We start from the raw sequence: 72,089 nt of genomic DNA on the forward strand, positions 1-72,089 counted from the left end.
GGAGGAGCCTCTTCGGTTTCCAGTGTCCCTGCTACCCACCCAAGCCCCTAGGGGGTGCCCCACTCCCACGGAATAGCTGCTCAGCACCACCAGCCCCCTAGAAGAGCCCCTGCAGCCCAGAAAAGCTGCAACAAGCTTGGCCAGACTGTGAAAAGATCCGCCTACATTCTCAGGCCATGCTTCTGAGTTGGGCTGCCCTAGGGAAGAGCCTCTTAGGTTCTCAGTGACCCAGATAGCTGCTCCAGCCCCCAGGGGGTGCTTCACTCCTGAGGAACAGCTGCCCAACACCACCAACCCCCTGCAAGAACCCCACAGCCTAAAAACACCAGAGCAAGCTCTGCATGACCAAGTGAAATCGGCTACCATCGTGGTGTGGACCTCCCAGTCCTGTCTGCCCTCAGGAAGCCCTCCTTTGCTTCAAAGAAACACTGTTAGCCCCATCAACACTCCAGAAAAGCCACACTGCCTCAAAAAAGACTGACCAACAACGCCAGCCCTCAGGAAATATTCCACAGCAGTGACAAGGCAAACACTGCCCAGTCACGGAGAGTACAGCTCCCTCAGGAGAAAGAAAACAACAAGCAAGATGAAGAAGCTGAGAAACCACCCCCAGTCAAACCAACAGGAGAACTCACCTAAAACAGTCAACAATGAAACAGATCTCGGCAGTCTGACAGACCTGGAGTTCAAAAGAGAAATAGGGAAAATACTGAAGGAATTAAGAGAAGATATGAACAGTAATGCAGATACCCTCAGAAAGGAACTAGAAAATATAAGGAGGAGCCAAGAAAAACTAGAACACTCATTTGCAGAGATGCAAACTGAACTAAGGGCAGTAAAAACCAGAATGAATAATGCAGAAGAACGAATCAGTGATATGGAAGATAGAATAATGGAAATCACTCAATCCGGTCAGCAGACAGAAAACCGAATCAAAAAACTGGAAAGCAATATAAGAGACCTATGGGATAATATAAAGCGGGCCAATCTACGCATAATAGGAATTCCAGAAGGAGTAGAAAAAGATAAGGGGATGGAAAATATATTTGAAGAAATTATCGCTGGAAACTTCCCAAATCTAAAGGATACTGGGTTCAAGATACAAGAAGCACAGAGGGCCCCAAATAGACCCACACCAAGACACATCATACTAAAAATGGCAAAAGTTAGTGATAAAGAGAGGATCCTAAAGGCAGCAAGAGAAAAACAGCATGTTACCTACAAGGGAACCCCCATAAGATTATCAGCTGACGTCTCTACAGAAACACTACAGGCCAGGAGGGAATGGCAAGAGATATTTAAAGTGCTAAAAGGAAAAAATATGCAACCTAGAATACGCTATCCAGCAAGAATATCATTTAAAATAGAAGGGGAAATAAAAATTTTTTCCAACAAACAAAAACTTAAAGAATACACCAACACAAAACCCAGGTTAAAGGAAATATTGAAAGGGCTTCTCTAAACCAAAAGAAAGGAAGGAAAGGGAAGAAGAAAGAAAAGAAAAAAAAATAAGAAGTGGAAGAACTAGGACTGAGGAAACCGCAATCAGAGAGCAGTCACTCAAATAAGCCAGCATACAGATTTAATCATGAACTGGCCTCAAACAAAATAAAATTAAAAAGAAAAAAATAAAAAAGAGTCATCAAAACCATAAAATGTGGGCAAGGGATGTTAGGAAGTAAATAACCCTTTTTGTTTGTTTGTATGTTTCTCTTCTTAATTTTAATATAGTAATGAAGTGTTTGAACTTACAGGACCATCAGGCTAAAACACACAATTATGGGAAGGGGTGAGCATCCTTAAAAAACAGGGCAACCACAAGCCAAAACCAAATATAGCATTCGTAAAAAATGAAAAAAAAAATACACTCGAGCAGGTAATAACAGGAGACCATCCAACCAAAAAAAAAAAAAAAAAGAAAGAAGAAAGAAGAATGGAGAACCATAGAATCAACTGGAACACGAGGTTCAAAATGGCAATAAATAATCCTCTATCAATTATCACCTTAAATGTCAATGGACTGAACGCCCCAATCAAAAGACACAGAGTGGCTGAGTGCATAAAAAGGCAAAAGCCTTCAATATGCTGCCTACAAGAAACTCACCTTAGGACAAAAGATACATATAGATTGAAAGTGAAAGGGTGGGGAAAAATATTTCATGCCAATAGACATGACAGAAAAGCAGGAGTCGCAATGCTCATATCAGACAAAATAGACTTTAAAACAAATGACATAAAGAAAGACAAAGAAGGACACTACTTAATGATTAAGGGATCCATCCAAGGAGAGGATGTTACTATCGTCAACATATATGCCCCAAATACAGGAGCACCCAGATACATACAACAAATATTAACAGACATAAAGGGAGATATTGATGAGAATACAATCATCATAGGAGACCTTAATACCCCCCTCACATCCATGGACACATCCTCTAGACAGAAAACCAATAAGGCAACAGAGATCCTAAAGGAAACAATAGAAAAGTTAGACTTCATTGATCTCTTCAGGACACTACATCCAAAAACATCAGAATACACATTCTTCTCAAATGCTCATGGAACATTCTCAAGAATCGACCACATATTGGGACACAAAGCTAACCTCAATAAATTTTCGGAGCATAGAAATTATCTCAAGTATCTTCTCTGACCACAACGCCATGAAATTAGAAATCAACCATGGGAAAAGGAAAGAGAAAAAACCTACTGCATGGAGACTAAACAACATGCTACTAAAAAACCAATGGGTCAATGAGGAAATCAAGAAGGAAATTAAAAACTACCTTGAAACAAATGATAATGAAGACACAACCGCTCAAAATCTATGGGAGGCTGCGAAAGCAGTGCTCAGAGGGAAATTTATAGCAATACAGGCCTTTCTCAAAAAAGAAGAAAGATCCCAAATGGACAACTTAACCCTCCACCTAAACGAATTCGAAAAAGAAGAACCAAAAAGACCTAAAGTCAGCAGAAGGAAGGAAACTATACAGATCAAAGAAGAAATCCATAAAATAGAGACTCAAAAAACAATAGAGAAAATTAATAAAACCAAGAGCTGGTTCCTTGAAAACGGTAAACAAAATTGACAACCCCCTGGCCAGACTCACTAAAAAGAGGAGAGAAAGAACCCAAATAACCAAAATTATAAATGAAAAAGGAGAAATCACAACGGATACAGCAGAAATACAAAAAACCATAAGAGAATACTATGAACAACTATATGGCAACAAGTTTGACAATCTGGGAGAAATGGACAATTTTCTAGAATCTGACAGCCTGCCAAAACTGAATCAAGTAGAAACAGACCAACTGAACAGACCGATCACTAGAAATGAAATTGAACAGGTCATAAAATCACTCCCTACAAATAAAAGTCCAGGACCAGATGGCTTCACAGGTGAATTTTATCAAACACATAAAGAGGAATTGGTGCCCATCCTCCTTAAACTCTTTCAAAAGGTTGAAGAAGGAATACTCCCAAAGACATTCTATGATGCCACCATCACCCTAATGCCAAAACCAGACAGAGATACCACCAAAAAGAAAACTATCGCCCAATATCATTGATGAATATAGATGCAAAAATTCTCAACAAAATCTTAGCCAACCAAATCCAACAACATATCAAAAAAATTATACACCATGACCAGGTAGGGTTCATCCCAGGTTCACCAGGATGGTTCAACATACGCAAAACAATCAGCATCATACACCACATTAACAAAAAAAAAGTCAAAAATCATATGATCATCTCAATAGACGCAGAAAAAGCATTTGACAAAGTCCAACATCCATTCATGATCAAGACCCTCGCCAAAGTGGGTATAGAGGGAACATTCCTGAACATAATCAAAGCCATTTATGAGAAACCCACAGCAAATATAATACTCAATGGGGAACAACTGAAAGCCTTCTCCCTCAAATCTGGAACAAGACAGGGATGCCCACTCTCACCACTGCTCTTCAACATAGTTTTGGAAGTCCTAGCCACAGCAATTAGACAAACCAAAGAAATAAAAGGCATCCATATAGGAAGAGAAGAGAGAAAACTGTCACTGTATGCAGATGACATGATACTCTACATAGAAACCCCTAAGGACTCAACCCCAAAACTCCTTGAACTGATGAATAAATTCAGCAAAGTAGCAGGCTATAAGATGAACTTTCAGAAGTCAGTTGCATTTCTGTATACCAGCAATGAAATATTAGAAAAGGAATACAAAAATACGATTCCTTTTAAAATGGCACCTCACAAAATCAAATACCTCGGAATACACCTGACCAAGGAGGTAAAGGACCTATATGCCGAGAACTATAAAACTTTAATCAAAGAAATCAAAGAAGATGGAAAGAAATGGAAAGATATTCCATGTTCCTGGATTGGGAAAATCAATATTGTAAAAATGGTCATACTACCCAAAGCAATCTACAGATTCAATGCAATCCCTATCAAATGACCCATGCCATTTTTCATAGAACTAGAACAAACAATCCAAACATTTATATGGAACATCAAAAGACCCAGAATCGCCAAAGCAATCCTGAGAAACAAAAACCAAGCAGGAGGCATAACTCTCCCAGACTTCAAGAAATGCTACAAAGCCACAGTCATCAAAACAGTGTGGTACTGGTATCAAAACGGACAGACAGACCAATGGAACAGAATAGAGATCCTGGAAATACACCCTGACACCTATGGTCAATTCAGCTTTGACAAGGGAGGCAAGAACATACAATGGGAAAAAGAAAGTCTCTTCAGCAAGCATTGCTGGGAAACCTGGACAGCTCCATGCAAAGCAATGAAACTAGAACACACCCTCACACCACGCACAAAAATAAACTCCAAATGGCTGAAAGACTTAAATATACGACAGGACACCATCAAACTCCTAGAAGAAAACAGGCAAAACACTCTCTGACATCCACATCATGAATATTTTATCGGGTCAGTCTCCCAAAGCAATAGAAATTAGAGCAAAAATAAACCCATGGGACCTCATCAAACTGACAAGCTTTTGCACAGCAAAGGAAACCCAAAAGAAAACCAAAAGACAACCTACAGAATGGGAGAAAATCGTTTCAAATGATGCAACCGACAAGGGCTTAATCTCTAGAATATATAAGCAACTTATACAACCCAACAGCAAAAAAGCCAATCAATCAATGGAAAAATGGGCAAAAGACCTGAATAAACATTTCTCCAAAGAAGATATACAGATGGCCAACAAACACATGAAAAAATGCTCAACATCACTGGTTATAAGAGAAATGCAAATCAAAACTACCATGAGATATCACCTCACACCAGTCAGAATGGCCATCATTCATAAATCCACAAATAACAAGTGCTGAAGGGGGTGTGGAGAAAAGGGAACCCTCCTGCACTGCTGGTGGGAATGTCAACTGGTACAGCCACTATGGAGACAGTTTGGAGATACCTTAGAAATCGACACATAGAACTTCCATATAACCCCACAATCCCACTCTTGGGCATCTATCCGGACAAAACTCTACTTAAAAGAGACACGTGCACCATGCATGTTCATTGCAGCACTGTTCACAATAGCCAGGACATGGAAACAACCCAAATGTCCATCAACAGAGGATTGGATTCGGAAGAGGTGGTCTATATACACAATGGAATACAACTAAGCCATAAAAAAGAATGGCATAATGCCATTTGCAGCAACATGGATGGAGCTAGAGACTCTCATACTGAGTGAAATGAGCCAGAAAGACAAAGACAAATACCATATGATATCACTTATAACTGGAATCTAATATCCAGCACAAATGAACATCTCCTCAGAAAAGAAAATCATGGACTTGGAGAAAATACTTGTGGCTGCCTGATGGGAGGGGGAGGGAGTGGGAGGGATGGGGAATTTGGGCTTATCAGACACAACTTAGAATAGATTTACAAAGAGATCATGCTGAATAGCATTGAGAACTTTGTCTAGATACTCATGTTGCAACAGAAGAAAGGCTGGGGGAAAAATGTAATTGTAATGTATACATGTAAGGATAACCTGACCCCCTTGCTGTAGAGTGGGAAGATAAAAAAAATAAAAAAAAGAAAAAGAAAAAGAAAAAGAACCTCTTAAAAATAAACTAAAAGCCAACAACCAGCTGGAGAGAGTATAAGCATTTCATAGAAGACTAAACACAAGTGGGTAGAGAACAGTTGAAAAGATGCTCAACCTCATTAAAAATTAGAGAAATGGAAATTAACTTCTAATAAGACACCATTTCACACCAAATAGATTGTGAAATTTAATTGAAAAGCCTGGTGATACCAACTATTGCCAAGAATGCATAGTGATGGGGACCCTGAGATACAAATAATGGGTGTGCAGCTTGGTCCTGCAAACAATCACATGCAAAATGTAATAAATGCATAGCACGTGGAGCAGTGACTAGTGACTAGGACCAGATGGCAGGTGCAGCAGGAAAAGGGCCATGAAAGCTGAGAGGTAAGGGGCAAACAACAGCTACCTGGGTGAAGGAAGGGCGGGGTGTTCCAGGCAGAGGGAGGGTGTGCATGACACATTTAAAGTCAAAGAGAGGTATGTGCATGGGATGGGTCAGAGGGCTAGGAACTGTGTGCAGGAGCTTGGACTCGAAGAACCATGGGAAACCATTAGGTTTTAAGCAAGGGCATGACATTCATTCATTTATTCAGCAAGAGACACAGGCACCTGCCACAGGCCAAGCCCCACATGGGCTCTGGCTCTACAGGATTGTATCTATTTGAGACATATCACTCTGGGAAAAGACAAATACCAGGTGATATCCCTAATATCTGGAATCCAAAAAAAATGATGCAAATGAACTTATTTACGAAACAGAAACAGACTCACAGACTTGGAAAACAAACTGATGAATACAAAGGGGAACAGGTTGGGGAGGGATAAATGAGGAGTATGGGATTAACAGATACACCCTACTATATGAATCATAGATATCCAAGAGAGACCTACTATAGCACACAGGGAACTCTCTACTCAATATTCTGTAATAATCTATATGGGAAATGAATCTGAAAAAAATGGATATATGTGTATGTATAACTGGATCACTTTGCTGTACCCCTGAAATGAATACAACATTGTAAATCAACTGAACTCCAATATGAAATAAATATTAAATTAAAATATACATCAAATGTAAAGAAAAAAGAAATATCACTCTAGGGTTGGAGGGTCACACGACTAAAAATAAGGAGACTACCCTGGAGGTGAGCTGGGGGTTGTTGTCTGCACTAGGGAGCAACAGAGGCAAACATAATAAATGCACAGAGACAAGAGATCTTTGGCAGGCAGAAGGAACCAAACAAGGTGGTCGATTAGACGTGGGGCTAGAGTGGTGAATGAGAACTCGAGGTGACATTCTAGGTATTTAAGTGGATGGTGAGACTTTCCTGTGCTAGGGATTCAAGAAGAGGGCAGGATGTGGATGGGAAGGGCAGCTGGGGAGCATTAAGGGATACACAGAAGACCATATGGGAGCCTGGGAAAGGAATGTCCGAAGGAAAACCAGTCTGGGGGTGCAGAACCTGGGGCAAGAGTGGGTTATCACTGAAGAAGAAAAGAGGATGGTCCACAGTGTGAAATGCTGCAGGAAATCAGGTTTCAAAGGGAGGGGAGCTGAATGTGGTCCATCAGCTCTGGGGGCCAAGGATGGCCTTCCTGCGGGAAGTTCCCACAAGTGATGAGAGGAAGCATGACTGTGCAGGGTTGAGGAGTGAGGACAGGCACGCCTCAAAGAGAAACACAGTGATGGATGGATAGGGATCCAAAGGAAGTGTTGTTCTCATTTCTTTTGCATTCTTTCATTTGGGTTTAGAAAAGCAAGACATGAGTGAGTCTGGTGAGAAGGAACCAGGAGAGAGAAAATCATTGGAGATGAGAGAGATCAAAACAGCCAGGTCTTTGGCAAGATGGGCATTCCATCTAAACCCCAGCAGGGTGGACTTCGGTTCAGCTCTAGAGATAATTACCCAGATCTGGCTCAGTGCAGACCCCAGGAGTTAAAAGTCATGATCCGACTGATTGGCTATAAAGTCATAAGTTCCCATGACCCCCTCAGCTTGGATAATGCATGAGAAAGATTCACAGAACTTAGGAAATTGCTATTATTAGTACTATGTATTATTATAGGTTGTTATAATTTTATTACTTAAGATACTTCTCAGAAGGATGAGCCTAATGACAAGACATCTAGGGAAAGGTCTAGGAGGGACCACAGAGCTTCGGTGCCAGTCAGGAAACCCAGCACATCACAGAAGCTTCTCCAAGCTCCAGTGTCCAGAGTTTGGGGAGATTTTCTTACATAAGTATGATGGACTAAATCATCAGCCCCATGACTGAACCCAATCTCCAGCACTCACGTCCCTCCCAAGAGGCCAGCAAAGGGGTTGGTATCATGTCTTTCCAACCCACACCCTCTAGTCATCTAGTTGGTCTTTCTAGTGACCAGACTCCAGCTTGAAGCTATCTAGACATCCTGCCTTGAGTCAGATCAGTATCTGTTACTGGGGAAATACCAAGGGTTTCAGAAGGTCCCTATCAGCAATCTGGGACAAATACTGGATAATTATTTTTTATTATATAACCATGAGTCAGGAGGTCCAGGACCTGGATGAAAGGAAGAGCCTGTACCACACCAGCAACAAGAGAATGACGGGGTCCATGGGAGTGTTGTGGGAGACACTGAGGGGATTTTTCACATGATGGGTCCATTTGTAAGGACTGAGCCTGAGAGTAGTGGTGTCAGGACTTAAGGTTAGTGGTGGTGGGAATCTGACATGATTTCCATGGACAGACACGTAGGAAACCTTCACAGCACCACTGGGTAGTGTGAGAGCCCAGTGGGCAGCTGTGCCCATGCATCCAGGGGGCAGACATCTGTAAGATTAGGTGGTTTTCTCTAAGAGCCACATGCACCCCCAGTGAATATGCTGATTATTAAAACAACCAACACTAAGCTTTTATCTAGTGAGTGCAAGGGAGGAAAAAGGGAAAGCCTGCTGGGAATCCCTGCAAAAAAAACACTTGAAAAGATGGAGCATAGAAATTAAACTGGATGGATACAGAAGCAAAGGCAGGAGGGCAGACAGACAGGGAGGATGTCAGTGGACCAGAGGTCTTGATAAATGTGAATAATTGGGGCTTTGAGGTATGGCAGTGGGAAAGCAGCAAGGCTGTGCCCAAGAGGAGGAAGTCTGTCTGCACGATAGCTAAATTAGTCTTTCCAAGAGGTGCCCAGTCCTGGGGTTGGCCAGAAGATTGACTCCTTTTAAAAATTTTATTAGAGTATAATTGACTCACAATGTTGTATTCGTTTCAGGTGTAGAGCAAAGTGAATCAGTTATACACATACAAATATATTTGTACTTTTTTTCCCATCCTTATATTCAAGTTAAGTTCTCTGGGAGTTCCCACTGTAGCTCAACAGAAACAAAACAGACTAGTATCCATGAGGATGTGGGTTTGATCCCTGGCCTCACTCAGTGGGTTAAGGATCCAGCATTGCCATGAGCTGTGGTGAAGGTTGCAGATGTGGCTCAGATCAGTCCGGCATTGCTGTGGTTGTGGTGTGGGTCAGCAGCTGCAGCTCTGATTCAACTCCTAGCCTGGAAACTTGCATGTGCCACAGGTGCAGCCCTAAAAAGCTATAACAGTAATAATAATAATAACAACAACAACAACAGCAACAACAACAACAATAGGTTCCCTGTAGAGTGGTACCATGATTAATTCATCTTTGTATTCCTAGCAGTAGTATACATGAAAGGGATGAAATAATGGTACCTTTTGGGAAAGGAGGATGCTGAGCTGTGAAGGATGCTGGACAACTCAGGAAGCCTCTGTGCAGTGAACACACTGGGGACTCCACCTGGGCAAATGCCTCAGCGAACCAATGAGGCCTAAGGGCAGTGATGCCCATTGAGGAGCAGGATTCCCCAGGGTCACTGCAGCCCCAGATCAAGTGAGTTCCTTAGGCATTGAGTGCCACCAGTTAACACTTTCCAGTCTGAAACAGGAATACTCACTCATAAACAGCCAGCCCTGTTGGATTATCTCTACCATCAGCAACTCAATGGCAGCAGTGGGAATGAAGCCACTCTCATTAGGAAGTGAAGGACTTCCAGGGACAGGGCTAGGAGGGCAGAACTTCATCTGACCCTCTCTTTGTTCTACCCAACTCACCCCCTGAGAGCCTTTACTCAGTGATACTCCGGCTCACCATCGAATGCTTACTCTAAGAAAAGTGTCACAGGAGGAGAGAGATTTTGTCACAGCCCCTTAGGAGCCTGCAGAATGGTCAGAGTCATGCTCAAAGCAGCTCCCTACTAACCAGCAAGGAGGCTTGTCACCTGGGGAGGATAAGTGGAAACGCTCCGTGCTGGGTATCAACATGATGACTTGGTTTGCTTGTTGGTAGGATTGCTTTCCTGGTGACTAGAACTTAAACGAAGTAAGAGACACTTTCTCTGTCCTGTGACACACTGAGCCTGCATCCTGTTGTCTTCTTGATGCTTTAAAACAACGTCTCCTGGGAATGCAACCTCTGCAAAGAGGGAGACAAAAACTTGGCAGAATTCATAAAAGCTGGCTGCTTCCAGAGAGCCAGCTGTCTGCAGGATAGTGTAGGAGCTAAGTGGCCAGACCATGGAACAATCTGAGCTGAGCCAACAAGACTGCCAATGATCAGAGAAAACATTGCAAATGTATTCCCACTTTCCCCACCCTGGGCTAGTCCCCTGGCCAGTGAAGCCATTTGTAAAATGACAGCAAGCAGGGGCCCCTTTCCCTGTGTCAGGAACTGTGTGAAGGAGGTGGCCCCTGGCTCTGGCTGAGATTTCAGAGTGCTGGGATTCCCCAGGGACAGAGTGGGGAACCCCACTCTCCATCTGAATACACCCAGTGTGGGTGGGTGGAGCTGGGGCCAGAAATCAGGCCCCTGTGTGGGAGTCCACCACCCGCCAGGTCTGCCACTGGACCCTGGGTCAGACTGGTCCCTTGCCCATAACCTGACCTAGGAAGCTCAGCAGGAGACCTCTGAGCAGGAGATCTTGGTTCCTTAAGCCCCTGTGAAGTACAAATAGGACCTTGTTGGGCAAGGTCACCCGGGACTGAACAAGCAATTTCAGAAGGAACTTCTGTGAAAAGTGCGAGAGAAATGCCCATCAGTCAGAGCGGCACAATCTGCCAGGGAGGACCCAAGCACACGAGCCACCCACCCAGAGGCGCTGAACCAGTATGACTCTAGCTCTCCAGGCCACATACTTTGGAGAAGGCGTGAAGCCTAAGATGGGAGCCAGAAAGAGTCAACAATCAGGGACTTGTCAGCGACAGGCTGTTCAATCGCCAGTCAGCCACCAGTGGTTCCTCACACACTCTGGTCTGGGGACAGCCTATATGGATTGTCAGTAAACAGCAGACAAGAGGTCATTTAAGGAGTTCCCTGGTGGTGCAGCAGGTGAAGGATCCAGCACTGTCACTGTTGTGAGGAGGGTTTGATCCCTGGCCTCAGACCTTCCACAAGCTCAGGGTAATGCCAAAAGAGAGAGAGAGAGATCATTTCAAATAGTGAGATGAAAATCCATAGGAGGAACATGCTAAAAAAGAGTCTGGAACTAGAGGGGGGAGGTGAAAGCTGTTGGGGGGTTTGTGTCAAAGGAAACCATAATGAGAAAGGATAGAGCAGCTTGCCCTCAGTTAGGGACGAGAATGACCTGGCCAAGGATGGGAAAGGAAGCCTGTGGACTGGGTGCAGGGAGCATGTTTGTAGAGTGGGCATTGAAGTGTGAGCAAGTTTGGGCAGTGCAGGGTGTTGGAGGGCCTCTGAGAGAGGAGACCCCACCTAAAGTAACCCAGGACATTGTGGTGGGGTGGGCTGAGGTTGCGGACTTCTTCCCCCAACCCAGACAAGGGAAAGGCCTTACTTCTAAAGAGGGGCACTGGAGACGCCTCCCAAGCACGGGTCTGAACCCATACTCCCCAGTTGGAAAGCATCTGGCACCCACAGATCCAGAGAGGCCCTCAGACATTTTCAGCCACCTGGACTAGCCTGGCATGAGCCACCAGGCCCTTGGGGCCCTCCCACTCTCCCCTGATACACACAGTCACTCGCCTTCATGTCATGTCTTCAAGCAGGGGTTCCAATAGTGAACCCCTGCTTCAAGGGGTTCTTTATGCCCTCCTCGGGCCAGTATGACAGCTTCCAGTTGCCCAGCTAAGGCAGCCTTCCAAAAGCCAGGAGCTTAACATTGTGTTCCCAGGTGGGCTCAAATTCCAGAGGATTCTGTAGGGGCAGAAAATTTTTCCCTTCTTTCCTTCTAGATCTTTAGGGTTTTTTGTTTGTTTGTTTTGTATTGGTTTGTGTTCTGTTTGTTTGTTTTGATTTTAGGGTCACACCTGAGGCACACAGAAGTGCCCAGGGCCTGGGGTCAAATTAGAGCTGCAGCTGCTGGCCTATGCCACAGCCACAGCAGCATGGGATCCTTAACCCACTAAACGAGGCCAGGGATGAAACCCATATCCTCATGGATACTAGTCAGGTTCATAACCCACTTAGCCACAATGGAACTCCCTTTTGGGATTTTTGTCTTGTCTTGTTCATCTAATAATTAAATTGACATAAGACAGGTTAACAGGAGAAAAGCACATTCAATTTCATATATAAACTCAATAAAAATATGAGACTCAAAGGCCGTCAGGCACTTGAGGCTTCCCTGCCATCCTGAGCTAAGGGATGCAGACAGACCTGGGACTTGGAACGCAATGCAGTCAATTCATGGAAAGATAACAACAATGGTTGCTTATCCTGTTGGCTCATGCAGATAAGTCTTTCAGATAAAGGAGTTATTTCTGGTAATATCTCCCCTTCTGATACAGGGTCCCCTTTCTGAATTCCATTAGGCAGTGAAGGGGGAGATAAAAAGCTTTTCCTGAGTCAGCTGGTTCTTTATTGCCTTCAGCTCAAAATAATCCACATGGCAGATGCTGAAGGGGTAAATTCCACTCCCCTTCAATTCATTACACACACACACACACACACACACACACACACACACACACACACACGCAGACTCCAGTTTGAGTAGAGGGCAGGTTTGCCTGATACCTAATGTTGAGGACACAAATGTGTCCCCAGTGACTTCTGAGAGTCCCCAGAACACCATCCCGGCAGCCTCCCCCTGGCCTTCATGTCATGTAGCCCCCGCCACAGGTGACTGTCTTCCATCCATTGAAGTCCTGAGCAGAGTGACAGCCAGGACCTGCTCTGGTGTCTGGGAAATTGCAAAGGTTCCCAAGCCTGGCTCTGAGAGACATGTCATGAGGTGGCCACACTGCCGGGCACATGATGACCTCAAATTCTTCTGCCACATCCACCCTGGAGAGGGGACATTGTCCCCCCTACACCTCTGAGGCCAGCTTCTGGCCAACAACCAAACTTTCCTGAAGGTTTGAGGAAGAGAGAAGGCTGCTCTCAGGTCCACAGTCCTCCCCCCACCCCCCAGAGTGACCCAGTGTGACAGGAATCAGTGCATAATCTCTTCCTCCCCAGGTGGGCTCCTGGCACGTCTGAGGCTCAGAATCCTAGCCCAAGCTGATGCAGGCCAACTGGGTAAGAAGTTTCCTCCACGTGACAGATGAATGGATTAAGAAGATGTGGTATATATACACAATGGAATACTACTCAACCATTAAACAGAACAAAATACTGCCGTTTGCCACAACATGGATGGAACAAGAGACTCTCATACTAAGTAAGGTAAGTCAGAAAGAGAAGACAAATCCCACATGATATCACTTATATCTGGAATCAAATATATGGCACAAATGAACCTTTCCACAGAAAAGAAACTCATGGACTTGAAGAACAGACATGTGGTTGCCCAGGGAGAGGGGAAGGAGTGGGATAGACTGGGAGCCTGGGGTTCATAGATGCAAACTATTGCCTTTGGGGTGAATAAGCAATGAGATCCTGCTGTGTAGCACTGGAAACAATATCTAGTCCCCTGTGATGGAGCATGATGGAAGATGATGGGAGAAAAAGAATGTATATATATATATATGTGTGTGTGTGTGTGTGTGTGTGTGTGTGACTGGATCACTTTGCTATACAGTAGAAAATTCACAGAACACTGTAAACAAGCTCTAATGGAAAAATTAAAATCATTTACAAAAAGAACAATAAATTTCCCTGTGCCCACCAGGGCCCTCCCCCAATCCCAGTTCCCCTCTCTCCCTGGGATGTCTGACAGCACCTCTCCATTCCCTCTAGGGCCCCAAGTCAGATGGTGACAGGCTCCACAGAGGGTCACCAGGCTCTCAAGGTTTGCCCTTACTCTTTACGCATGCTGGTCCAGAGTGAGGAGATGCTCACCCAGCCTTTTCCTGGTCGTCTCAGGGCCTCGGAGCTGGTGCACTCAATGACCCTCCACACAGGCAGCAGCAGTGCTCACATTTCCCCACAAAGCAGTCCAGTGGGTGCCTAGAGCATTCCCAGTTCCCAGAGAGCCTGATGGAAGTCTGCTCCCTCCTCTGGCCTGGCCATGTCCCTAAGTGTGCAGGAGAAAGGGAGAAGACCCCTTGTGGCACCTTACCTCTGTCGCAGCACTTGCCATAGTCCATCTTAAAATGTGGACAGAGTTCCCGTCGTGGCTCAGTGGAAACAAACCTGACTAGAATCCATGAGGATGCAGGTTTGATCCCTGGCCTCACTCAGTGGGTTAAGGATCTGGCCTGTGAGCTTTGGTATAGGGCACAGAGGCAGCTCAGATCTTGTATTGCTGTGGCTGTGGTGTAGCCTGGTGGCTGCAGCTCTTATTCGATCCCTAGCCTGAGAACTTCCTCATGCCATGGGTACAGCCTTAAAATGATAAAACAAACAAACAAATTGTGGATATTTGCAAAAACTCAAGGACAGCTACGAGGTCTGGTGTTATTGTGTTCACCCTCCTCTCTGCTCAAATGCACACACACACACACACACACACACACACACACACACACACACTCACACATCTCAAACTGGTACCTGGTGTGTGTAGTGAATGATCTATATTACCTTAGGTGACATGCCATCACTTATGACTTCATCTTTCTAGAATGTCTACCTTTTCAGAGGAATTTGGAAAGCCCTCAAGAAACACTTCAAAATTGCCATAATGGAAAAATGGGAATGTTTTTCCAGAAACGTGCCTCTAGGGTATTTCTGGTGAGACCCAAATCAGGAGAACACTACCCCTTTGTGATTGGAGTGGGAGTGCCCATCACCTCCCTGTCCCAGAAAAAGCTTCATAAAAGGCTCCAACTTCCCCAGACAAGTAGGTGTACACACCTCTGACTCAAGCCAGAGCAGCAAGGTGTCCCCTTTGCCTTTGTGGCAGGACCTACACTCTTCCAACAGGGTACTACCCCTGACCAGGCCCAGAACAACTCTCCCGCTCTAAGAGTCCAGGGACCTACTTGCTGCTGAGGACGTCATCCTGAAGGAAAGTGCTTCCGGTGAGTCTCTGCTTTTAACACAAAGATCATCTTTTCCAAGGAAATACTAGGAGGCTAGCTCAAGATGGAAGCCGCGAGGGTGGTGTGGCTTTCATGCATTTGGTCGGCCAGCATTGGTGGAGCACTGTTATGTGCCAGGCATGGAGAGCTGTAATCCCAAGGCTGCAACAGGTGCATTAATAGTAAGGGAGACAAGCAAATAAAACAATGAAGGTGATTGCCGAGGGTGTTAGGGGCACACCACAGAGAGGACAGGTACCCACCACCCAGCTGGGAAAGGGGCTTGACATGGAGGAGACAGAGCACAAGCTGAGTCTTGAGGGACTAGAAGCTGGTCAGACCACAGGGAGGAGGAGGGGGGTCCAGGCAGAAAGAGCAGGCTGTACAAAAGCAGAGGAAGAGGATTGCATTCAAGGGACTGCAGATAGTTTGGAAGGGCTGAAGCATGGGCTAGGAGAGCAGAAGACTCCATGGTGGGTCCTGCCTGCCTGCCAGGCTCAGGAGCCTGAACTCATCCCCGCAGGGAATGGGAAGCCAATGATGAGATTTGAGCAAAAACTTGATGTTACCCAATTTGCTTTGTGGAGAGATCTCTGTGGCTGGTGTGTGAGGAATGGGTGCTTGAAGGTTCCATGGCAGCAAGTGAACCAATTAGGGCATGATAGGAGTAGCCTAAATGAGAAGGGAGGAAAGCTTGAACCACAGTGATGTATGGGGAGGAAGAGAAATCCTCAGATCCCAGGCATTTAGGAAGTAGCCAATAAAGACCTGTTCTAAGAACTGATGGTGGGTGATGAGGGGATGGAGAGGTGAACGCTTGGCCGGGAGTGGCTGGGGTACTTTCTTGTTGAATGGCTTATCCAGTGTGAGAGGGAGGCAGAGTGGAGTCATCATCCATTAACTTTGCTAGATCATTTCAGGAACTACCTCACCTATTTTGAAAAACGGGTCTTGTGTGAGAGCTGTATTCCTCCTTTATAAGATGCTGGAAGATTTTCTAACCTTCTCATATCAGAGAGAGAAAGAAACTCAGGGGTTGGTGAACTTGGTGGTGTCCATCTATTATACTGAAGTTTTGCCAACATTTTTATAACACCTTCACACAATCAGAGGTGCTCATTCAGTAATTAGGGGAGAGTCACAATGAATCTGGATCCTAGACTTGACCAATGCCCCCAACCCATCCTGAGTGGCCTTGCTGAGAACTTTCTCCCCCAGCAAATAGAAAACTCAGTTCCAGCCAACAAGGAGGAAATGAGTAAAGACGTGAAATTAAGCAAGCCCTGGAAGGAAATGGCCAAATCGCGTTCGATTATGTAACAACCAGCAAATAGAATAGAGCAAATAGTGATTAGGGGAGAAGAATTTTATCATAGATTTGAGGAGAGAAAAATTTTTCAGCCTCTTTTTAAAAAAAAAAAAAAGCATATGATTCCATGGGCAGAAACCCTAAGGTGATTGGTTTGACCTTGCGTACAACAAAGTCTTACGGAAAAAGGAAAGGGCAAAGGAAATCAGGCAAGGGAGCTGCCAGGAGGAGCAGGTGAGAAAGTGAAGAGGAATAAGGAAGGAATTCAGAAAAAGGGCAGAGAGAAAACTAGGAACCCAGTTGGAAAATCCCCCATGCTACCCCAAGAGAAGGAGAAAGAAGCAAAGTCACACAGCACATCCCAGCCCAGTGGGAAAAGGAGGGAAGACAGGAAACTGAGTTTTTCCTAGTCCTGGGAGGACAATGTAGGAGACTTAGGGGCAGATCTGGGATCCTCCAGGCCAGCATCATTTAGAATATAACCAGGTCACTAAGGAAGGAGTCTACAGATGGGCACCTTGGACAGCACAAGAGAGGGAAATAAATGTTCCTAACCGGGGGTTCCCATTGTGGCTCAGCTGCTACAAACCGGACTAGTGTCCATGAGGACTCAGGTTCCATCCCTGACCCCACTCAGTGGGTTAAGGATCCGGTGTTGTCACAAGCTGCACTGTAGGTCATAGACACATCTCGGATCTGGCATTCCTGTGGCTGTGGCATAGGCCAGCAGCTGCAGCTCTGAATGGACCATGTGCCATGGTGTGGCCCTAAAAAAACAAATGAACAAACAAAAACATTCATAACAATAAAATCATTTTTAAAAAAAGGAAAAAATAGGATCTGGTTTGGGTTTACCAAACCCAAATATTGAGTCATGGCTCCAAGACTGTTTTTTCTTTTTACAGCTGCACCTACAGCATATGGAAGTTCCCAGGCTAGGGGTTGAATCAGAGTCTCAGCAGCAAGCCATAGACACAGCCATGGCAACGCCAGATCTGAGTCACTTCTGTGACCTAGGCTGTAGCTTGTGGCAATGCCTGATCCTTAACCCACTGATTGAGGCCAGGGATTGAACCCACATCCACAAGAAGACTGCATTGGGTCCTTAGCCCACTGAGCCACAATGGGAACTCCTGGTTCCAATATTTACTAGTGGTGTGGCCTTAGATGAGTGATTTCTGTTGTTGGCCTCAGTGTCCCCAAAGGCAAAAGAGCTCAAAACTATTTACCTTAAGCCTTATTGTGAAAATAGGAGTTCCCACTGGTCCAGCAGTAAGGATTCAACAGTTGTCACAGCAGTGGCTTGGGTTCATTCCCTGGCCTGGGAACGTCCACATGCTGTGGGTGTGGCCCACCAAAAAAGGTTTTTAAAGACTAAAAGAGATAATAAGAACAAAGTGCCTGGCACTTAGGAGGTGCTCAATAAAAGACAGTTTTGTTAACTTTTTTTCACATTGACAGATTTTATTAAGTCATAGATGATATTCAATACCATATAAGTTACAGGTGTATGTACCACATACTAAATCACAATGTGTAAAGGTTCTCCTCCATTTAGAGTGATTATAAAAGTTGCCTCTATTCCCTGTGTTGTATGAGATATCATTATAGCTTATTTTACAGATAATAGTTTGTACGTTCTAATTCCCTACCTCTCTATTTCCCCTCTGTCCCCCACTGGTAACCACCAGTTTGTTCACTGTAATTGTGAGTCTGCTTCTTTTTTTGTTATATTCACTAGTTTGTTGTATTTTTTAGATTCCACATATAAGTGATATTTTACAGTGAATGCCTTTTCTGTCTAACATTTCTTTTTCCTCCAAATTTATACTTGTCATTGCAAATGGAAAAATTTCATTCTTTTCTATGCCTGAGTAGAATTTCATGATACACACACACACACACACATATATAAATATACATATACATCACAATTTTTTGGCCACCCCATGGCATAGGAAATTCCCAAACCAGGGATAAGACCTGAGCCACAGCAGCAAGGGCAGGTCCCTTTAACCCACTATGCAAGGCAGGGGATAGAACCCACATCCTGGCACTCCAGAGTCACCTCCTATCCTGGTGCACCACAGTGGGAACTCCTTATCACATATCTTTATCCATTCATTTCTTGACGGACACTTAGGTTGCTTCCATATCTTGACAATTACAAATCATGCTGCTATAACACTGGGGTACATGTATCTTTTCAAATTAGCATGTTTGTTCTTTTCAGATATATACTCAGGAGTGGAATTGCTGATAGTTCTATTTTCACTTTTTTGAGAAACTTCCAAACCGTTTTCCTAACCAGCTTCACCAATTTACACTCCTACAAAGAGTGCACGAGGATTCCCTTTTCTCCACATCTTGCCCACATTTCTTATTTGTGATCTCCTTGATGATAGCCATTCAGGCAGGTGTGAGGTGATGGCTTGTGATTTTGATTTGCATTTCTCTGATGATGCTGAGCAGTGTTGAGCATCTTGTTATGTACCTGGTGTACCAGCAAAGCCTCAAATATTTGCTCTCTAGCTCTTTTTCCTTAATGTTTCCAGAATCCTGGTATAAGTTGTATCAGAAGTCTGTTTTTGTGGCTTACTCTCCTATATCCAGTACATGCGAGAATAGATACAGGAGTACCCATTATGGTTCAGCAGTAATGAACCCAACTAGCATCCATGAGGATGAAGAGTCAATCCTTGGTCTCACTCAGTGGGTTAAGGATCTGCTGTTGCCATGAGCTAGAGTGTAGGTCACACACTTGGCTCAGATCTAGCATTGCTGCGGCTGTAGTATAGCCCAGAGCTGCAGCTCTGATTCATCTCCGAGCCTGAGAACTTCCATAGGCTGCAGGTGAGGCCCAAAAGTGTCGAAAAGAAAAAAAGAAAAAAAAAAAAGAAAGAAAGGGAGAAAAGGAAGAAATGGAAAGAAAAGATATAGAGCACAAAGGGCTCAGTACCCACCTCAAACACCCTGGGCTTTTCTGTTGGATCCAAAGGAAGGCGAGTTTTCATTGGGTTCTCAGAGGTGAAATAACAACCCAGCCAACAGGGAGAGACCACTGGAGACCATATACCTCACTGGACCAAGGCATCTGCTTTGATATGTAAGCCTCCTTGTTCTCCACCTGGGGGGAGAATAAAGCATTCCCGGAGTTTTCCTGTCCCCTCTCTGACTTTGGGTCCAAGAGGTCAGGCTGCAGAGGCCCAACTCAGATGCTGCTGTGAGAGGAAGCACAGAGGTCTCAAAACTGAAAATCAGACTGCCCAATCCCCAATAAGCCCTGAAGCAGAAGGAAAAGGAGTGGGGTATCCATGGAGACAGGTGTAGCTACACAGGACATCGTTCACATTTTCAGTTACCAGAGAGACCCCCAGAAGTAATGGAAGGAAAATGACAGACTCATGACCCATGCGAGGAAGTCATTGCCAAGGATGAGATGGGTCTTGGGGAACATGGTAGGGATGGTCATGGCTTTGTTCTTTCTGTGCTGAGCAAGAGGGTGAACAAGGAAGGAATGATCCATGGCAGAGAGCAGACACTACTGCATGTATGGAGATGCTATGCGAACTAACCCGTGATTCTTTTGTCTTCTTGTTCAAAATCATTGAAGACCATTTGGGTGAGGCCAACCTCGATCAGAGAGGCTAGAAGCCCAAGATCAGGCATAAGATGGCACCAAGACCCTTGCTGCTCTGAATCACTGCCAGGCTCCTGTCTCAGAGGAATAACCTACTAGGGTGGAGGGCAGCTTTCAGATGAGAAGGGCTTGTGTGATTCAATAGCCGAAGCGTTCCCCAAAAGCTGGAGCTCCCTATGACATTCTGGCATTGCCAACCGCCTACTTCTGCTGGGTCCATTTCCCTGGCTTTGCATGTCCATCTGTATCATCATCACTCTTCAGGCCCTCCCTTGGTGTGACAACATCCACAGTGAGATGGTTTCTGCTTTGGGGGAACCAGAAGGACGTGCTGTAGCCTGAGTGGTCTCCTTGGAAAAACAGGGTTTGATACATGCTTTGTGCAGACTGCCTGCTTGACACAATAAGAGGTTTCACTTCCTGAGATGGACAGGCTGCTGCCTGGTTTTGGGTCCAGGGTCCAGTGTTGGGATGAGACACATGGCAGACCTGCAGAGACTACTATGTCAAAGGCCATTGCCCCACAGTTCCAACATTTCCCTTGAGCAGAGAGAATGAAGGTTCATGCCCCCTGGAAACTAGAAGATGAAGGAGGACATTCCTTCCTGCCCTGTATCTCACGTCCCAGAAACAGGATGCTTGAATGCCTTGCTTACCTCCCTTCCTGCCACTGGTGTTCATCCTCCTTCACTCAGCTTCTAATCACATCAGTGACTCAAGGCCCCTCTGTGTTCTCCGTCAGGAGCACCCACAGAGCTAAAACACCACCAGATCATGCAGATCCCCAGCATAAGTATCTGAAGAAGGTGGTTTTCCTTCAGTGAAGCTTGTGGAAAAGGAGTTAATCTCCAGAGTGGATGCTCTGAAGGCAAATAAGAATCAACCATCAGGCTCCCAAGGCAGGGCCTCTGGGGAGTCTGCAGAACCAGACACCCAATTTTATGAGGGCTTAGACTTGGAGACTGACTAGGGCTCACCAAACCCACAGGAAATGGATGCACCCAACAGGATGCAGCTTTCAGAGTCCCTGTGGAACATACACCTTGCCAAAGATGAGATTCTTGGGTCTGCATTCCTGAGGTCAAGGTACCGGGAGCCAAATCACAAGGCTGGGGAATGAACCCACTGTGTGATCCTTGCCCACAGTAGAGTCAATTTCCCTCCTGTCTGTGAAAGTCAGGAACTCTGTCCCATGAATAATACTGAGCAAGCCCAGGGCTTGGCACAGAGTAGGCACAGGCATGCTTATTTGAGTGAAAACACTGTCGAATTCCTGCTCACTCATTCAGGCAGGCAAACTTTTCTGCCTGAATGTGCATGTCACACCCTGTGCTAGACTCAGCTCTGAAAGAGTTCACAGCATCCTGAGGGAACCACATAAGTGAACAAGGTTTCAATTCAGTGCTTTGGGTACTGTAGTAGGTGTGACAGAGTGGGAAGAGAACACACCCTCCTGGACTCCATGCACCATTTATTTATTTATTTATTTATTGTCTTTTTAGGGCCAAACCCACAGCATATGGAAGTTCCCAGGCTAGGATTCAAATCAGAGTCATAGCACCAGCCTACGCCATAGCCACAGCAATGCCAGATTATAGCTGCATCTGCAAACTACACCAAAGCTTGTGGCAACACCAACTCCTTAACCCACTGAGGAATCTACCCTGCATCCTCATGGATACTAGTCAGGTTCTTAGCCATGACAGGAACTCCTCCATGCACCTTTTCTAGCCTGGTCATGCATTCATTCTTGCAGGGCTACCTTGGGACAGTACCCTGAGCACTCGCTCTTCTTGTGTCTGAGTGAAAAAAGTCTGTTGCCTTCCTGCTCACTAACAACAAAATACCTCTACATGAAACAAAGAAAGCCATCCATTTACAGTAGCATCAAAACCAATAAAAGTACTGAGGAGTAAGTTTCACTAAGAAGGCGAAATATCTGTCCACTGAAAAATATAAAGCACGGATGAAAGAAATTGAAGACACAAATAAATAGAAAGATATCCCATGTTTGGGACTGAAGTGATTAGTATTGTTGAAATGTCCATGCTACCTAAGGCCATCTATAGATTCAAGGCAGATCCTCTCAAAATTCCCATGGCATATTTCTTAGAAATAGGAGAGATAATGCTAAAACTTGCATGGAACAACCAAAAAATAGCCAAAACCACCTTGAGAAGAAACGACAAAGCTGGAGGCATCGCACTTCATGATTTCAGACTATATTACAAATATAGACACATATCTATGTAACTTAGTCATTAAAAAGAAGAAAACCCTGCATTTGTGACATCAATGAACCCTGAAGGCATTCTGCTTAGTGACATATGTCAGCAAAACACAAATGCTATATGATCTCTTTTCGATGTGGACACTTAAAAGGAAAAAAAAATCACAACTCGTAGGAACAAAGAAAAGAATAGCGGTTACTCAGGGGCGGGAGAAATGGGGAGATGTTGGAGATGTTGCTCAAAGGGGACCTAGTTTCAGTTATAAGGCAGTTATAAGTGCTGGGAATCTAATGTACAGCACGGGAACTGTTAGTAACTATTCTGTATGATAGAGTTGAAAGTTGCTAAGAGATAAGATCCTAAATGTTCTCACCACCAATACACACACACACATATATAAATATATGTGCATGGACATGTATATTATATATATATAATCATGATAGCTGATGGGTGTCTTAACGAGCATCCTCATTGTGGTAATCTTTCTTCAATATACACTTCATCCTGTTGTATGCAGTCTCACACAATGGTATATGTGAATTCTATCACAATAAAGGTAGAGGGGAAAAAAGCAATGTCTAATATCTCTCAGAGTTACCATGGGATATAGTCCCAGCTGGATATTCTTATTGTAAAAGTTCCACTTTTCAGAGTTCAGAGGAAACATTCTTTTAGGCAAAAAGCACCTCTGCATTTTCAAAAGGGAATGTGATCATGAAGCTTGACTTATTCACAATCTTTTCAAATATGTCTTCAACCCAGGCTCCTTTCACCATTTATCAAAGATTGATATAGATTCCATATGGAATCAACTAGGGTACCAGCACCTTGTCTGAGGGGTTGGATGAACTCACCCCATCAGGAGCCTGCACCCCCACACAACTATGTTTTCTCTCTTTCACCCTGGAAAGATCAAAGTTTCCCTACCAAAGGCTCCAGTATTTGACCCAGGGCCCCCCAGGTTGAGAACAGCACAATGGGTTCAGAATCCACATGGTTACGGTCACTTCCATAGGCCCATTTATCCATCTCCAGGTGGAAAGTTTCCTAAACTTAAGTCCAAGGAGGGAGGGAGGGAGAATTTGTGTGTGTGTGTGTATGTGTTTTTGTTCAATTTTGTCCCAGAGATCTAAATTCAAACATTCTTCTAATCTAGGAAACCCCAGTATTTCTGTTTGACATCAGGAGCACAACAGTTGTCAGAAGAAAAAACATATATTTGCATATGATGACACATTTGCAAAAAAAGAAAAAAATGTGTCATCGTTTGTTACCACTTCCAAGGATTGGAGAGTGATTTCAGGTTACCCGCTCCCAGAAGTTCCCATCAATCCTCTTTTTAAATTTTTTTAATTTGGTTGTGAAATCAGTTAACCAAAGGGAAATTTCTCAGCTCTTCACTTCTTCGTTTAAAGGCTATAAAGAGTGAGGGAGAAATTGGCAGACAGTATACCTCTTGGAGGCACAAAGGCCATTCAGGGACCCTACCCTCTCCAGCCAGTCTACATTGCTCATGTGTCACTTTAACTCCTCCTTATGGCTAGTCCTAAGAGAGCTTCTCCCTCCCTCTCTCTCTCTCTCTGTCTCTCCCTCCCTCTCTCTCTCTCTCTGTCTCTCTCTCTCTCTCTGTCTCTCTTCCCCCTGATTCTTTCTCTCTCCCTCTCCCTCCCTTCATGTCTCTCAGTATGAGTGCTGGGCTATTTGCAAAAATGCCAGGTTTACTATATTGCTATAGCTTGTAAAATATGGGGGGGGGGGAAGTTCCTGCTGTGGGTCGGGGAAATGAATCTGACTAGCATCCATGAGGATGCAGGATCGATCCATGGCCTCATCCAGTTGGCTATAATCTGGCGTTGCCATGAGCTGTGATGTAGGTAGCTCAGATCTGGTGATGCTGTAGTGGTGATATAGACCAGCAGCTGCAGCTCCAATTTGACCCCTAGCCTAGGAACCTCTAAATGCAACAGGTGTGGCCCTAAAAAGACTATATATATAAATTAACACTGCTTATTTAGAATTTCAATATCCAACTTCTGCCCAGGTCTAACAAATGCACTTCTGGTGTGGGCTTACATTAGCAATACTTTTCTCTGGACCCAAAGGAGGGCTCCTTCATCCATTCACTCATTCATTCAAAGACTCGTTCTTTGCTGGCCTGCAGTGTACTAGATGCCAAAGGAAAATCACCCGTGAAAGCAGCCCTGGTGGGGACTGGCACAGCAAATGGTCACTCATTTTCTCCTCTTTACACAGGTTTCTGAAGCAGCCATGGCCACGGTACCTGAACCTGCCAAGGAAGTGATGGCTAACAATGGGTCAGTGGGGAAACTGGTACCAGTAATGCGAGCAAGGTTCTCTTCTCAAGAGCACAGTGTTAGCTGTGCTTAGAGACCAGATTTGTCCCTCATCCTGCCTCTTTTAGTGGCAAGCAGGGTTCCAGGTTAACCTGGTTTAAAGACTCATTTCCCACTGTAAGTCTGGACTTGATGTCATTGCAGCGGGCCACCTACAATTGGCAAACAGGAAGAAGGGATTCCATGTGGATGACACAAGGGATCTTGTGGCATGTCCAGCTTCAGTGGGAAGGAAAGCTCCAGTTTTAACTGGGCTGGAAGGGGTCTCGAGATCCAACAGAGAGCAGCTGGGGTACCTGCCCTGCCTCCTAGGCTGCTCCAGGAATATGCCCATGGAAACTGCTAGCTCCAGGCAGCCCTGAGGAACAAGCTGTTTGCAGTTTCCTATTAACAGTGAAGATCGCTTGCAGGGAAGGTAAATTCGTCCTGCCCAGGGGACATAACTGAGCAAGCTCTCTGCTTTTATTACAGTGACAACAATAATGGTCTGTTATTTGAGGCTGATGGCCCCAAAGAGATGAAGGTAAGGCCATGGGCTTAGCTCCCAACACATGCAGGGGCTCGGGCAGGGGAAAGTCTCAAGGAAAGGGCTCTGGGCCCCCTTATTCCTATGGAATTCTGTGGTGAACTGACTCGCCTTCTCCAGTGAGACTGATGCAGGCCACTCCTCAGTTCCGGCGGCACCACAGCGGTTCACTGAGCCTTGGTGATGGTGGCCATGCTTGAGGAGGGTGAGAAGAAATGATGGTAGAGAGAGTGTTTGCTGTGTCATGTTGGCAAGGCAGCCAAGGCTTCAATGCACAGTTGCTTCTCCTTTTAGAAAAAGGGGTTCAGCCCTAAAAATGATGAAACTCTGTCAATCACTAGAGTCGAACTCTGAGACCCATTTTCTCCAGCCCTAGGTGGGGTGTGGTTTGTCTGTCTGGCCCACCCTCCCACTGCCTCTGCCAGGGGCTGGAGCCTCTGTGCTGGGCAGGAACTTCTTGCTTTCCTCTGAGCTGTTAGAGGTCTCTTTAACTGTCTTCAAGACGTTAAACCATTCTTGTGCCCAGGGGCAACTTCAAGCCTTAATACACTTACACAGTTTCTCTGAACAAAGGGAAAGTGGGAAGCTCTTTCACAAATATCAACCACAATTTTGGGGGGTTTGGGAGGTTTTTTGGCCCCAGGGGGGACATGTAGAAGTTCCCAGCAGGGGAACCACGCACCTTTTACAGTGTTTGCGAGATGCTTCTGCAACAGCTTTTAAAAGACAAAAGCTTGTAGAGAATAATTGAAAACTCATTGATTGAGCATAGAAGTATTGATAATATGATCATCACAGCCATGAAAAATTTAATACATAGTCTTGTGCTTTGGGTTTCCAAACAGGTAAAAATGTAAGAAGGCATATGTTTATGGTTAGGTGGAGCATGTGTCAGAAAACACAAACAAGGTTAAAATGGGATTTATTCTCAAAGAATACCATGTAGGGTGTCAGAAAGCCCACATTCAGGTTTGGGGTCTGCCTCTCACTTGCCACATGCCTATGGGTAAACCACTGAACCTCTCTGGGCTGCAGAGAGATGAAAGATTCTCTGGAGAAGCTCTGTTATCCCCTCCTGCATCCCGTCTCATGTCAAAATGGGCGTTCTCAGGCCCAGCCACCTACCACACTGACATTCTTGATCTATCCACAGTGCCGCACCCAAAACCTTGACCTCAGCCCTCTGGGAGATGGGAGCATCCAGCTGCAAATCTCCCACCAGCTCTGCAATGAGAGCTCCAGGCAGACGGTGTCTGTGATTGTGGCAAAGGAGAAGCCGATGAATCCCTCCTCCCAGGTCGTCTGCGATGATGACCCAAAGAGCATCTTTTCATCCGTCTTTGAAGAAGGTACCTAGGGAAAGCTGAGGGCAGACAGGAGATCTCTGGTCCTTTCCTTCTCAGAGGCCATAACTCAATGGTCAGCTAAACTCTCCTGAAGCTGAAACCCTTCAAAAGTAGAAGGCCCAGGATCAGTGGAATCCAGTGTTGTCACTGCTGTGGCTTGGGTTTGCTCGCTGGCCCAGGAACTGCCAAGTGCCATAGGCACAGCCAAAAAAATAAAAAAAATTTAAATAGAATGCCCAGCAGTGAGAGGAAAACAGAGAGGTCTGGAAACCCAACTAACCACTTTTGTAGTTGAAACAATTCTTTTTTTATTTTTTGTCTTACATCAGATTGTTTTCTTCCCTTAAAAGGAATTCTTCTTTAGTGGAATAATGATGTACCTGGCTAGTGCTATTAATCAGAGGAATGGAGGCTTTTCTGGAATTTATAGGCATGCATAAAAAGTACCCAAAATACTATATCTCCATACATTACTACATATAATCCAACTTGGTGATGGTTTTAGTTTTCTCTTGAGTTATTGATATTATTCTTAAAACAGGACCTGGAGGAAATCACGTTGTGGCTCAGCAGTTGCCAACCTGACTAGTATCCATGAGGATGTGCATTCAATCCCTGGCCTTGCTCAAGGGTTAAGGATCCAACATTGCCATGAGCTGTGGCGTAGGTCACAGACAAGGCTCAGATTCTGCATTGCTGTGGCTGTGGTGTAGGCCGGCAGCTACAGCTCTGAGTTGACACTAAGCCTGGGAAATTCCATATGCCATGGATGTGGCCCTGAAAAGACAGGAGTAAAAAGCAGGACCATGATGACTACTCACAATTGCAAAGCTCCTAGTCATTCTCAGGGTGCTCTCAGTTACATTTTATCCCTGTGAGTCTCAGAAGGTCCCTGCTGGGCCAGTGTGTGCCATTGCCTTTTTGCAGAAGGAGTTCTGTGGCTCTTCCACAGCAAGCAATAAAGCTGAAGCTTGAACCCATATCTTAAGGCACCGGGTCCAGTGTTCTCATCCACCCCAGCTTCCTCCCCACCAATATTAGAATCAGACTGTGGCTGACCTCCCTCAGATGTCTTCCAAGGCACCAGATCCTGCCGCTTCACATCATTAGGTTTGCTCTTCTAATCTTCTACCTAAAAGACACCTCTGCTCCACATTTCAGAGCCCATCATCCTTGAAAAGCATGCCAATGGTTTTCTCTGTGATGCCACCCCCGTGCAGTCCGTGGACTGCAAACTCCAGGACAAAGATGAAAAAGCCCTGGTGCTGGCTGGCCCACATGAGCTGAAGGCTCTCCACCTCCTCACAGGGGACTTGAAGAGAGAAGGTACCTGGGGACACCCTGATTCTTTTCTTGGCCTCCTGGAAACGTGCCAATTATCTCTATCTTCAACAAAGTAGACCATTTAGGCAAATGATTGACATGAATGCAATATCATAGAATACAGAGTGTGTACATGCTTTATGTAGGTCCTAGCAAGAATGCCAGGATGAGGCCCCTAGCAGGTTCATTTTCAGCAAGAGAGGTGACAAGCACATCCAGGACCACAGTCCAGCCAAGTCACTTAAAGGCAGTGCGATGTCAGTGCTTCTGTTGGAAGGGGGTCATTTGATGGACAGGACCTAACTGCCTGTGGGTGCCTTCTTCCTGTTGTGGAGGTCAAAACTAGAATGGCAAAGAGATAATTTGTCCCTCCTCATTCCCAACTTTGCCCACTTGCCCCTAACATCCTTCCCACCCAATACCAGATGGTTCCTGAGAAGCCGATCTTACTGATGAGCAGGAACTTGTATCTCTGTCACTGTCACTGGCCATTGTTTCAAGTCTGGGGAGCCCACTGGTTGTGGGAATCTCCCTGGCACCCTGCCACTGTGGCTGGGCCCTGTATGCAGGGGTGTGACCAGGGGGCAGATCAAAGGAGCAGTGTGGTCTCATCCAAGCTGCTGACCTTGGAGAGAGGCATCACAGGGGGAAAGCTTCTCAGCTTGGCCAAGACAATTCTGTTTCTCTCGAATTGCATCAGAAGCACAACCTTGGGGCCTCCAAGGGAGACAGCTGTGACGAAGGAAGAGTAAAATGAGCATCTCTCTTTGGACCACTTCTCCTAGTCAAGCAGCCCTCCTCCTTCAAGTTCATCCCACTGGCTGCGCCATGTTCCTGAAACAGATCTGTGCCTGACGTCCTGTGGGAATCTGGTTTTACTTCTTTTCTTGCTGTTCACATTGGTCAGACGGTTCTGGTGTTGTGGATAGGCACATCACCAGGCAGGGACAAGATGGCTTTCTTTCTTCTAAAAATCAGAGCTTCTAATTGTTTATGGCCACTGTGGTGAGGCTCTGAGAAGCCCCCAGACCCTTCTTTGGGGAAAAACCTGATTCAACCAACTGAACCTGTTATTGTCTGGGAGAAGCCAGCTCTCCTGTCTATGAGGCCATAGGAATTTTGGATGCCAACGAGGATCCTACATGGCACCAGTCCTAGGCTAAGGGTCCAGTGCTTGGACCAACCCTGCAGTGCTATGTCCCTGACCACAGGCCCCTCTCCTCCCCCCAGTGGTGTTCTGCATGAGCTTTGTGCAAGGAGATGACAGCGATGACAAGATACCTGTGACCTTAGGGATCAAGGGAAAGAATCTGTACCTGTCTTGTGTGATGAAAGATGACACACCCACCCTGCAGCTGGAGGTGAGTGAGTACCAAGGGCTGAAGGCCCTTCTTGGGCTTCTCTGAAGCACCCCCAGCCATTACCTCCAAGACAGTGACCTCTTCCCCCCTACCCACCCCCAGAAAGTCTGGGAGCAGAACCACTTGGTAATTTTCCATATGTGTAAATAAGTTGAATATAATAAGTTCAGGTAAGGGTTAATGCAGGTAACTTTCACTCCCGTTGTGGCAAGTTAAATCGTTCTGCTGATGCGCTTACATCCTGCCATTGTTAGCCCCCCATCGATCATACAATGTTGGGATTGGAAGGGGAGTCTCTTGGTAGGGTTGCTCCATTTGGTAGATGACACTTTGGGAACTTAATTGATTCAAAGCACCTGTCACCTGTCATCATCTCCATGCCACTCACGAAATCACACTTGCCCCCACCAGCATTCCCAGCAAAAGCTTCCTCTCCAAGTTGAAGTCATTCTAGCCAGGGCCATGAGGAAATACACAGCACAAGTCCCTGGAACCTAGGTACTTCCAGAAGCTTTCATCTAATTTTCACTTTTAACAACCTTCCCATCTGTGTCATGCTCCCTACCATTTGGCACTGTTTCAGAAAAGGATGAGGGCTCTTTTGGTCACCATACCGAAGGCTGGGGTCACAAAGATATGTCAGGGCCCTGGCCCTTGCCCCTGTGACCTATTTATATGTTTCATCTCTAGCTGACCTGGAGAACATCTTTTCCCAGATCAGAGTAGGGTATCTTTGACCTGTCCCTTGCAACAAACGTGTATTTCTGCTTTGCTGCAGGATGTAGACCCCAAAAGTTACCCAAAGAGGGACATGGAGAAGCGATTTGTCTTCTACAAGACAGAAATCAAGAACAGAGTTGAATTCGAGTCTGCCCTGTACCCCAACTGGTACATCAGCACCTCTCAGGCAGAACAAAAGCCCGTCTTCCTGGGAAACTCCAAAGGCCGCCATGATATAACTGACTTCACCATGGAAGTCCTCTCTCCCTAAGGAAAGCCATACCCAGAGGGTCCACATGGGCTGAAGAACCCCGGAGGCTGGCAGAAGGGGACTAGAAGAGTTGGTACATGGTTGCTGCCTGAATTTCACTATTGCCTAATCGATGCCCAGCTGTCTTCCCTAGATTAGTGCTAAGGAGATCCCCCTGCCCCCCAGTGAGGAGGAACAGCCCCCTCCTCTCCAAGTCCATGCCCAGACCCCATCCTCTAAGCCAGCCTTCTCTCACCCCTTCTCCTCACTCAAAGCCAGCCTGGTGGAAACCATGGCACACTAGGGTCACTGGCAGTCCTCTGTCCTTGGCACCCAGCTTCTCATGATCGATCACTGAACTATTTATTTATTTAATTGTGGGTTGGTCTATTTAACTTAATTCAAGGGGGCCAAGAAGCAGCAGTGTCTGTGAAAGATCTTAGTCTTCCATAGCTATGGAATCAATTTCTTTGGGGTGAGTGTGCCACCTTTATCATCTCTCACCAAGCCTGAAAACATAATAAGCTCAAATTATTTAAAGAAGAATGCTTATGAATGAAGAAGGATGATCAGATTGTTCAATGATTCTGAAATAAATGTCACGGAAAAACATCCTTTTCCATGTGGTCATTGGCTTGCCTTGGCTCTGACATAGAAGGGTAAAGATAAATGGTACCATGGATGTTCTCCGTGTGGAACTAGAAACCTACTCCTTATCACTGAAGGCGGAGTACTTAGGGACATCACTGGCCAGCGAAGAGCAGCCTTTATACCCCTCCCTTTCATTTCTATTTTTCAACAAAAGGATAGTTGGTGCACAAGGGTCATCTGAAAAATAGAATTAGCTAAAATATTCCAGGGAATAGCGGTTTATGGTAACAGCTGCCAAGTATTTCTCTATTCATTAACTCAGCAAATACGTATTAAGCAAATGCTATGCACTGGGTGTTGGAAATTGAGAAACAAGAAAGGTAGGGCATTCCTAGTTAAATAGGAGAGGCAGATGTAACAATGAACATAAGGCAGCATAAGAAGCAGAGGTGAGGAATTCCCGTTGTGCTTCAGTGGGTCAAGCACTTGACTGGAATCCATGAGGATGCAGGTTTGATCCCTGGCTTCGCTCAGTGGCTTAAGGATCTTACATTGCCATGAGCTGTGGCGTATGTAGGACATAGACATGGCTGGGATCCCACATTGCTGTGGCTGTGGTGTAGGTTGGTGGCTCTAGCTCCAATTCTCCCCCTAGCCTGGGAAGCTCCATATGCCATGGCTGAAGCCCTAAAAAGACAAAAGACAAAACAAAACAAAAACAAAAAAACTCCACACGTTCTTAGAAGAATAAATGATTGGCTAAGGAAGAGTTCTGCAATCACACATAAATCAAGGAGGATAAATCTATGGTTATGTAGGGTTTTTTTTTTCACTGTCAAATCTATGAAGTAATTCATTTAAGAAACTGTTAAATGCTTAATCTATGCTAGAAAATGGATTTAAAACACTTCCACTCTTTTAACTGTCTATTTTGACATAATTTTAGATTTATGGAAGAGTTGCAAAGAACATACAGAGTTCCCTCAGCTTCCCCTGATGTTACTATCTCACATAAGTATAATATTTTATCAAAAATAAGAAACCAACCCTGGTAGACAGAGTCTAATTGATTTTTAACACACCTTCTGCCTCAGCAGTTCCGCTATTTGGTGTCTTCCCGAAAGAAAGGATGTTTACTTTAGGATTGTTTATGAAAAGCTTAACAAAATAAACTGGCAATAGCCTAATGTCCTTTGGCAGGAAAAAGATTAAATAAAACACACAGAAAATTAAAAAGAAAAAGTGCTGAAATGGAAAGAGATCCAGACAAATCATTGCAAGAAAAAATCAAGGTGCAATATAATACCTATAGGATGATACCATTTCCATAAAAAATTAAAAAAGAAAACACACTGCCCATCCAAAACACACAACTCTATGCTTCTAAGGATCATTGACCAGACTGAAAATAGTGGCTACTTGGGGAGGGTGGATGGGGGTTGTCAAAAGAAGCTTAGGCCTATGTTTGAATTTTTTGGCAAGAGGAATATATTCATCAATTACCAATATATTTTTTATTCTCTGTATTAAAATAGTCCATTTTAATGGTGTTTCAATTCCTGGACCTGCACCAAAGACTCCAACTGACCCTGCAAAAGAGCTATTCTGTTCCTGGTCTGGCACCAAATTCTTTCCCTGAGGACATTTCTCCCTTTCTCTGCACTGTGTCCTTATCCTGGAAGAGAAAAACAGCATGTTTCCAGCTGCTACGGTGACTTCTGCCTGGCACCTGTGGTTGCTCTGTTTGTACCATTTTACTGCTCCATCCCGAGAGTCCAAGTGGCACATATCCCGGGCCTACTGTCCATCACAAACAAGACACTGATTTACATATGGGGACAACAGCTTCTCACCTCTGGTTCCTACATCTGGATTGTAGCCATAAGTGGACTTATGATGAAACTGAAGCACCGAGAGCTTAAGTTATTTGCCAAGAATGCAAGCTGATAAGTAGTGAGGACAAGATTCAGATGAAGGACAGAGGGACAGGATTAAGGCGGCAGAATAGAAGGACTGGAGCTCAACTTCTCTCCTAAAACAACAAAATTCACAACTAAAGACTGAGCACTCTTCACCCGAATGGACAAGAAACCTTAAAAAGGATATCCTACTCCAGAAGCAAAAGAGGAGGACACATCAAGTGGTAGGAGGGGTGATTTCACGATATGAACAACCCCCTATCTCCTGGGTGGGAAGCTCCACAGACTGGAAACTAACTGCTTCACAGAGACTCACCTACAGGAGAGAGCGTTCTGAGCCCCACATCAAACTCTCACGTGTGGGGATCTGGCACGGGGAGAAAGAGCCTCAGGGCATCTGGCATTGAAGGCCAGTGGGGCTTGTGCTCAGGAGCTCCACAAGACTGGGGGAAACAGAGACCCCATTCTTAAAAGGCACACACAGACTTTCACGTGCACTGGGTCCGAGGGCAAATCAAAATCCCCATGGGAATCTGAGTCAAACCACACTGCAGGACTTCAGTTCATCCTGGGAAAAAAAAGGCTAAACGTGGCTTGTTGTGAGGGAAGGACATTGAAAGCAAAGCTCCCGGGAATATTCAGCAGCTGAGCCTTTCTCTGGAGGGGGCCACTTTGGGAAAATCTGGCCCCACCCATCAGTCAGCTGCTGAGAAGCCCCAAGGCAAACAACAACCCAGGTGGGATCACAGCCCCGCCCCTCAGTAAACAGGCCACCTAAAGACCCCACCCCCAGGCACACAGCTGCCTCTAACCCCATCCAGACACTAAGCCCCACCCACCAGAGGGATTAGAATCAGCTCCACCTACCAGTGGGCAGGCATCAGCCCCTCCCATCAGGAAGCCTACAGCAAGCCCTCATACTGACTTCAGCCACAGGGGGGCAGACACCAGAAGTAAGAGAGGCTACAACTCTATTATCTGTAAGAAGGTCACCACGCCAAAAACCTATAAAAGTGAAAAGACAGAGAACTATAACTCAGATGAGGGAGAAAGGAAAAATGCCAGAAAAACAGCTTAGCAATGAGGAGATTCTCAGCCTCCAGGAAAAGGACTTTATTTAGACTGTTGATGCTGAAGATGATGCAAGACATTGGAAATAAACTGGAGGCAAAGATGGATAACTTACAGGAAACCCTGAGCAAAGAGATACAAGATATCAAACTTAAACAAGAAGAGATGCAAAATACAACAACTGAACTAAAAAATTCACTAGAGGCAGCTAACAGCAGAATACTGGAGGCAGAAGAACGAATAAGCGAGGTGGGGGACAGATTAGTGGAAATTTCGGATGCAGAACAGAAAAGAGAAAAAAGACTGAAAAGAAATGAAGAGAGTCTCAGAGAACTCTGGGACAACGTTAAATGCACCAACATCCGTATTGTAGGGGTGCCAGAAGGAGAAGAGAGAGAGAGAAGGAGACAGAAAAAATATTCCAAGAGGTAACAGCCCAAAACGTCCCTAACATGGAGAGGGAATCACTCACTCAAATCCAGGAAGCAGAATGAGTACCATATAAAATAAACCCAAGGAGGAACACCCCGAGACACATATTAATCAAACTGACCAAAATTAAAGACAAAGAGAAAATCTTGAAAGCAGCTAGGGAGAAGAAACAAATAACATACAAGGGAACCCCAATAAGGTTATCGGCAGATTTTTCAACAGAAACTCTGCAGGCTGGAAGGGAGTGGCGTGATATACTTCACGTGATGACAGGAAAGACCCTCCAACCAAGATGACTCTACCCAGCAAGGCTCTCATTCAGATCTGAAGGAGAAATCAAAACCTTCACAGATAAGCAACAGCTGAGAGAATTCAGCAACACTAAACCAGCCTTACAACAAATCCTAAAGGAACTTCTCTAGGCAGCAAAGAACAAGAGAAGAAGGAAAGAAAAAAGATCAGCAAAAGCAAATCCAAAGCAATTAACAAAATGGCAATAAGAACATACATATCAACAATTACCTGGAATGTTCATGGACTAAACGCCCCAACCAAAAGACATAGACTGGCTGAATGGATACAAAAACAAGACCCACATATATGCTGTCTTCCAGAGACCCACTTCACTTCCAGGGACACATACAAACTGAAAGTGAGAGGATGGCAGAAAATATTTCACGCAAACAGGGATCAAAAGAAAGCTGGAGTAGCAGTACTCATGTCAGACAAAATAGACTTTAAAATGAAGAATATGTTAAGGGACAAGGAAGGACATGACATAATGATCCAAGGGTCAATCCAAGAAGAAGATATAACAATTTTAAATATCTACACACCCAACACAGTTTCACCACGATATATAAGGCAACTGCTAACAACCTTAAAAGGACAACTCGACAATAATACAGTCATAGTGGGGGACTTTAATGCCCCACTTACAGCAATGGAGAGATCAATCACACAGAAAATCAATAAGGAAGCACAGGCCCTGAGGATGCATTAAACCACATGGACTTAATAGATACGTATAGGACATTCCATCCAAAAGCAACAGAATACACATTCTTCTCAAGTGCACATGGAACACTCTCTAAGATTGATCACATCCTGGGCTTTAACTTTAAGAAAATTGACTTTAAGACAATTTTAAACTTTAAGAAAGTTGAAACTTTAAGAAAATTGAACTTTAAGAAAATTGAAATCATATCAAGTAACTTTAAGAAAACTGAAATCATATCAAGCATCTTTTCCAACCACAACACCCTCTGACTGGACATCAACAACAAGAAAAAAACTGCAAAGAACACAAACACGTGGAGTCTAAACAACGTGCTACTAAACCACCAATGGATCACTGAGAAATCAAAGAGGAAATTAAGAACTACCTAGCAGCAAATGACAATGAAGATACCACACCCCAAAACCTATGGGATGCAGCAAAAGCCATTCTATGAGGAACGTTTATAGCAATACAAGCCCACCTCAGGAAACATGAAAAAGCTCAGAGAAACAAGCTAACTTTACATCTAAAGCAGCTCGAGAGAGAAGAACAGACAAGACCTAAAGTGAGTAGAAGGAAAGAAATCATAAAGATCAGAGCAGAAATCAATGAAGTAGAAACAAAGAAAACCATAGAAAAGATCAAGGAAACATAAAGCTGGTTCTTGGAAAGATCAACCAAACTGATGAACCCCTAGCCAGACTTCTCAAGCAAAAGAGAGAGGGGACTCATATCAATAAAATTAGAAATGAAAAAGGAGAAGTAACAACGGACATCACAGAAATACAAAGGATCATAAGAGACTACTATATGCAGCTATATGCCAATAAAATGGAAAACCTAGAAGAAATGGACAAATTCTTAGAAAAGTACAATCTCCCAAGTTAAACCAAGATGAAATACAAAAGTTGAATGGGTCAGTCACAAGAACTGAAATTGAAACTGGGATTAAAAAAATCCCAATGAAGGAAAGTCCAGGACCAGATGGCTTCACAGGCGAATGCTATCAAACATTTAGAGAAGAGCTAACGCCTATCCTTCTGAAACTATTTCAAAAAATTGCAGAGGAAGGGATACCCCCAAGCTCATTCTATGAGGCCACCATCACCCTGATACCAAAACCAAAGATACCACAACAAAAGAAAACTACAGCCCAATTTCACTGATGAACATCGATGCAAAAATCCTCAACAAAATACTAGCAAACCGCATCCAACAACACATTACAAGGATTGTACATCAGGATCAAGTGGGATTTATCCCAGGGATGCAAGGGTTCTTCAATATCCACAAATCCATCAGTGTGATATACCACATGAACAAACTGAAGAATAAAAACCATATGATCCTCTCAATAGATGTGGAAAAAGCCTCTGACAAAATCCAACACCCATTTCTGATATAAACCCTTCAGAAAGGGGGCATAACGGGAACCTACCTCAATGTGATAAAGGCCATATATGACAAACCCATAGCGAACATTATTCTCAATGGTGAAAAGCTGAAAGATTTCCTGCTGAGATCAGGAACAAGACAAGGATGTCCGCTCTCGCCACTACTCTTCAACATAGATTTGGAGGTCCTAGCCACAGCAATCAGAGAAGTAAAAGAAATCAAAGGAATCCAAATTGGAAAGGAAGAAGTAAAACTATCACTATTTGCAGATGACATGGCACTATACCTACAGAATCCTAAAGACTCTACCAGAAAACTGTTAGAGCTCATCCACAAATTTGCAAAGTCTCAGGATACAAACTTAATACACAGAAATCGACAGCATTTCTATACACTAACAATAAAGAAATTAGGGAAACAATCCTGTTTACCATCACATCCAAAAGAATAAAATACCTAGGAGTAAACCTACCTAAAGAGACAAAAGACCTGTACTCTGAAAACTATAAGACACTGATGAAAGAAATCAAAGATGACACAAAGAGATAGAAAGATATACCATGCTCGTGGATTGGAAGAGTTAATATTATCAAAATGACTATATTACCCAAGGCAATCTACAGATTCAATGCAATCCCTATCAAATTACCAAGGACATTTTGCACAGAACTCGAACAAAATTTTCTAAATTTTGTTTGGAAGCATAACAGACCTAGAATAGCCAGAGACATCCTGAAAAATGGAAGCGCCCAGACTTCAGACTATACTACAAAGCAACAATCATCAAAACCGTTGGTACTGGCAAAAAGAGAGAAATAGATCAGTGGAACAGGATAGAAAGCCCAGAATTCAACTCACGCACCTATAGCCAACTCATCTATGACGAAGGAGGCAAGGATATACCATGGAGAAAGGACAAGCTTGTTCAATAAGGGCTGCTGGGAAAACTGGACAGCCACATGGAGAAGAATGAAAGTAGAACACTCCCTAACACTATACACAAAAATTAACTCCAAATGGATTCAAGACCTAGATATAAGACCAGACACTATCAAGCTCTTAGAGGAAAACATAGGCCTCTGACATAAACGACAGCAACATCTTCTCAGATCCACCTCTTAGGCTATTGACAATAAAAACAAAAATGAACAAATGGGACCTAATCAAACTTCAAAGTTTCTGCACAGCAAAGGAAACCCTAAACAACACAAAAAGACAACCCACAGAATGGGAGAAAATCTTTGCAAGTGAATCAACTCACAAGGGATTGATCTCCAAAATTTACAAACAACTTCTGCAGCTCCATACCAAAAGAACAAACATCCCTGTCAAAAAATGGGCAGAAGACCTAAACAGACAGTTCTCCAAAGAAGACATACAGATGGCTGAGAAACACATGAAAAGATGCTCAACATCACTCATTATGAGAGAGATGCAAATCAAAACCACTCTGAGGTAGCACCTTACACCAGCCAGAATAGCCATCATCCAAAAGCCTACAAACAATAAATGCTGGAGAAGGTGTGGAGAAAAAGGAACCCTAGTACACTGTTGGTGGGATTGTAAATTGGTGCAACCACTATGGAAAGCACTATGGAGACTCCTCAGAAAATGAAACATAGAACTACCATTTGATCCAGCAATCCCACTCCTGGGCATCTATCTAGAGAAAACCATGATTGAAAAGACACATGTACTCCAATGTTCATTGCAGCACTATTTTCAATGGCCAAGACATGGAAACAACCTAAATGTCCATCGATGGAGGAGTGGATCCAGAAGATGTGGTACCTATGCACAATGGAATATTACTCAGCCATTAAAAAGAATGAAATACCGGCATTCCTAGCAACATGGACGGACCTAGAAACTTTCATGCGAAGTGAAGTCAGCCATACAATGAGACACCAACGTCAAATGCTTTCACTGACATGTGGAATCTGAAAAGAGGACAGACTGAACTTCTTTGCAGAACAGATGCTGACTCACAGACTTTGAAAAACTTATGGTCTCCAGAGGAGATAGTTTGGGGGGTGGGGGGATGTTTTTAAGCTGTGGGATGGAAATCCTGTGACATCAGATTGTTATGATCATTAAACAACTACAGACATGATAAATTCATTTGAGTAATAAAAAAAAGTAAGAAAAAGATTCAGATGAAGGAGCTCGGGCTTTATGTCTGTACTCTTACTAGGTAGCTTTGCATAACCATGTGCAGTTTCTTCCAACTACATCCATTCCTTTACCGTTAGATCCTTTCTTTTCTTCAAAAATGTTATTAAGATCTGACCCTGAAACCTTTTCTGAGTCTGCCCCTTCAGTTTAGAAATTATCCATTATTTTTTATAATCCCCGGTGCCTAGCAGAATGTCTCACATTTAATCTATATTCTTTAAATAATTGTTAAGTTTTAAAATTCTCTATTATCAAAGTAATACTTTGTCTGCTATGAAACACTGTAAGTTTTTGTAAATGTCAGGATGCTGTCAGCGTGTACTTGACATGCTCTCTATGGTGGTGGAAATCTTGGGCTTCCCTTTTAAAATGATGAGGAGGCAGAAGTTCAGGCTGCACAGCTGGCGGGTAACAGAGCTCAGTGTTCAGAGGTCCAGGGGGTCTGGAGTGTTCCACTGCACAGGTCAAGGCTCTCATCCACATCTGTTTCAACCATCAGATACCCAAGTACAAACCTATTCCCAGCTCTTACCTTGACTGCACCGCTAAGATGAGACCCAGTGCATCATCAATGCAGACACAATTCTGGAGGGAGATCTGGGCCATGAAGAAGTTTGAAAAGTACCCAGAGGTCCTGAAAGGCACATATCTGCAGCAGCTTCTTGCAGCCCATGTTAGGAATTGGGTGGGCTGACCAACCTCCAAGAAAGCTTTATGATGTGGACAGCCTCTACTTTCCTCCTAATGTGAAGAATCTAGTCTGTAGCTGTAGCAGATTTTCTCTCCTAAGATCATCAGAGATATTTAACTGTCCCTCCAGCTACTGAATGGATTAAAAATGGAGCTCACAGGTCACCTTCAACAAGCTCATTTTTGGGGGGTTCCTGGCATTGTCATGTACAAGAAAATGAAGTAAAGTGTGGCTTTGAGAAAGTTTAAAGGACAGTGTGAAATATATTAATCTGGGTCAGTGCTGCTGCGGTCAAAGGCAACAAGGGGAGATAAGGAAGGGGTGACCAAGAAAGCACTCTGCTGCTTCTTTTTAGAGGATTACTGGTAGATTACGTGTCCGTTACCACACACAGCAGCTTCCCACAGGGTCTTCACGTTGTTTTCCTATCAGGAGACGGAAAGCCTTGAATCAGTTTGGGTTATCTCTTTAAAATGATTGCTTAAAATAGATACGTCCAGTGTTCCTTCCTCTTTGGAGCTGATTTTGTTGATATTATTCTTGCATCTTGATGATAACCTCCAGGAAAGGACAATCAATGCATGTGATTTTGAATATATTCATCATACACAGCAGTGTAGTTTACTATCAAAAAGTCTTCTTATGTTAGTTTATGGTAGCTGGGGATATTTTCAAGGTACCAGAACTTTTTATTGCTGAAGATTGGTTTTAGTGTGCTAGTATCCCACCTCTTTTTTATGCTTTAAAGGAAGACTTTATATATCCAGAAATGTCATAATCTTTCTAGGTCTTCACGTTCACTTTTTTATGAAGTTTTTATTTGTCTGTTAGAGTGTTACATACAACAAAACTTACCAATTTTAAGTGTATAGTTTGTTGAATGTCAGTTGTGTAACTACCACCACCATCAGGATAGAAACCAGTCCCTTACCCCACACATTTTTTTTCATTCTTTTTGCTCTCTGTCCTCTCCCTGCACATGCCCACAATTAGCACTAACAATTAGCAAAAACCAGTTGGTTTTGAGCCACCTTAGCAGCTGCTCCTTCAGCCCCAGTCGAGCCTTCAAATGAATGCATGTAGGATGACGACGTCTTGACTACAGCCTCCTAAGGGACCATGAGCCACAGCTACCCAACCAAGGTGCCCCTAGATTTCTGACCCACATAAGCTGTATGTGTAATAAATGCTTATTGTTTTAAGCCACTGAGTTTTGGCTAATGTGTTGTTCAGTAATAGATGACGAGTACAAGTATTTTAACAATATTAGGTCTTCCAATTCATGAACATAATATGTATCTATATTGATTTAGCAATTCTTTAATTCCTCTTTTTAATTTTTAATTTTGCAACGTACAAGCCCTGCATAGCTTTCATTAAATGTATTCCTAAGCATCTGTGGGATACTCATGCTGTTTTAAATGAAGTTATTTTTATAATTTTTGTTCCAAGTGCTTGTTGCTTTTCATAGGAAATGCAGTGGACTTTTGTATATTGCTATTGTTTCCTGCAGTTTTGCTAAATTTGTTGTTTCTGGTAGTTTTTCTGTGGATTCCTTAGGGTTTCCTGCATATACGATCAAGTCATCAGGAAATAAATATGTTTGGTTGATACTGTTTAATTTCTTCTTTTCTAAGCTGTGCCTTTTATTGTCCTTGCCTTATGACACAAGCTAAGACCTCTAGAAATAATGTTAAATAAAAGCGGGGAATAGACAACCTCAAAAAACAAAACAGCATGTTTCTCAATGGAAAGGATCAGATGGTTTGAGTGAGAAAAGCCAGCACCCTCCCCCCACCATTTGACCACGCACAGGAAATATAACCAGAAGTAGGAAGTCTTTCCAATGGACTGGGAAATCAAATTGTCTACACCTCCAGCAAGTAACACATCACACCAGCACAGCTCCCCCCAGATTTCCAGGAGATCCCATCCATGTACCTGGAAAGTAGGAGGCAGGTGCTTAGGAATTTGACTGGATGTCTTGGATTCTGTGTCCAAGCAGCCCAGAGGGTTAGGGTGTGGCTCACCGCACATGCCTGGGCTGCAGTAAGCAGGCGAGGGAAAGTAAAAGATGCAAGGTTGGGTGGGAGCATATCTGAAGGACAGGTTGGGGATGGGTGGCTTCTACATCGTCCTGGTCAGAGGAGCAAGGACAAGTCTGTGTGCCTTTGTACAGGACTCCACCCCACCCCATTCCTCACTCCCCAGAACAGCCTTGCTGAATCACCTACAACCACCCGGTTCACCTGGACACTGGTGCAAGGATGACCTGAGAACTGGTGAGAGCCCACCCAGGGGTGTAGGTCCACAGTCAGAGCCTCCTCCCAGTTCTCTTCACATCCCACCCACAACCTGGCTCCTAAACTGACAGTTTGGAAACAAGCCAAGTGATCTGATTTTCTCCCTGGGAAGTCCAGAAACACTTCTTCCCTTATTCATGGAAGCATGACTGTTTGCTTGCACAAGTAAGCAGGAAAATTCACACCCCTCTCTGAAAACAGGTCATAAGACCATGAAATGCAGCACATGGACCAGAAAAAGAAGGGCTGGGAGGGGTAAGGAAGGTGCCAGAAGCCTACACCACTCTCTCCAATCAGAGACATCACCAGTCTCTGAAAACTCCACCTCCTGGCGAAAGGGGCAGCCAGAGACAGAGGAGCCCAGGTGGGCCTGGGCAGGTGGGGCCCTCTGGGAACCCAGGTGTGAGTCATGGCTGTTACTCAGCCCCTCCCTTCCAGGACCTGAATATTCCCATAGGCTGCTTGAAAGGGCAGATGCTCCTCATTCTCTTGAGCCCCTCACCTCCAGCTCCTGCCCCCCAATCCCATCAGCCCTCAGAGATGAAAGGTATGAAATCCTTTATCCCCAAGGGATCAAGGGGCCAAGGGAGTCCCAGCCACTGCCTGAGATTCCTGAGGCTATAAGTCAACCAGAAGAAGTGCTGGCTGGAATGGGCCACGTGGTTAACGGGTTTGGATCAGTCCTTGGACCAGAGGGATATGTGGGGTCTGCATACATCCAGTGGTTGTATCTGATCCAGATGCATCCATACTACATCCAGATACATCCATGCTATGGTTCAGCTTTAAAATAAAAGCTATCAGTGGAGTTTCCCTCATGGCTCAGTGTAATGATCCCGACTAGTGTCCATGAAGATGTGGGTTCGATCCCTGGCCTTGCTCAGGAGCTCAATCCTGTGAGCTCTGGCATAGGTCACAGATATGGCTCGGATATGACGTTGCTGTGGCTATGACTTGGGCTGGCAGCTGCAGCTCTGATTTGACCCCTCGCTTGGGAACTTGCATATGCCACGTACAGCCTTAAAACAGAACCTTTTTTTTTGTCTTTTTTTGTCTTTTTTTTGTTGTTGTTGTTGTTGCTATTTCTTGGGCTGCCTCCCACGGCATATGGAGGTTCCCAGGCTAGGGGTTGAATCGGAGCTGTAGCCACCGGCCTACGCCAGAGCCACAGCAACGCGGGATCCGGGATCCGAGCCGCGTCTGCAACCTACACCACAGCTCATGGCAACGCTGGATCGTTAACCCACTGAGCAAGGGCAGGGACCGAACCCGCAACCTCATGGTTCCTAGTCAGATTCGTTAACCACTGCGCCACGACGGGAACTCCCCCAGAACCTTTTTTAATTTAAAAAAAAATAAAATAAAATCTATCATCAACATCCAGAAAAGATGAGGAGCCTGGAATCTGAGCCTCAGGGCCCTCCCACCCTTGGGGTCAGACCCTTGTCCCAAGTAGGCAGTGTCCTCCTGATGCACAGTCCACCCTGAGCCAGAGCAGAAAGTCCAGTTCCTTTCTCTCATCCTTGTAGGATGTGGGTCTTCCAATACTTTTGCTTATGTACCACCTACAAGAATTTTGATAAACTGGGACCTCACCCTCCAGCAACAAAGTAGTTTTTTGCAAAGGTTCTCATTTCTGGAAAATTGTAGGTTAGGTATTTTGAAATAAAACTGTTACCCCGCTTTGGTAAATGTACCCAATGAAACCCCAATACTGTAATGACTTTCCAACTGTCATCCATCTACAAATTCCATGAAGAAATTCCTCAGAATTTCCATCATGGTTCAGTGGAAAAGAACCTGACTAGCATCCATAAGGATGCAGGTTCAATCCCTGGCCTTGCTCAGTAGTTTAAGGATCCAGTGTTGCCGTGAGCTCTGGGGGAGGTGGCAGACCTGGCTCAGATCCCATGTTACTGTAGCTGTGGTGTAGGCCAGTGGCTATAGCTCCAATTCAACCCCTCCCCTGGGAATATCCATAGGCCTCAGGGGTGGCCCTAAAAAGCAATAAATAAATAAATAAATAAATAATCAAATAAATAAGAAAAGAAATTCTTCAACCATGAGAAAATTTACAATATTCCTTTTTCTCCTCAAACTGGAAATTTCCAATCATATCCTCAGTGAAATTTTATACTCACGTTAATATATGTTACATTTAAAAGCATTTTACTCTTCACATTATGATACCTCTTTGCATCAATAAAAATATATGCGTACAGCAGAAACTTGTAATTTTACTTTACTTTAATAAATAAATAAATTATATGTGTATACGTATGTGTATACGTGTATTTATATATGTTCACCAAAACAGTTATATTTTTATGGAATCATGGCTTGTGAATGTTTATTTAATAATTGGTACAGACTGAGTCGTCTTTATAATTATGGTTAATACACAAATGATGAAAATAACATAATTAGGAGTTCCTGCTGTGCCTCGATCCCTGGCCTCACTCAGCGGGTTCAGGATCGAGGCTTGCTGCAAACCACAGTGTTGGTCACAGATGTGGCTCAGAACTGGTATTTCTGTGGCTGTGGCATAGGCCTAGGCTAGGAACTTCCATGTGCCACAGATGCAGCCATAAAAAGAAAAAAATAATATATGAACATAATATATTACAAATGCTGATTTTTATTAGCAATATATCTTGATGAGATAGAGCTTTTAAAATTATTTCATATATTTACACAGTACTCAGAATGAGGGCTGAGCATCTACCCTACTCTTATTTTGTTGCCTTAAATGGAAGTGCTGGGGAAACTTGTACCTATAAATAATCAGTATATGGGAACGAAAGAAATTTTCTTACAGCAATGCCACTCAAGGCTTTGAAATCATGCTAAGTTACTTGCCAAATTCACATAGTCATCTCTCATCCAAGCCATGTTTATGATTTATTAACCAATGCCTTATTTAGGTCCTGTTTCAGCTTTGGTGGAGGAGGGAACTAGAAACCACCAGACCTAGAGTCCTCACGGTCCTTCCCTGGATGCTGAGAGGTTCCATTTGTTTGGGGCCACAGGGGCTCTCATACCTCAGGGCAATGCAACTTCCTAAGATTAGGAATAGTCAAGAAGCATGCCAGCCTCTTCTCAAGTGTAGGAGAAGGGCAAACCCACTACTGTACATAAAAGAGATTAACAACAAGCACCAACTAAATAGCACAGAAAACTATATTTGATATCCTGTAATAACTCTAATGGAAAAGAATCTGAAAAAAGAATTCACATATAAATATATAGATATGTGTGTGACCCTGACCACTTTGCTGTAGACCCAAAACTAACACATGCTAAATTGACTACACTTCAATTTTCAAAAATTGTACAATAGGAGTGAAGGTCACTGTAGCCTCCTTTCCACTACTGCTGCCCTGGTGCTGTGCTCTCTGGACTGGTTGATAGATGCCAAGAGTGACAGCTGTGCATGTCAGAGTACCAAGTGATGGCAGTGACAACACCTCATAGAGTTCTACTGCACAGGGAGGGGGCTGAGGTTGGGGTGATGCCTGGGGCCATTCTGACTTCTGGCTTCTTTTCTTCCTCTGTAATGATGGGGATAAAGGGAAGGTCAGGTAATGAGCCCCAGTGCCTGTGGTTCAGTTCATCATTAGCGATAGGGGAGTAATTTAGCAGGGCATAAGGTAGAGAATAAAGGGTGGGTGCAGTGAGAGGTACTCTTTTGTGTGAGGTGGTCAGGGCAGCTGGCTTGAGCAGAGGTGGAGGGAGGGTGCTAATCTCACAAAGATCTGGGGGGAGGGCCTGCCAAGGGGAGGGAGGCTCAAGCTGTAAATGGGCTTGGCATGAATGAGCTGTAGGGAGGAAAACATTTTCCTCCACCATTCCAGGTTCTTTCTGACTGTTATTTGTTTCTTTCTTTTTTTTTTGTCTTTTGTCTTTTTTTTTTTTGGTTGTTGTTGTCGTTGTTGCTATTTCTTGGGCCGCTCCCACGGCACATGGAGGTTCCCAGGCTAGGGGTTGAATCGGAGCTGTAGCCACCGGCCTACGCCAGAGCCACAGCAACGCGGGATCCGAGCCGCGTCTGCAACCTACACCACAGCTCAGGGCAACGCCGGATAGTCAACCCACTGAGCAAGGGCAGGGAGCGAACCCGAAACCTCATGGTTCCTAGTCGGATTCGTTAACCACTGCGCCACGACGGGAACTCCTGTTATTTGTTTCTTTTTAGGGCTGCACCTGCTGTGTATGAAAGTTCCTGGCTAGGAGTTGAATCAGAACTGCATCTGCAGCTTTACCCCACAGCCGTATCAACACCGGAACTGAGCTGCATCTGTGACTACACCGCAGCTTGCCTTAACCCACTGAGCGAGGCCAGGGATCAAATCTGCATCCTCATGGGTAGTAGTTGGGTTCTTTACCACCTGAGCCACAATGGGAACTCCCTTTCTGACTGGGTTTAATAAGGAACTTGACATAAGACAGAGCAACAGGAGAAAAATCAGATTTAATGTCATACATATAGGAAGCTCAAGGAGATGAGGCCCTCAGAAGTGGCCACAGCAAACATACTTTTTAGACAAAGATGTGAAACTAGGACAAAACAGAAGGGTTTTTGCTTGGGGCAGCAAATTACTGAATGAACAAAATGTGTTTGTTTCCATGGCTTTCTTGGCCTGGACGTCCCTATCTCTGGCCATAAGGTTGCCTCTTACCTTGGTGTAGATAGGCCCTCTTCCCATGGGAGATTTATGTCCCACTCTCAGGGGAACAAAGGAAGGTCAGAGCCTTCTTCTTGCACTGGCTGTTTCCAAAGTGACTTGAATTCCAAAGAGTCAATCTGCCAAAGCAGCCTGTTGGCGGGCAACCTGCTTTGAACTCCTTGGTTGCTCACTAAGAAGATGAATACGGCTGAAGCTGAGTGAGCAAAGAAAAGGGGGCTGGCCAGGAGGGTGGGGAGGTAGGCAAGGGCCAGGCACTGTGTAAGGAGTTTGGAACTGGTGTGTTAGGCAAAGCCATGGGAGGTACCCAAACTCAGAAGGGATGACCTCATAGAGTTTTTATTCTTCTTGCTGTTGGGTGAAGAATGGACTCCAGGGGCAGGAGGAGAGGGTGGAAGAGGGGCACACCCCTCATTCCCCCACCCTCTGAGTAGGTTGCAACAGCACTTTGGATCTCATCCCTTGCCCCAGAATACCATATGCCACAGGGCAGCCCTAAAGTGGAGAAAAATAATAAAAACCTGATTAATCAATATAATAGGTGAAGAATTACAGTCATCAGCAAACATTGGAGGGAAAATCATCTGTTAAAGAATTTCCCACTGTGGCACAGCAGGTTGAGGATCCAGGGCTGTCCCTGCAGCCATGGGGGTCACTGCTGTAGGATGGGTTTGATCCCTGGCCTGGGAGCTTCCACATGCCTCAGGCATGGCCAAAAGAAAAGAAAAGAAATTAGTTGAGTCTGATACAGCAATGAGAGGTAGTAACTACAATCCAGATAAGAGGCAAGATTCTGTCTACAACATGTGGGGAAAAGTTGAAAGCGGTTAAGGTAGAAATTGCATAGGGGTGCCATTTGAAGATGTCCATGGGGCTCAATTGTGGAACAAATTGAAACCCTGGCCTCCCACTGACTCCAACACCAAGGTCTGCCCAAGCGTGTGTGTTACCCTGTGGTTTGTGTCACTCATTCAAGAAAAGGCCATTGACCCTGTCTCGGATTCTCAAATCAATCACCCAGATCAAGTTGCTAAATCTTTGACCCAGGAACCTCAGGGTCAGAATCATTGACCTAGGAATCATCTGAGGTGGTTGATCTTTGATCTGGGCCCCTGTGCTACGTGGCTTCGCACTACCAGGAAAGTATTCAAAGGAAAAAGAAATCAAAGCGCTGATGATATAACTGAAACCCACAGCTTTAACATGTTTAAGTTTAGAAAGAAGTGTTAAGATTCTCCTGGTAATGTCTCTGTCATTTAATGAAACTGAAATTTTAAAGAATTTGAAATAGTAACTTCATAATTCCAATTTGAAATGTGTAGTTGATATTAGACCTCTGAATTTAACTTCACAGATAGAATATTTGACTGTGTTTGTTAAGAAGTATTTGCATTGCTAGGGCATGATTTACTACATTTTTTATTTGGAGTCACATTAATTACCTAGGTGCTTAAAAATATTTTGCTCATTAGATTTTTAAGTCTGCCTGGGTAAGCTTTTAAAGTGTTTTAAAGAAGCACATACTAACTATTTAGATATATTAAATGTGTACTTTAAAATATTTAAGGAAAACACAATTAATTCTGCTAGGAAAAAAAGAGGTACTATATTTAGTGAGATTTAACATACTAAGCAATGAAATAACTGGGTACTAATTTTAAAAAGGAAAGGTTTATTTTTCTCATTGTTATACCAAAACCTAGCCTCATAAGTAGAATAGCAAGATTAGTAATTTGAACTTAAAAAAAAAAAAACTTAGTCTTGAGTTCACATCATGGCTCAGTGGAAACAAACTGGGCTAGTATCCATGAAGACACAGGTTCAATCCCTGGCCTTGCTCAGTGGGTTAAAGATCTGGTGCTGCTGTGAGCTGTGTTGTCAGTCACAGACGAGGCTTGCATCCCACAGCATTGCTGTGGCTGTGGTGTAGGCTGGCAGCTGCAGCTCCCATTCAATGCCTAGCCTGAGAACTTCCATATGCCACAGTTTCGGTCCTTAAAAAGCACAGTATGCAACTGCAGCATGGGTTCAATCCACGGCCAAAAAACAAAACAAAAAAAAAACAAGATAAAAATATTCATCTTTATATTTATTCTTTTAATAGTTCACTCTACATATTTAGGCTCAAATAAGTATAAATGCTTTTCTACATACACAAGCAATTCTTAAACTTTAAGAGAAAAAGTTAACTGACATCACAGAAAGACAGCCCACCTTCATGGCTCAGAAGATTGCAGAGAGAAGCTGGTCCCCAAGTAGTCTTTAGGAAGCTGGGCACCATCTCCCTTCCCAACTTCATAACAGTGCTGGAATACTTCATTCTCATTGGTCCTTTTGTATCTTTGATGGGGACCAAGACTGCTGCCCAGTCTCAGGGCTGAGTCTCAGTAGAGAAAACATCCACCCAACACACACACACACACACACACACACACACACACACACACTTTGGGAACAAAAAGGCAATTTTCAAATAATTTAGATTCTTATTTCCAGGGATCCCATGAAAAGTGTGTGGAGCCCAAGTGTGGTTTCTTACAATGCCTTTTTTCTTGTGCATCCACTTCCCTCATAGATGCCTCCACTTTTCTCTTCCAAGCCTCCTGTGAAATTCCCTACCCCATGTCCTAGACTCTTTACCAATTCGAATAACTCAAGTCTAAAGAACATGATTAAAAGAGGCAGAACAGGAGTTCCCGTCGTGGTGCAGTGGTTAACGAATCCGACTAGGAACCATGAGGTTGTGGGTTCGGTCCCTGCCCTTGCTCAGTGGGTTAACGATCCGGCGTTGCCATGAGCTGTGGTGTAGGTTGCAGACGCGGCTCAGATCCTGTGTTACTGTGGCTCTGGCATAGGCCGGTGGCTACAGCTCCGATTCGACCACTAGCCTGGGAACCTCCATATGCCATGGGAGCGGCCCAAGAAATAGCAAAAAAATAATAATAATAATAAAAAGAAAAATAAATAAAAAAGGCAGAACAGCCTCTTTGAGACCAAATGAATAAGAGGGAAAAGGCTAGAACATTATGTTAAAACAAATTGATCTAGAACATGGGAAAATGAAAAATACATATTTGCATCCTTTTCAATGGCTTACGTGGCCTGCCTAAAAGGCACTGGATGTTCTAAGGCAGCGCTTCACAAAGTATTTTCTGGAACAGGCCAGAGAGTACACCTTTTAGCCGTCAGGGCCATAAGAGCTCCATTCACCACTCCACTCACCACCACTCCACATCATGAAAGCAGCCTTTGACAATCTGTGACAATTGGTCAGGCTGGGTCCTGATACATTTTTATTACAAAAACACACAGAAGGCCAGAAGAAGCCCCTGAGCCCATCTGCTGAGCCCTTCTCTAGAGGAAAGTACCTTGTTTAACTCTTTACTAAGGATCAAGACCCAGAGGCTTTAGAATTAGAGGCTGACCTGCAGAAGATGGATGAGTGGTGAGTAATCTTTGTCCAGCAGGAGAGCAAATTATTTCTGTCCAGGAGAAACAGTAAACTCAACTCTTATGACATTATCACCCTGGTTTGTATCTAGCTTTGCTGATTTCAGCATTCCTTTTTATTTTTCCTTCTTATTTTTTTTTTTAGGGCCACACCTGCAGCATATGGAAATTCTTGAGCTAGGGGTTGAATCAGAGCTGCAGCTGCCTGCCTGTGCCACAGCCATGGCAACTCAAGATCCAAGCTGGGTCTGTGACCTACACCACAGCTTGTGGCAACCCTGGACCCTCAACCCACTGAGTGAGGCCAGGAATCAGTTGAACCCTCTTCCTCACAGACATAATGTTGGATTCTTAACCCACTGAGCCACAAAGGGAACTCTGACTCCAGCATTCTTTATTCCATTGATTTTATGTGGGTGTATCTGTATCTCTGTCTACTTCAGTACCTATTTATGGGTATAAGTAATTCATAGATATAGATGTAGATATAATCTCTCATATCTTCCTCTGACCAGCTTTGTTGGTTGCCTCCATACTGAGATAAATACTTTTTTTTCTTTTTAGGGTTGTACCTGCAGCATATGGAAGTTCCCAGACTAGAGGTCAAATCAGAGCTGCAGCTGCCATCCAGTGGCCACAGCCACAGCAATGCCAGATCTGAGCCATGTCTGTAGCTCATAGCAGTGCCAGATCCTTAACTCACTGAGCGGGGCCAAGGATGGAACCTGCATCCGCATGGACGCTAGTGGTTTGTAACCACCTAGCCACAGTGTGAACTCCTTGAGTTAAATATATTTTTTGACACATTTGCCATATATTCCTAAGAGAGTTATATCTGTGGCTCTGGCATAGACCTGTGGCTACAGCTCCGATTCGACCCCTAGCCTGGGAACCTGCATGTGCTGTGGGGGAGGCATAGAAAAGGCAAAAAGACAAAAAAAGAGAAAAAGGAAAAATCAGGGATGTGCAACAAGTGTTACGTATTTGATAGAGGTTTGCTAGAGTATTGTTCAAAATACTTTTTTATTTATTTTTGATAAAATTTTTGACTTCTTTCTTTCCATTAGTACTAAATATTTCAAATATATAAACATGCAAAGATGGTCATATTTTCAAAAATCTATATGTCTGTCACCCCTAATTAATACATGGTAACATTTGATCATATTTATTCTCATTAAAAATAATAATGAGACAATAGACGCTCACTACCTATCACTTAATTTTTTTTATTGGTAGTTCCCCAATACAATTTTCTTTCTACAGTACAGCATGGGGACCCAGTTACACGTACATGTATACATCCTTTTGTCTCCATTATCATGCACCATCGTAAGCAACCAGACATAGTTCTCAGGGCTACACAGCAGGATCTCATTGCTAATCCATTCTAAAGCATCCATTCACCCCAAGCTCCCAATCCATCCCATTTCCTCCCCCTCCCCCTTGGCAACCACAAGTCTATTCTCCAAGTCTCCATTTTATTTTCTGTGGAATGGTTCATTTGTGCTGTATATTAGATACCAGATATGACTGATATCATATGGTATTTCTCTTTCTGACTTACTTCACTCAGTATGAGAGTCTCTAGCTCATCCATGTTGCTGCAAATGACATTATTTCATTCTGTTTTTATGGCCCAGTAGTATTCCACTGTGTATATATACCACTCGTCCTAATTCAGTCATCAGTCGATGGACACTTGGCTTGTTTCCAGATCTTGGCTATTGTACATAGAGCTGCAATAAACATGACGGAGCATGTGCCTTTTTAAAAGAAAGTTTGTCCAGATAGATGCCCAAGAGTGGGGTTGCTGGGTCATATGGTAGTTCTACATATAGTTTTCTTAGGTACCTCCATACTGTTCTCCATAGTGGTGGTACCAGCTTACATTGCCACCAACAGTGCAGGAGGGTTCCCTTTTCTCCACACCCCCTCCAGCACTTGTTATTTGTGGACTTATTGATGACGGCCATTCGGGCTGGTGTGAGGTGGTAGCTCATGGTAGTTTTGACTTGCATTTCTCTAATAATCAGCGATGTTGAGCAGTTTTTCATGTGCTCATTGGCCATCTGTATATCTTCCTGGAGAAGTGTCTATTCAGGTCTTTTTCCATTGGGTTGTTGGCTTTTTTGCTGTGGAGCTGTATAAGTTGCCTGCATATTCTAGAGATTAAGCCCTTGTCCATTGCATCATCTGAAACTATTTTCTCCCATTCTGCAAGTAGGCTTTTCATTTTCTTTTTGGTTTCTTTTGCTGTGCAAAGCTTGTCGGTTGGATTCGGTCCCGTTGGGTTATTTTTGCTCTTATTTCTGTTGCTTTGGGAGACTGACCTGAGAAAATATTTGCCAGGTTGGTGTCAGAGAATGTTTTGCCTATGTTCTCTTCCAGCAGTTTGATGGTGTCTTGTCTTATATTTAAGTCATTCAGCCATCTTGAGTTTCTTTTTGTGCATGGTGTGAGGATGTGTTCTCGCTTCATTGATTTGCATGTAGCTGTCCATGGTTTCCCAGCAATTCTTGCTGAAGAGACTGTCTTTTTCCCATGTTCTTGCTTCCTTTGTCAAAGATTAATTGACCATCGGTGTCAGGGTTTGTTTCTGAGTTCTCTATTCTGTTCCATTGATCAGCATGTCGGTTTTGGTGCCATACCCACACTGTCTTGATGACTGTGGCTTTGTAATATTGCTTGAGGTCTGGGAGAGTTATGCCTCCGGCTTGGTTTTGTTTCTCAAAACAAATTGCTTTGGCAATCCAGGGTCTTTTGTGGTTCCATAAAAATTTTTGGATTGTTTGTTCTAGTTCTATGAAAAATGGCATGGGTCATGTGATAGGGATTGCATTGGATCTGTAGATTGCTTTGGGTAGTATGGCCATTTTTACAGTGTTGATTTTTCCAATCCAGGAACATGGAGTGTCTTTCCATTTCTTCACATCTTCTTCAATATCCTTGATTAATATCTTAAAGTTCTCAGCATAAAAGTCCTTCACCTCCTTGGTCAGGTGTATTCCCAGGTATTTGATTTTGGGGGGTGCAGTTTTGAAGGATATTGTATTTCTGTCTTCCTTTTCTAATATTTCATTGTTACTATCCAGAAATGTGACTGATTTCGGAATGTTACTCTTATGTCCTGCTACTTTGCTGAATTTGTTGATCAGTTCAAGTAGTTTTGGGGTTAAGTCCTTAGGGTTTTCTGTGTAGAGTATCATGTCGTCTGCACGCAGTGACAGTTTTACCTCTTCTCTTCCTATTTGGATGCCTTTTATTTCTCCTGTGTGTCTGATTTCTGGGGCTAGGACTTCCAATATTATGTTGAATACCAGTGGTGAGAGTGGGCATCCCTGTCTTCTTCCAGATTTCAGTGGGAAGCCTTTCAATTTTTCTCCATTGAGTATTATGTTTGCTGTGGGTTTGTCGTAAATGGCTTTGATTGTGTTAAGGAATGTTCCGTCTATACACACTTTGGTGCGACTTTTGACCATGAATGGATGTTGGACTTTGTCAAATGCTTTCTCTGCATCTATTGGGATGATCCCGTCATTTTTGACTTTTCTTTTGTTAATGTGGTGTATGATGTTGATTGATTTGCGTATGTTGAACCATCCTTGTGCACCTGGGATGAATCCCACCTGGTCATGGTGTATGATCTTTTTGATATGTTGTTGGATTCGGTTGGCTAAGATTTTGTTGAGAATTTTTGAATGTATATTCATCACAGATATTGGCCGATAGTTTTCTTTTTTGTTGGTGTCTTTGTCTGGTTTTGGAATTAGGGTGATGATGGCATCCTAAAATGTCTGTGGGTGTGTTCCTTCTTTGTAAACTTTTGAAAAAGTTTGAGGAGGATGGGCACCAGATCCTCTTTGTATGTTTGGTGGAATTTGCCTTTGAAGCCATCTGGTCCTGGGCTTTTTTTCGTAGGGAGTGTTTTTATGACGTAGTTGCTTTCATTTCTAGTGATCGGTCTGCTCAGTTGGTCTCTTTCTTCTTGATTCGGTTTTGGCAGGCTGTAAGTCTCTAGGAAGTTGTCCATTTCTTCTAGGTCGTCAAATTTGTTGGCATATAAATGTTCATAGAATTCCTGCGTGGTTTTTTGTATTTCTGCAGTATCTGTTGTGATTTCTCCTTTTTCATTTCTTCTTTTGTTTGAGGTTTTTCTCTCCATTTCTTGGTGAGTCTAGCCAGAGGTTTGTCAATTTTGCTTACCTTTCCAAAGAACCAGCTCTTGGTTTGATTGCCTTTTGTCTATTGTTTTTGAGTCTCTATTTTATCGATTTCCTCTTTGATCTTTAGGATTTCCTTCCTTCTGCTGACTTGAGGGGTTTGTTTGTTCTTCTTTTTCTAGTTCATTTAGGTGGTGGGTTAAGTTGTCAATTTGAGATCTTTCTTCCTTTTTGAGGAAGGCTTGTAGCACTATGAACTGCCCCTGAGCACTGCTTTTGTGGCCTCCCATGGATTTTGAGAGGTTGTGTCTTCATTATCATTTGTCCTGAGGTATTTTTTAATTTCCTCCTTGATTTCCTCATTGACCCATTGGTTTTTCAGTAGCATGTTGTTTAGTCTCCATGTAATAGGGTTTTTTCTCATTTCTTTTCCCGTGGTTGATTTCTAGCTTCATGCATTCATGGTCAGAGAAGATACTTGAAATTATGTCTATACTCTTAAATTTGTTGAGGTTAGCTTTGCACCCCAATATGTGATCAATTCTTGAGAATGTTCCAGGTGCACTTGAGAAGAATGTGTATTCTGATGTTTTGGGATGTGATGTCCTGAAGATGTCAATGAAGTCTAACGTTTCTATTGTTTCCTTTAGGATCTCTGTGGCTTTATTGGTTTTCTGTCTAGAGGATCTGTCCATGGATGTGAGTGGGGTATTAAAGTCTCCTACTATGATTGTATTCCCATCAATTTCTCCTTTTATGTCTGTTAGTATTCGTTGTAGGTATCTGGGTGCTCCTATATTTGGGGCATATATGTTGATGATTGTAATATCCTCATCTTGATTGGTCCTTTAACCATTAAAGAGTGTCCTTCTTTGCCTTTCTTTATGGCCTTTGTTTTTAAGTCTATTTTGTCTGCTATGAGTATTGCAACTCCTGCTTTCATGTCTTGTCTTAGCATGACATATCTTTTCCCATCCCCTCACTTTCAATCTATATGTGTCCTTTGTCCTTAGGTGAATCTCTTGTAGGCAGCAGATTGAAGGTTTTTGGTTTTCTAATCCAATCTGCCACTCTGTGTCCTTTTGATTAGAGCATTCAGTCCATTGGCATTTAAGGTGATTACTGATAGATGATTATTTATTGCCATTTTAAACCTCATTTTCCAGTTCATTCTATGTTTCTCCATTCTTCCTTTCTTTTTTTGGCTGGATGGCCTCCAATTATTTTCTACTTGAGTACTTTCATTCTCATTTTTTGTGACTGTAATACTTGGTTTTGATTTGTGCTTACCCTGTTTATTAAGTATATTAACCCCTTCCTATAATTGTGTGTTTTAGCCTGATAGTCCTGTAGGTTCAAACACTTCATTACCATACTAAAATTGAAATAAATTAAAAAAAGAAAAGAGGGAAGAAAAAGAAAAAAAAAACCTATTTATTTCCTTACTTCCCTTGATCACATTTTATGATTTTGATGTCTTCTTCAACTTTATTTTATTTTAAACATCTTTATGATTAGATCTCTATGGTGGCTTATTTATGTGACTGCTTTCCAAATGTTGTTTCCTCCATTCTAGTTCTTCCTACTTTTTTTTTTTTTTTTTTTTACATTTTAGAGAAGCCCTTTCAGTATTTCTTTTAGAACGGGTTTTGTATCTCTGTATTATTTTGGCTTTTGTTTGTTGGAGAAATTCTTTTTTTTTAATTTTCCCACTGTACAGCAAGGGGATCAAGTTATCCTTACATGTATACATTACAATTACATTTTTCCCCCAGCCCTTTTTTCTGTTGCAACATGAGTATCTAGACAAAGTTCTCAATGCTATTCAGCAAGGATCTCCTTGTAAATCTATTCTAAGTTGTGTCTGATAAGCCCAAGCTCCTGATCCCTCCCACTCCCTCCCCTCCCATCAGGCAGCCACAAGTCTTTTCTCCAAGTCCATGATTTTCTTTTCTGAGGAGATGTACATTTGTGCTGGATATTAGATTCCAGCTATAAGTGATATCATATGGTATTTGTCTTTGTCTTTCTGGCTCATTTCACTCAGTATGAGAGTCTCTAGCTCCATCCGTGTTGCTGCAAATGGCATTATGCCATTCTTTTTTATGGCTGAGTAGTATTCCATTGTGTATATATACCACCTCTTCCGAATCCAATCATCTGTCGATGGACATTTGGGTTGTTCTCCATGTCCTGGCTATTGTGAAGAGCATATCCTGGCTATTGTGAAGAGTGCTGCAATGAACATGTGGGTGCATGTGTCTCTTTTAAGGAGAGTTTTGTCTGGATAGATGCCCAAGAGTGGGATTGCGGGGTCATATGGAAGTTCTATGTATCGATTTCTAAGGTATCTCCAAACTGTTCTCCATAGTGGCTGTACCAGTTTACATTCCCACCAGCAGTGCAGGAGGGTTCCCTTTTCTCCACACCCCCTCCAGCACTTGTTATTTGTGGATTTATGAATGATGGCCATTCTGACTGGTGTGAGGTGGTATCTCATGGTAGTTTTGATTTGCATTTCTCTTATAACCAGTGATGTTGAGCATTTTTTCATGTGTTTGTTGGCCATCTGTATATCTTCTTTGGAGAACAGTCTATTCAGGTCTTTTGCCCATTTTTCCATTGATTGATTGGCTTTTTTGCTGTTGGGTTGTATAAGTTGCTTATATATTCTAGAGATTAAGCCCTTGTCGGTTGCATCATTTGAAACGATTTTCTCCCATTCTGTAGGTTGTCTTTTTGGTTTCTTTTGGGTTTCCTTTGCTGTGCAAAAGCTTTTCAGGTTGATGAGGTCCCATGGGTTTATTTTTGCTCTAATTTCTATTGCTTTGGGAGACTGACCCGAGAAAATATTCATGAGGTTGATGTCAGAGAGTGTTTTGCCTATGTTTTCTTCTAGGAGTTTGATGGTGTCCTGTCGTATATTTAAGTCTTTCAGCCATTTTGAGTTTATTTTTGTGCATGGTGTGAGGGTGTGTTCTAGTTTCATTGCTTTGCATGGAGCTGTCCAGGTTTCCCAGCAATGCTTGCTGAAGAGACTTTCTTTTTCCCATTGTATGTTCTTGCCTCCCTTGTCAAAGCTTAATTGACCATAGGTGTCAGGGTGTATTTCCGTGTTCTCTATTCTGTTCCATGGGTCTGTCTGTCCGTTTTGATACCAGTACCACACTGTTTTGATGACTGTGGCTTTGTAGCATTTCTTGAAGTCTGGGAGAGTTATGCCTCCTGCTTGGTTTTTGTTTCTCAGGATTGCTTTGGCGATTCTGGGTCTTTTGATGTTCCATATAAATGTTTGGAGTGTTTGTTCTAGTTCTGTGAAAAATGTCATGGGTCGTTTGATAGGGATTGCATTGAATCTGTAGATTGCTTTGGGTAGTATGGCCATTTTTACAATATTGATTTTCCCAATCCAGGAACATGGAATATCTTTCCATTTCTTTCCATCTTCTTTGATTTCTTTGATTAAAGTTTTATAGTTCTCGGCATATAGGTCCTTTACCTCCTTGGTCAGGTGTATTCCGAGGTATTTGATTTTGTGAGGTGCAATTTTAAGAGGAATCGTATTTTTGTATTCCTTTTCTAATATTTCATTGCTGGTATACAGAAATGCAACTGACTTCTGAAAGTTCATCTTATAGCCTGCTACTTTGCTGAATTTATTCATCAGTTCAAGGAGTTTTGGGGTTGAGTCCTTAGGGGTTTCTATGTAGAGTATCATGTCATCTGCATACAGTGACAGTTTTCTCTCTTCTCTTCCTATATGGATGCCTTTTATTTCTTTGGTTTGTCTAAGTGCTGTGGCTAGGACTTCCAAAACTATGTTGAAGAGCAGTGGTGAGAGTGGGCATCCCTGTCTTGTTCCAGATTTGAGGGAGAAGGCTTTCAGTTGTTCCCCATTGAGTATTATATTTGCTGTGGGTTTCTCATAAATGGCTTTGATTATGTTCAGGAATGTTCCCTCTATACCCACTTTGGCGAGGGTCTTGATCATGAATGGATGTTGGACTTTGTCAAATGCTTTTTCTGCGTCTATTGAGATGATCATATGATTTTTGACTTTTTTTTTGTTAATGTGGTGTATGATGCTGATTGTTTTGCGTATGTTGAACCATCCTGGTGAACCTGGGATGAACCCTACCTGGTCATGGTGTATAATTTTTTTGATATGTTGTTGGATTTGGTTGGCTAAGATTTTGTTGAGAATTTTTGCATCTATATTCATCAATGATATTGGGCGATAGTTTTCTTTTTTGGTGGTATCTCTGTCTGGTTTTGGCATTAGGGTGATGGTGGCATCATAGAATGTCTTTGGGAGTATTCCTTCTTCAACCTTTTGAAAGAGTTTAAGGAGGATGGGCACCAATTCCTCTTTATGTGTTTGATAAAATTCACCTGTGAAGCCATCTGGTCCTGGACTTTTATTTGTAGGGAGTGATTTTATGACCTGTTCAATTTCATTTCTAGTGATCGGTCTGTTCAGTTGGTCTGTTTCTACTTGATTCAGTTTTGGCAGGCTGTCAGATTCTAGAAAATTGTCCATTTCTCCCAGATTGTCAAACTTGTTGCCATATAGTTGTTCATAGTATTCTCTTATGGTTTTTTGTATTTCTGCTGTATCCGTTGTGATTTCTCCTTTTTCATTTATAATTTTGGTTATTTGGGTTCTTTCTCTCCTCTTTTTAGTGAGTCTGGCCAGGGGGTTGTCAATTTTGTTTACCTTTTCAAGGAACCAGCTCTTGGTTTTATTAATTTTCTCTATTGTTTTTTGAGTCTCTATTTTATGGATTTCTTCTTTGATCTGTATAGTTTCCTTCCTTCTGCTGACTTTAGGTCTTTTTGGTTCTTCTTTTTCGAATTCGTTTAGGTGGAGGGTTAAGTTGTCCATTTGGGATCTTTCTTCTTTTTTGAGAAAGGCCTGTATTGCTATAAATTTCCCTCTGAGCACTGCTTTCGCAGCCTCCCATAGATTTTGAGCGGTTGTGTCTTCATTATCATTTGTTTCAAGGTAGTTTTTAATTTCCTTCTTGATTTCCTCATTGACCCATTGGTTTTTTAGTAGCATGGTGTTTAGTCTCCATGCAGTAGGTTTTTTCTCTTTCCTTTTCCCATGGTTGATTTCTAATTTCATGGCGTTGTGGTCAGAGAAGATACTTGAGATAATTTCTATGCTCCGAAATTTATTGAGGTTAGCTTTGTGTCCCAATATGTGGTCGATTCTTGAGAATGTTCCATGAGCATTTGAGAAGAATGTGTATTCTGATGTTTTTGGATGTAGTGTCCTGAAGAGATCAATGAAGTCTAACTTTTCTATTGTTTCCTTTAGGATCTCTGTTGCTTTATTGGTTTTCTGTCTAGAGGATCTGTCCATGGATGTGAGGGGGGTATTAAGGTCTCCTATGATGATTGTATTCTCATCAATATCTCCCTTTATGTCTGTTAATATTTGTTGTATGTATCTGGGTGCTCCTGTATTTGGGGCATATATGTTGACGATAGTAACATCCTCTCCTTGGATGGATCCCTTAATCATTAAGTAGTGTCCTTCTTTGTCTTTCTTTATGTCATTTGTTTTAAAGTCTATTTTGTCTGATATGAGCATTGCGACTCCTGCTTTTCTGTCATGTCTATTGGCATGAAATATTTTTCCCCACCCTTTCACTTTCAATCTATATGTATCTTTTGTCCTAAGGTGAGTTTCTTGTAGGCAGCATATTGAAGGCTTTTGCCTTTTTATGCACTCAGCCACTCTGTGTCTTTTGATTGGGGCGTTCAGTCCATTGACATTTAAGGTGATAATTGATAGAGGATTATTTATTGCCATTTGAACCTCGTGTTCCAGTTGATTCTATGGTTCTCCATTCTTCTTTTCTTTCTTTCTTTCTTTTTTTTTTTTTTTTTGGTTGGATGGTCTCCTGTTATTACCTGCTCGAGTGTATTTTTTTTTTCATTTTTTACGAATGCTATATTTGGTTTTGGCTTGTGGTTGCCCTGTTTTTTAAGGATGCTCACCCCTTCCCATAATTGTGTGTTTTAGCCTGATGGTCCTGTAAGTTCAAACACTTCATTACTATATTAAAATTAAGAAGAGAAACCTACAAACAAACAAAAAGGGTTATTTACTTCCTAACATCCCTTGCCCACATTTTATGGTTTTGATGACTCTTTTTTATTTTTTTCTTTTTAATTTTATTTTGTTTGAGGCCAGTTCATGATTAAATCTGTATGCTGGCTTATTTGAGTGACTGCTCTCTGATTGCGGTTTCCTCAGTCCTAGTTCTTCCACTTCTTCTTTTTTTTTTCTTTTCTTTCTTCTTCCCTTTCCTTCCTTTTTGGTTTAGAGAAGCCCTTTCAATATTTCCTTTAACCTGGGTTTTGTGTTGGTGTATTCTTTAAGTTTTTGTTTGTTGGAAAAAATTTTTATTTCCCCTTCTATTTTAAATGATATTCTTGCTGGATAGAGTATTCTAGGTTGCATATTTTTTCCTTTTAGCACTTTAAATATCTCTTGCCATTCCCTCCTGGCCTGTAGTGTTTCTGTAGAGAAGTCAGCTGATAATCTTATGGGGGTTCCCTTGTAGGTAACATGCTGTTTTTCTCTTGCTGCCTTTAGGATCCTCTCTTTATCACTAACTTTTGCCATTTTTAGTATGATGTGTCTTGGTGTGGGTCTATTTAGGTTCAGTTTGTTGGGGCCCTCTGTGCTTCTTGTATCTTGAACCCAGTATCCTTTAGATTTGGGAAGTTTCCAGCGATAATTTCTTCAAATATATTTTCCATCCCCTTATCTTTTTCTACTCCTTCTGGAATTCCTATTATGCGTAGATTGGCCCGCTTTATATTATCCCATAGGTCTCTTATATTGCTTTCCAGTTTTTTGATTCGGTTTTCTGTCTGCTGACCGGATTGAGTGATTTCCATTATTCTATCTTCCATATCACTGATTCGTTCTTCTGCATTATTCATTCTGGTTTTTACTGCCCTTAGTTCAGTTTGCATCTCTGCAAATGAGTGTTCTAGTTTTTCTTGGCTCCTCCTTATATTTTCTAGTTCCTTTCTGAGGGTATCTGCATTACTGTTCATATCTTCTCTTAATTCCTTCAGTATTTTCCCTATTTCTCTTTTGAACTCCAGGTCTGTCAGACTGCCGAGATCTGTTTCATTGTTGACTGTTTTAGGTGAGTTCTCCTGTTGGTTTGACTGGGGGTGGTTTCTCAGCTTCTTCATCTTGCTTGTTGTTTTCTTTCTCCTGAGGGAGCTGTACTCTCCGTGACTGGGCAGTGTTTGCCTTGTCACTGCCGTGGAATATTTCCTGAGGGCTGGCGTTGTTGGTCAATCTTTTTTGAGGCAGTGTGGCTTTTCTGGAGTGTTGATGGGGCTAACAGTGTTTCTTTGAAGCAAAGGAGGACTTCCTGAGGGCAGACAGGACTGGGAGGTCCACACCACGATGGTAGCCGATTTCACTTGGTCATGCAGAGCTTGCTCTGGTGTTTTTAGGCTGTGGGGTTCTTGCAGGGGGTTGGTGGTGTTGGGCAGCTGTTCCTCAGGAGTGAAGCACCCCCTGGGGGCTGGAGCAGCTATCTGGGTCACTGAGAACCTAAGAGGCTCTTCCCTAGGGCAGCCCAACTCAGAAGCATGGCCTGAGAATGTAGGCGGATCTTTTCACAGTCTGGCCAAGCTTGTTGCAGCTTTTCTGGGCTGCAGGGGCTCTTCTAGGGGGCTGGTGGTGCTGAGCAGCTATTCCGTGGGAGTGGGGCACCCCCTAGGGGCTTGGGTGGGTAGCAGGGACACTGGAAACCGAAGAGGCTCCTCCCTGGGGCAGCCCGACTCAGAAAAACCGTCCGGGAATTAGGCAGATCTATTCACTGCCTGGCTAGGCTTGTTCTAGCTTTTCTGGGCTGCAGGCCTTTTCTCGGGGGCTGGTGGTGTTTGGTGCTACTCTGTGGAAGTGTAGCCCCTCCAGAGGGCAAGCAGGCCTGTGCAGGGACAGCCCCTGTGGTGGTAGGCTTCAGGCAATTGTTGACGTCAGCCCTCCTGGATGGCAAGCAGCCCCAGGTTCAGCGAGAGCGTAGGGGTTGGCAGGGGTGGGGGGAGGGGATGCACTTGGAAGCACAGCTTTCAGCTAGCTAGCGGGCCTGTAAGCTTGCTGTGGCATGGGGGCTATTCTATGGGGACCCACCCCTTCTTCTCTCCCCTCCCCAGCACGGGCACAGACCAGGCTCTTTTCCCAGGTTCCCTCTGATGTGGCTTTCCACTTCCCCACCCCTAGAGGATTGCTCCCTTCCTCTGTGACAGCTTTGTTTTCTAGTCTCCCAGGAAGTCTCTGCCCCGTCAAATGGTTTCTAGACCTCCCAAGCAGTTTCCGCTCTGCCCCGCCACCCCCCCCAGCCCGGGAACTAACCTCTGGAGCCGAGGACTCGGTGCCCAGCCCCCACCCAGGCGTCTCAATTTTTGGTGACCATGCCCATAGTTCAGATGGTCCATTCGGTTCTTGATCGGCTTTTCCATACTCCAACTTACTGCTGCACTCTTCTCTGCATCTGGAGATTCCTCCGGTTCGTTTGATCTTTCCCCCGTGTAAGTGACTTTCCAGGGTGCGGGATCCCTTTCTCCTCCGCAGTTCCCTTTCGGGAGCACCCGTCCCGCTCAGATTCACCTTCTCTCACTCTCCTCTTTTCTCCCGTTCTGCCCCATAATGTCATGAACTTCTTGCCGTTATTGGAGTTTCTGCCAGCGATTGGTTGCTGTTCTGTGTGAGTCATTTATTCTGTAGATGCGCTTTTTTTTGTTGTGTTTGTGGGAGAGGGTGAGCGTGTCCCCCTACTCCTCCACCATCTTGTCCTCTAATCCACCTTTCTTTTGATCCCTGTTTGCGTGAAATATTTTCTGCCATCCTCTCACTTTCAGTTTGTATGTGTCCCTGGAAGTGAAGTGGGTCTCTGGAAGACAGCATATATGTGGGTCTTGTTTTTGTATCCATTCAGCCAGTCTATGTCTTTTGGTTGGGGCGTTTAGTCCATGAACATTCCAGGTAATTGTTGATATGTATGTTCTTATTGCCATTTTGTTAATTGCTTTGGATTTGCTTTTGCTGATCTTTTTTCTTTCCTTCTTCTCTTGTTCTTTGCTGCCTAGAGAAGTTCCTTTAGGATTTGTTGTAAGGCTGGTTTAGTGTTGCTGAATTCTCTCAGCTGTTGCTTATCTGTGAAGGTTTTGATTTCTCCTTCAGATCTGAATGAGAGCCTTGCTGGGTAGAGTCATCTTGGTTGGAGGGTCTTTCCTGTCATCACGTGAAGTATATCACGCCACTCCCTTCCAGCCTGCAGAGTTTCTGTTGAAAAATCTGCCGATAACCTTATTGGGGTTCCCTTGTATGTTATTTGTTTCTTCTCCCTAGCTGCTTTCAAGATTTTCTCTTTGTCTTTAATTTTGGTCAGTTTGATTAATATGTGTCTCGGGGTGTTCCTCCTTGGGTTTATTTTATATGGTACTCATTCTGCTTCCTGGATTTGAGTGAGTGATTCCCTCTCCATGTTAGGGACGTTTTGGGCTGTTACCTCTTGGAATATTTTTTCTGTCTCCTTCTCTCTCTCTCTTCTCCTTCTGGCACCCCTACAATACGGATGTTGGTGCATTTAACGTTGTCCCAGAGTTCTCTGAGACTCTCTTCATTTCTTTTCAGTCTTTTTTCTCTCTTCTGTTCTGCATCTGTAATTTCCACTAATCTGTCCCCTACCTCGCTTATTCCTTCTTCTGCCTCCAGTATTCTGCTGTTAGCTGCCTCTAGTGAATTTTTTAGTTCAGTTGTTGTATTTTGCATCTCTTCTTGTTTAAGTTTGATATCTTGTATCTCTTTGCTCAGGGTTTCCTGTAAGTTATCCATCTTTGCCTCCAGTTTATTTCCAATGTCTTGCATCATCTTCAGCATCAACAGTCTAAATAAAGTCCTTTTCCTGGAGGCTGAGAATCTCCTCATTGCTAAGCTGTTTTCTGGCGTTTTTCCTTTCTCCCTCATCTGAGTTATAGTTCTCTGTCTTTTCACTTTTATAGGTTTTTGGCGTGGTGACCTTCTTACAGATAATAGAGTTGTAGCCTCTCTTACTTCTGGTGTCTGCCCCCCTGTGGCTGAAGTCGGTATGAGGGCTTGCTGTAGGCTTCCTGATGGGAGGGGCTGATGCCTGCCCACTGGTAGGTGGAGCTGATTCTAATCCCTCTGGTGGGTGGGGCTTAGTGTCTGGATGGGGTTAGAGGCAGCTGTGTGCCTGGGGGTGGGGTCTTTAGGTGGCCTGTTTACTGAGGGGTGGGGCTGTGATCCCACCTGGGTTGTTGTTTGCCTTGGGGCTTCTCAGCAGCTGACTGATGGGTGGGGCCAGATTTTCCCAAAGTGGTCCCCTCCAGAGAAAGGCTCAGCTGCTGAATGTTCCCGGGAGCTTTGCTTTCAATGTCCTTCCCTCACAACAAGCCACGTTTAGCCTTTTTTTCCCAGGATGAACTGAAGTCCTGCAGTGTGGTTTGACTCAGATTCCCATGGGGATTTTGATTTGCCCTCGGACCCAGTGCACGTGAAAGTCTGTGTGTGCCTTTTAAGAATGGGGACTCTGTTTCCCCCAGTCTTGCGGAGCTCCTGAGCACAAGCCTCACTGGCCTTCAATGCCAGATGCCCTGAGGCTCTTTCTCCCCAGTGCCAGAATCCCCACACGTGAGAGTTTGATGTGGGGCTCAGAACGCTCACTCCTGTAGGTGAGTCTCTGTGAAGCAGTTAGTTTCCAGTCTGTGGAGCTTCCCACCCAGGAGATAGGGGGTTGTTCATATCATGAAATCACCCCTCCTACCTCTTGATGTGTCCTCCTCTTTTGCTTCTGGAGTAGGATATCCTTTTTAAGGTTTCTTGTCCATTCGGGTGAAGAGTGCTCAGTCTTTAGTTGTGAATTTTGTTGTTTTAGGAGAGAAGTTGAGCTCCAGTCCTTCTATTCTGCCGCCTTAATCCTGTCCCTCTGTCCTTCATCTGAATCTTGTCCTCACTACTTATCAGCTTGCATTCTTGGCAAATAACTTAAGCTCTCGGTGCTTCAGTTTCGTCATAAGTCCACTTATGGCTACAATCCAGATGTAGGAACCAGAGGTGAGAAGCTGTTGTCCCCGTATGTAAATCAGTGTCTTGTTTGTGATGGACAGTAGGCCCGGGATATGTGCCACTTGGACTCTCGGGATGGAGCAGTAAAATGGTACAAACAGAGCAACCACAGGTGCCAGGCAGAAGTCACCGTAGCAGCTGGAAACATGCTGTTTTTCTCTTCCAGGATAAGGACACAGTGCAGAGAAAGGGAGAAATGTCCTCAGGGAAAGAATTTGGTGCCAGACCAGGAACAGAATAGCTCTTTTGCAGGGTCAGTTGGAGTCTTTGGTGCAGGTCCAGGAATTGAAACACCATTAAAATGGACTATTTTAATACAGAGAATTAAAAAATATATTGGTAACTGATGAATATATTCCTCTTGTAAAAAAATTCAAACATAGGCCTAAGCTTCTTTTGACAACCCCCATCCACCCTCCCCAAGTAGCCACTATTTTCAGTCTGGTCAATGATCCTTAGAGTTGTGTGTTTTGGATGGGCATTGTGTTTTCTTTTTTTGTATGGAAATGGTATCATCCTATAGGTATTATATTGCACCTTGATTTTTTCTTGCAATGATTTGTCTGGATCTCTTTCCATTTCAGCACTTTTTCTTTTTAATTTTCTGTGTGTTTTATTTAATCTTTTTCCTGCCAAAGGACATTAGGCTATTGCCAGTTTATTTTGTTAAGCTTTTCATAAACAATCCTAAAGTAAACATCCTTTCTTTCGGGAAGACACCAAATAGCGGAACTGCTGAGGCAGAAGGTGTGTTAAAAATCAATTAGACTCTGTCTACCAGGGTTGATTTCTTATTTTTGATAAAATATTATACTTATGTGAGATAGTAACATCAGGGGAAGCTGAGGGAACTCTGTATGTTCTTTGCAACTCTTCCATAAATCTAAAATTATGTCAAAATAGACAGTTAAAAGAGTGGAAGTGTTTTAAATCCATTTTCTAGCATAGATTAAGCATTTAACAGTTTCTTAAATGAATTACTTCATAGATTTGACAGTGAAAAAAAAACCCTACATAACCATAGATTTATCCTCCTTGATTTATGTGTGATTGCAGAACTCCTCCTTAGCGAATCATTTCTTCTTCTAAGAACGTGTGGAGTTTTTTTGGTTTTGTTTTGTTTTGTCTTTTGTCTTTTTAGGGCTTCAGCCATGGCATATGGAGTTTCCCAGGCTAGGGGGAGAATTGGAGCTAGAGCCACCAACCTACACCACAGCCACAGCAATGTGGGATCCCAGCCATGTCTATGTCTTACATACGCCACAGCTCATGGCAATGTAAGATCCTTAAGCCACTGAGCAAAGCCAGGGATCAAACCTGCATCCTCATGGATTCCAGTCAAGTGCTTGACCCACTGAAGCACAACGGGAATTCCTCACCTCTGCTTCTTATGCTGCCTTATGTTCATTGTATACATCTGCCTCTCCTATTTAACTAGGAATGCCCTACCTTTCTTGTTTCTCAATTTCCAACCCCCAGTGCATAGCATTTGCTTAATACGTATTTGCTGAGTCAATGAATAGAGAAATACTTGGCAGCTGTTACCGTCAACCGTTATTCCCTGGAATATTTTAGCTAATTCTATTTTTCAGATGACCCTTGTGCACCAACTATCCTTTTGTTGAAAAATAGAAATGAAAGGGAGGGGTATAAAGGCTGCTCTTCGCTGGCCAGTGATGTCCCTAAGTACTCCGCCTTCAGTGATAAGGAGTAGGTTTCTAGTTCCACACGGAGAACATCCATGGTACCATTTATCTTTACCCTTCTATGTCAGAGCCAAGGCAAGCCAATGACCACATGGAAAAGGATGTTTTTCCGTGACATTTATTTCAGAATCATTGAACAATCTGATCATCCTTCTTCATTCATAAGCATTCTTCTTTAAATAATTTGAGCTTATTATGTTTTCAGGCTTGGTGAGAGATGATAAAGGTGGCACACTCACCCCAAAGAAATTGATTCCATAGCTATGGAAGACTAAGATCTTTCACAGACACTGCTGCTTCTTGGCCCCCTTGAATTAAATTAAATAGACCAACCCACAATTAAATAAATAAATAGTTCAGTGATCGATCATGAGAAGCTGGGTGCCAAGGACAGAGGACTGCCAGTGACCCTAGTGTGCCATGGTTCCCACCAGGCTGGCTTTGAGTGAGGAGAAGGGGTGAGAGAAGGCTGGCTTAGAGGATGGGGTCTGGGCATGGACTTGGAGAGGAGGGGGCTGTTCCTCCTCACTGGGGGGCAGGGGGATCTCCTTAGCACTAATCTAGGGAAGACAGCTGGGCATCGATTAGGCAATAGTGAAATTCAGGCAGCAACCATGTACCAACTCTTCTAGTCCCCTTCTGCCAGCCTCCGGGGTTCTTCAGCCCATGTGGACCCTCTGGGTATGGCTTTCCTTAGGGAGAGAGGACTTCCATGGTGAAGTCAGTTATATCATGGCGGCCTTTGGAGTTTCCCAGGAAGACGGGCTTTTGTTCTGCCTGAGAGGTGCTGATGTACCAGTTGGGGTACAGGGCAGACTCGAATTCAACTCTGTTCTTGATTTCTGTCTTGTAGAAGACAAATCGCTTCTCCATGTCCCTCTTTGGGTAACTTTTGGGGTCTACATCCTGCAGCAAAGCAGAAATACACGTTTGTTGCAAGGGACAGGTCAAAGATACCCTACTCTGATCTGGGAAAAGATGTTCTCCAGGTCAGCTAGAGATGAAACATATAAATAGGTCACAGGGGCAAGGGCCAGGGCCCTGACATATCTTTGTGACCCCAGCCTTCAGTATGGTGACCAAAAGAGCCCTCATCCTTTTCTGAAACAGTGCCAAATGGTAGGGAGCATGACACAGATGGGAAGGTTGTTAAAAGTGAAAATTAGATGAAAGCTTCTGGAAGTACCTAGGTTCCAGGGACTTGTGCTGTGTATTTCCTCATGGCCCTGGCTAGAATGACTTCAACTTGGAGAGGAAGCTTTTGCTGGGAATGCTGGTGGGGGCAAGTATGATTTGGGGAGTGGCATGGAGATGATGACAGGTGACAGGTGCTTTGAATCAATTAAGTTCCCAAAGTGTCATCTACCAAATGGAGCAACCCTACCAAGAGACTCCCCTTCCAATCCCAACATTGTATGATCGATGGGGGGCTAACAATGGCAGGATGTAAGCACATCAGCAGAACGATTTAACTTGCCACAACGGGAGTGAAAGTTACCTGCATTAACCCTTACCTGAACTTATTATATTCAACTTATTTACACATATGGAAAATTACCAAGTGGTTCTGCTCCCAGACTTTCTGGGGGTGGGTAGGGGGGAAGAGGTCACTGTCTTGGAGGTAATGGCTGGGGGTGCTTCAGAGAAGCCCAAGAAGGGCCTTCAGCCCTTGGTACTCACTCACCTCCAGCTGCAGGGTGGGCGTGTCATCTTTCATCACACAAGACAGGTACAGATTCTTTCCCTTGATCCCTAAGGTCACAGGTATCTTGTCATCGCTGTCATCTCCTTGCACAAAGCTCATGCAGAACACCACTGGGGGAAGGAGAGGGGCCTGTGGTCAGGGACATAGCACTGCAGAGTTGCTCCAAGCACTGGACCCTTAGCCTAGGACTGGTGCCATTTAGGATCCTCGTTGGCATCCAAAATTCCTATGGCCTCATAGACAGGAGAGCTGGCTTCTCCCAGACAATAACAGGTTCAGTTGGTTGAATCAGGTTTTTCCCCAAAGAAGGGTCTGGGGGCTTCTCAGAGCCTCACCACAGTGGCCATAAACAATTAGAAGCTCTGATTTTTAGAAGAAAGAAAGCCATCTTGTCCCTGCCTGGTGATGTGCCTATCCACAACACCAGAACCGTCTGACCAATGTGAACAGCAAGAAAAGAAGTAAAACCAGATTCCCACAGGACGTCAGGCACAGATCTGTTTCAGGAACATGGCGCAGCCAGTGGGATGAACTTGAAGGAGGAGGGCTGCTTGACTAGGAGAAGTGGTCCAAAGAGAGATGCTCATTTTACTCTTCCTTCGTCACAGCTGTCTCCCTTGGAGGCCCCAAGGTTGTGCTTCTAATGCAATTCGAGAGAAACAGAATTGTCTTGGCCAAGCTGAGAAGCTTTCCCCCTGTGATGCCTCTCTCCAAGCTCAGCAGCTTGGATGAGACCACACTGCTCCTTTGATCTGCCCCCTGGTCACACCCCTGCATACGGGGCCCAGCCACAGTGGCAGGGGGCCAGGCAGATTCCCACAACCAGTGGGCTCCCCAGACTTGAAACAATGGCCAGTGACAGTGACAGAGATACAAGTTCCTGCTCGTCAGTAAGATCGGCTTCTCAGGAACCATCTGGTATTGGGTGGGAAGGATGTTAGGGGCAAGTGGGCAAAGTTGGGAATGAGGAGGGACAAATTATCTCTTTGCCATTCTAGTTTTGACCTCCACAACAGGAAGAAGGCACCCACAGGCAGTTAGGTCCTGTCCATCAAATGACCCCTTTCCAACAGAAGCACTGACATCGCACTGCCTTTAAGTGACTTGGCTGGACTGTGGTCCTGGATGTGCTTGTCACCTCTCTTGCTGAAAATGAACCTGCTAGGGGCCTCATCCTGGCATTCTTGCTAGGACCTACATAAAGCATGTACACACTCTGTATTCTATGATATTGCATTCATGTCAATCATTTGCCTAAATGGTCTACTTTGTTGAAGATAGAGATAATTGGCACGTTTCCAGGAGGCCAAGAAAAGAATCAGGGTGTCCCCAGGTACCTTCTCTCTTCGAGTCCCCTGTGAGGAGGTGGAGAGCCTCCAGCTCATGTGGGCCAGCCAGCACCAGGGCTTTTTCATCTTTGTCCTGGAGTTTGCAGTCCACGGACTGCACGGGGGTGGCATCACAGAGAAAACCATTGGCATGCTTTTCAAGGATGATGGGCTCTGAAATGTGGAGCAGAGGTGTCTTTTAGGTAGAAGATTAGAAGAGCAAACCTAATGATGTGAAGCGGCAGGATCTGGTGCCTTGGAAGACATCTGAGGGAGGTCAGCCACAGTCTGATTCTAATATTGGTGGGGAGGAAGCTGGGGTGGATGAGAACACTGGACCCGGTGCCTTAAGATATGGGTTCAAGCTTCAGCTTTATTGCTTGCTGTGGAAGAGCCACAGAACTCCTTCTGCAAAAAGGCAATGGCACACACTGGCCCAGCAGGGACCTTCTGAGACTCACGGGGATAAAATGTAACTGAGAGCACCCTGAGAATGACTAGGAGCTTTGCAATTGTGAGTAGTCATCATGGTCCTGCTTTTTACTCCTGTCTTTTCAGGGCCACATCCATGGCATATGGAATTTCCCAGGCTTAGTGTCAACTCAGAGCTGTAGCTGCTGGCCTACACCACAGCCACAGCAATGCAGAATCTGAGCCTTGTCTGTGACCTATGCTGCAGCTCATGGCAATGTTGGATCCTTAACCCTTGAGCAAGGCCAGGGATTGAATGCACATCCTCATGGATACTAGTCAGGTTGGCAACTGCTGAGCCACAACGTGATTTCCTCCAGGTCCTGTTTTAAGAATAATATCAATAACTCAAGAGAAAACTAAAACCATCACCAAGTTGGATTATATGTAGTAATGTATGGAGATATATAGTATTTTGGGTACTTTTTATGCATGCCTATAAGTTCCAGAAAAGCCTCCATTCCTCTGATTAATAGCACTAGCCAGGTACATCATTATTCCACTAAAGAAGAATTCCTTTTAAGAGAAGAAAACAATCTGATGTAAGACAAAAAATAAAAAGAATTGTTTCAACTACAAAAGTGGTTAGTTGGGTTTCCAGACCTCTCTGTTTTCCTCTCACTGCTGGGCATTCTATTTAAAATTTATTTTTATTTTTTTGGCTGTGCCTATGGCAGTTGGACGTTCCTCGGCCAGCGAGCAAACCCAAGCCACAGCAGTGACAACACTGGATTCCACTGAGCCACCAGGGAACTCCTGGGCCTTCTACTTTTGAAGGGTTTCAGCTTCAGGAGAGTTTAGCTGACCATTGAGTTATGGCCTCTGAGAAGGAAAGGACCAGAGATCTCCTGTCTGCCCTCAGCTTTCCCTAGGTACCTTCTTCAAAGACGGATGAAAAGATGCTCTTCGGGTCATCATCGCAGACGACCTGGGAGGAGGGATTCATCGGCTTCTCCTTTGCCACAATCACAGACACCGTCTGCCTGGAGCTCTCATTGCAGAGCTGGTGGGAGATTTGCAGCTGGATGCTCCCATCTCCCAGAGGGCTGAGGTCAAGGTTTTGGGTGCGGCACTGTGGATAGATCAAGAATGTCAGTGTGGTAGGTGGCTGGGCCTGAGAACGCCCATTTTGACATGAGACGGGATGCAGGAGGGGATAACAGAGCTTCTCCAGAGAATCTTTCATCTCTCTGCAGCCCAGAGAGGTTCAGTGGTTTACCCATAGGCATGTGGCAAGTGAGAGGCAGACCCCAAACCTGAATGTGGGCTTTCTGACACCCTAC

The 72,089-nt window shown here is 43.8% G+C and overlaps 2 protein-coding genes across 2 annotated transcripts in view; one reads left to right on the plus strand and one right to left on the minus strand.

Annotated features, from left to right (window-relative positions):
* The first annotated feature begins 15,312 nt into the window (after window positions 1–15,312).
* Window positions 15,313–31,202, plus strand: LOC125127709 (interleukin-1 beta-like). The gene is made up of 7 exons (XM_047781173.1): window positions 15,313–15,527; window positions 24,964–25,025; window positions 25,536–25,587; window positions 26,744–26,939; window positions 28,098–28,262; window positions 29,490–29,620; window positions 30,399–31,202. The coding sequence occupies exons 2-7, from the start codon at window positions 24,979–24,981 to the stop codon at window positions 30,609–30,611; spliced, it is 804 nt and encodes a 267-aa protein (XP_047637129.1). The 5' UTR covers window positions 15,313–15,527; window positions 24,964–24,978; the 3' UTR covers window positions 30,612–31,202.
* Window positions 31,203–67,735: 36,533 nt separating this feature from the next.
* Window positions 67,736–72,089, minus strand: part of LOC125127710 (interleukin-1 beta-like) — a 16,132-nt gene continuing 11,778 nt past the window's right edge. The window contains exons 4-7 of the mRNA XM_047781174.1: window positions 71,683–71,878; window positions 70,345–70,509; window positions 68,987–69,117; window positions 67,736–68,208 (exon numbers count right to left, since the gene is read on the minus strand). Coding sequence (XP_047637130.1) covers window positions 67,996–68,208; window positions 68,987–69,117; window positions 70,345–70,509; window positions 71,683–71,878 — 705 coding nt within the window. The 3' untranslated portion in view covers window positions 67,736–67,995. The remainder of the gene's footprint in view (window positions 68,209–68,986; window positions 69,118–70,344; window positions 70,510–71,682; window positions 71,879–72,089) is intronic.

The sequence above is a fragment of the Phacochoerus africanus genome, chromosome 5 (assembly GCF_016906955.1).
Source record: "Phacochoerus africanus isolate WHEZ1 chromosome 5, ROS_Pafr_v1, whole genome shotgun sequence".
Classification (NCBI taxonomy): domain Eukaryota; kingdom Metazoa; phylum Chordata; class Mammalia; order Artiodactyla; family Suidae; genus Phacochoerus; species Phacochoerus africanus.

Excerpts from the sequence above, each read along its gene's own strand:
- LOC125127709 (XM_047781173.1), top strand. The coding sequence starts at position 24,979 with ATGGCCACGGTACCTGAACCTGCCAAGGAAGTGATGGCTAACAATGG. Across the intron at positions 25,026-25,535 it reads GAAGTGATGGCTAACAATGG|TGACAACAATAATGGTCTGT; the intron begins GTCAGTGGGGAA and ends CTTTTATTACAG. Across the intron at positions 26,940-28,097 it reads TTCATCCGTCTTTGAAGAAG|AGCCCATCATCCTTGAAAAG; the intron begins GTACCTAGGGAA and ends TCCACATTTCAG.